General features: G+C 34.7%; 2 long non-coding RNA genes across 6 annotated transcripts; one reads left to right on the top strand and one right to left on the bottom strand.

The window, feature by feature from the left end:
* Window positions 1-30,160: 30,160 nt before the first annotated feature.
* On the bottom strand, window positions 30,161-42,512 carry LOC120082845 (uncharacterized). Of its 5 annotated transcripts, none has more exons than XR_016531169.1 (5): window positions 38,406-42,512; window positions 36,678-36,777; window positions 34,532-34,623; window positions 32,971-34,314; window positions 30,161-30,784 (listed from the first exon to the last, which is right to left on the bottom strand). It is a non-coding gene; the product is annotated as an uncharacterized LOC120082845 (long non-coding RNA). The 5 variants fall into 5 exon arrangements; XR_016531168.1 differs by having other exon boundaries at window positions 30,161-33,169; window positions 34,214-34,314; XR_005483302.2 differs by having other exon boundaries at window positions 30,161-34,314; window positions 38,406-38,576; window positions 42,037-42,512.
* Window positions 42,513-48,075: 5,563 nt separating this feature from the next.
* LOC150034466 (uncharacterized) lies at window positions 48,076-49,079 on the top strand. Its single transcript, XR_016531415.1, has 2 exons — window positions 48,076-48,372; window positions 48,487-49,079. It is a non-coding gene; the product is annotated as an uncharacterized LOC150034466 (long non-coding RNA).
* Window positions 49,080-72,089: the final 23,010 nt, after the last annotated feature.

The following is a 72,089-nucleotide window of genomic DNA, read 5'->3' as shown; positions in this document are numbered from 1 at the left end:
TAATTTAGGTTAAAAGATCAAAATATTTGGTAAATTGCTCAAATGGCTGCGACAAAATCGTACCTGAAGAGATAGCCTAGCATCACAAGTTCGGTAAAGCTATAATAAAACCTGTCAGTGCCAATAAAAGACGGGTTTAAGTGGACACGACCACGCCACGTGTTGAATATTTGTAGGACATTATTTCTCGGCCCCACCAGGCATAAGAATTTCGCAACAAACCACGTGGCCCCCTCTTGATGATGTGTACTTTTAACCTCTTCTTGGTATTACACGTGGACAGGCTTCTATTTCTCGTGGGTGAGCTGGAATAAATTTCTGGTAGTAGAACAGTCATGTATCCTAATGCATCTCCCCCTGTTTAAATTATTATTATTTTTTTCAGCAAAATGCAAAAACCATTCAATTATATTTTAAAATTTTTAATTTTTAAAATTCAACCCTCAAACTTAAATATGTTAAAATTAGATCAAGTTAGACCTTACATAATTGTATAAATTAGGATTTAATTTAATAATTGCAGGTTCAATTTCTACGATTATTATAAATTTGAGGGCCTAATTTTAACATTTGTAGAAGTTTGAGATTCAATTTTTACAACTAAAAATTTGAAGATGTAATTACAACTATCACCATATTTTAGTGGTGGTTTTTGTAATTTGTTCTTATGTTTTTAATATTTAAGATAGTATAAATATTAGTAAACTATTCAAAATCATTTAATTAGTTTTTATACTTTTAAAAATTTCTCGTCTCAGTATTTATATTTCATATACATATCTTTTATTCAATTGTCGTACACTTATACAACTCAATGATCGTCCTACTCGTCTATCACCTTTTGTGACCACTAGTTCTCTTTTCATGTTGTAGGAAATAAATTTAGAGGCATATATATTTTTGAGATAAACCACATATATTTATTAGTAATAGAATAACAACAAAAATTAGATATTAAAAAGTCTCTATTTTCTGGATTGAGACGTAGTGATAAACAGTCCATAGAAAGGATATGCTATTTGTCATTCCATCACTAGGATTGGAGGTCAAACGGAGATAAAAAACGGGCCTCTGACTCTGCCTCGAATATTTTTTTTAATAATTTTAATAATATATATAACAGTAGCAAGTTGCTCTTTCTTTTTTTTACTTTTTTTAATTTATTTTATAATATAATTATATTAAACTTTTTATTAAATCTAAAATGTCTTTAATTATTTATTTAAGTAAATAAAATAATAATAATAATACTTTGTTATATTAAATATTTAAAATTTGAATATAAGTATCAAAATTTAATTGATTTTAAATAAATAAATAATTAAAAATATAAATATAAATGAAGAATTTTTCTTCGTGGGACCCGATCTCCAAACGAAGATTCCTCAACTCCCTAAAATGGGGATGGGGCGGAGACAGGGATTATAAATCTCCACGGAGATGGAGATGAGGAGTGCATTCATGGTCCCACTCTGCCCTGCCCCATTGCCAACCTTAACCATCACGAAGGTACTATTATCTTTTACAAGAGAACTTGTCCAGTAGCTAAATTCTCTTAGAGAAAAAAATCGTAAAAGATAATGAAAAGATGTTACCTTCTATGGGATACTAGTACTGCCATTTTATATGAAAGACTTGTTTGAACAAGTTTACAACTACTCTCTTCTATATAATAGAAAAAGAATAAATAAAATAAAATCTTATAAAATATCTAATAATAATTCCAAATCACATTAAAAAATACTATAGAATTCATGTATGTGGTCACATTTCTAGGTATGGCAAGTATTTGGTGAGAGTTAAGAAAAGAGTAGATGTGAGGGGATGAATTGGATGAATGAACAAGAGAAATGATAAAGACCTATGAAAGCTCAGTACCCCAACATGTGGTCCAATCTTCTTTATGCAATTATCTTAAGGCCCCACTTAAACCAGAAGTTGATATTGCTAAACTCAATCAAAGTTAAAAAAATAATGTCAATTGGAATATAACTCAATTATATATTTAAAATTTTATAATTTTGATTATTTGAAACAAACTAAAAGATGGATTGAATAACTCTAAATTTAGCCAACAAAATCTATAAAAACATTATTAAATACTCTGTATTTTTTTTATTTTAAATTATACGAACATCTTTTTGGTATGTCAAATATGACAAAACTTGATATACTATTATTATTATTATTTAGTTTTAGTTACCTACTTAATACACAAAGTATATTTCGTATTAGTATCACTAATACTTAATACTTAATAGGTTTAAAATGGAGGAAGTTGCCCATATGATCAACGTACCTTTTTTATCACACTTAATATGTAGTATATCTGACATATTGATATTATATCTAATCATATTAAGTACATAACTAGTGTATTTAAATGAAATATATTAGTGATATAATATAACCGCCCATTTAAATGTGTAAAGACTCTTTCAGATTTTGTTTCACGTTGATTTTTTTTGTTATATCTGCAAATAAGATAAATGATTGCTATATTTACAATAAATCTTAATTATAAATGATTGTTATATTTATAATAAACCTTAATTTTAGACTTTTTTTTAAGGGAAAATAGAAAAGAAAAGAAAAAGAAAAAGAAAAAGTAGACTTTGTCCTTAATTGGTAAGAAACATCCTTTACATTCTAACCAAACACAGGCCAATTTATCACAAAAAATACTTTTAAGCTTTCACAATATATATTTTTTTTCAAGTGGAATATTATTTATTTAAATTTTATAAACAAACAACTAAATCTTTTTCCCCTAATGATATATCATTGTTGAATGAAAAAAATTAGGAATGATTGTAGGACGAGCAAGGAAAATCTATAAAATTAGGTCCATAGCTTAGATATATTAAGTTTGCAAAAATGGCAATAAAAGAAGCCCAACCCATATTTAAGCATGTAAAATACCCGTCATGTCTTCACTACTAATATATACTTGATACACTCGATACACCTGATACACTATTGATATACATTTGATATCCTTGATACACTTGATGTACTACTAATATACCCTTGATACACTACTAATACACTTTATACCCTTGATACACTTGATACATTATTGGTATACCCTTGATACACTTGACTAATATACTATATATACTTGAAAACGATGTACTTGATTGATATACACTATAGACCTTTTCACTACTAATATATACAACAGAAGTGCGTGAACAGTTGTGTCACTGAATTTCGTTTTGAAAATTCATGAAAAATAGAGAAATACAAAAACATAAGATAAACTCATACGCATAAGCATGCTATAAATTGTTGGGTTTATCTACAACACACCGAGGCCAAAAATCAGAAAAGAAATCCACACCACGAGCTGAAAACCACTGGTTTAAAAAAACTGATGGCTAAAAGTATAATTCACATGAAAAATAGATCCAACTTTACACGTTAATGGCCAAGATCTCACTAACCCACTATCCTCTATCCGATTTCTTTCAGTGTGACTAATCCTTTCATTTTGTTCATTTTTTGATTAGAGAGAGAACGAGAGAAACAATGGAAACTCTGCCAATTTGTCTGTAGAAAGTTGATGAAGAAGATGACGATCGAGCAGTGCATGAAGAGTAAAGAGATGAAGAAGAAGAAGAAGAAGAAAATACCAAGGTTTAATGTGGTTTGGAAACAGAGGCCTACATCCACAGAGGAGCTGAGTGATTTATTTCTTGTAGAGATTGGAAGCAAACTACAGATAAGTGGCTAGGATTTTTTTTTTTTTTTTTTTTTTTTTTTTGTGTGTATTGTAAATTTAAAGCTAGTATCCTTTATATATAGGATTTAGAAAATAGTTACAACTGCATGTAAAGTTAATTTCATACATTTTCTCAACAAATCTCCACCTTGAAATGAACTTTATCTAGATTCAACTTCTTTTTGCTAACCTTTCCCTTTCATCCTTTGTCTTGCAGTTCAAATCCGATGATATCCAGACATTTTTGGAGTTTGAGCTGGGTCACTGCTTTGGTCAGCATGTCAGAAGCGTTCTCTAAGATATGTATTTTCAAAACTTCAATCTTCCTTTCTTCAAACTATTCACGTATGAAGTGATATTTTACATCTATATGTTTTGTTTGATTATGATACTGAGGATGTTTAGATAGATGTATGGTGCTTTGATTATCACAATATATCTTTATTGTATTTTGTTTTATACCGAAGTCTTACAGTAAACCTTTAAGCCAAAGGCCTTCTTTCACAGCTTTTGATAGGACAATAAATTCTACCTCAGTGGTAGAAAGGGCTACCACTGATTGCAGTGAAGCCTTCCAACTTAGAACACAACTTCCATATAGGAAGATATAATTGGATAGAGACATTCTTTTGTCGAGGTCCCCTGCATAGTTTGAGTCGACATAGTCAAACAGTTCTGGTTTTGTGTCAAAAGTCTATTAGTATAGTAGTGGGGCACTCATAGTGCCCTTTAGATATCTCATAATTCACTTGGTAGCCTCCCAATGCCTTTTTCTCGGGTTGGCCATGTACCTATTGACCAAACTAGTTGCATATGCTATGTCTGGCCTTGTAGAAATCATTAGATACATAAGACTTCCCATAACTTGGGAGTAGGAAATTGTAGACATTAGCTTTAGATGCTCAACATCTGTTTCTTTAGGCGAATTTTCTGATGATAGTTTGAAATGATGTGCTAGGTGTGCTAATTGCTTTTTCTTCTATCATATGACACTTTTTGATTAATTTTTCACAATATTGGGTTTGATTTATGCATATTTTGTTTGTTGTTCTGTCTCTCTTAATATCTATGCCAAGTATTTTGTTTGTACTTCCCATATCTTTCATTTCAAACTCTAATTTCAAAAGATCTTTGACCTGTTTCAAAATTTTCATGGTAGTTCCTGATAATAACATATCATCTACATATAAAAGTAGATAGACAGGGTTTGTATAAGTTTTAGTGTTGATGTAAAAACAATTGTCATAGGAACTTTTAATAAACTCATTCTTTTGTATGAATTCATTGAATCTTCTGTTTCAACACCTAGGAGACTGCTTAAGCCCATAGATAGACCTCTTTAGTAGACAATAATGATCTTCTTTCCCACTAACTATATAGCCTTTAGGTTGACACATATAAATGGTTTCATCTAGAAAACCATGAAGGAAAGCTGTTTTAACATTAAGTTGATCAAGCTCTAGGTTATGTTGTGCCACAATAGATAGAAGTAGTCTGAATGAAGTTTGTTTAACAACAGGGAAAAATATCTCATTGTAGTCAACTATTTGTCTTTGAGTAAACCCCTTTGCAGCCAACCTAGCTTTATACCTAGGTTCTTTAACATTAGGAATACCCTCTTTGAACTTGTAGACCCATTTGGGTGCAATAGATTTGCTTCCTTTAGGTAAAGGAACTAGGTCCCATGTGTTATTTCTCATTAGGGACTCAATCTCATCATTCATTGCTTCTACCCACTTCCTTGCTTTTGCACAACTTACTACCTCTTCAAAAGTAAAGGGTTCTGAATCATTATCCTGTTTTAAGGCCTTTAGAGCTAAGTTGATATAGTCATCATATCTTGAAGGTGATACAACAATCATCCTTTGCCTATCTCTAGCTAGGGGTATAGTCCCTAAGACCTGGTCCCTCTTGCTCAATGTCAGAGGCTGCCTCTTCTTCTTCTTCTTCTTTATGATGAGGCAACTGGCCACTGGAATTATTAGAATTTAAGCTTGAGGGATCTATAGTAGGCATAAGTGAGTGCTCCACCTCAATTGTTTCTATGTACTCTTGAGGTGTTGGTTCAGGGGTATTAGATTTTTGCATAAACATTTCTGTCTCCCTGAAAATAACATCTCTTCTTGTTACACACTTCTTCTCAGTTGGATGTCATAGTCTAAAACCTTTCACTCCTTTAGTGAACCCTAAAAACATACCTTTTACTGCTCGGGCATTTAGCTTTCCCTTACTCTGATGTAAAAAACCAATACACCCAAAACCCTCAGGTTACTTAGATTAGGTGGGTGATTGGTCCATTTTTCTTTAGGGGTAAGTAGATCTAGAGAAGCATGAGGGCATCTATTTAGTATGTAAATCGTATAGAAGGATGCTTTAGCCCAAAATTTCTCTGGTAGGATAGCATCAGATAAGAGACTCTTAAACCTTCCAAGTATAGTTCTGTTTAGCCTCTCTACTACCCTATTTTCTTTAGGTGTGTATCTTACTGTTCTGTGTCTAACAATTCCTTTCTATCTACAAAAACATTGAATTCTTCTATACAAAATTCAAGTCCATTATCTGTTCTAAGACATTTAACTTGACAGGTAGTTTGTTCTTTAACCATAGTCTTCCATTCCTTGAATTTCTCAAATATCATATCTTTAGTTTTAAGAAAATATATCTAGAATTTCCTAGAGAAACCATCAACAAAAGTTAGAAAATACCTTATACCACTTAAGGATTGGAATGGTGAGGGGCCCCATAGGTCTGAATGCACATAGTTAAGGATGGCTTTAGTTGTGCGTTGAGCCTTAGCAAAGCTCTGCCTTGTTGCCTTCTCTATCACATAGTGTTCACAAAAGGATAGGTTTTGTGAACCTCTTTAGGTAGGATCTCTTATCTAGCTAGAGCTTGGAGGCTTTTAGCACTGATGTGTGAGAGTTTTTTGTGCCAAACGTCCCCTTCAATAGGTTCCTTAGATGTCACAACTAGAGTTGATTGCAACTTTTGAACTCCTTGAATTACGTAGACCCCATTTATTTTAACCCCTCTATAAATTGGCTTAGCATCCTTCAAAACTTCACAATAGCTTCATTTTCCTCTGTATTCACAGCCGATTGAGTCAAGCATGCCCAATAAGATCAGATTTCTCTTCAATTTAGGCATATGTCTGATATTTCTAAGTAGTTTAACTAACCCATCTTCTAATTTTAGTGAGACCGAGCCAATGTCAGCTACTGGACATGAGTGTTTATCACCCATGTAAACTGAGTCTCCTTCCATTTCTTTATAAGTGTTGAACCAATCCTTATTAGGGGTCATATAAAAAGAACATCCTGAATCTAGAACCCAATCAAGGTCCTTAGTTGGTTCTTCATATTCTGACCTTTGATTTGAGGTGGCTAGTGCATCTGAGTAGAAGAAAGAATTTTCCTGTACTGAGGCTCCTCTGACTGTGCAGGTTGATTTTTTTGATTTTGATTTTGATTTTTCTATTCATTCTTTCATTTTAAGGTTCTACAACCTTTGATTAGATGCCCAATCTTTTTGCAGTACTTACATTTAATCTTTTATTTCTCTTTGCTTTCTTTTATGGAGGTTTTTTTTCCCCTTTTCTTTACTGTGATGCTTAGACTTGCCTTTCACAAATAATCCTTCAGCATTAGGTTTTTCTTCTTTATTGGTTATTAATTCCATTTCTTTAATCTTGAGTGCTGAAATGATTATATCTGTGGTGACTGAATCTCTTTCATACTTTAGAGTTGTTTTCACATCTTTGTATATTTTTGGAAGTAAATTTAGGAGTACAAAAGCTTCATTGTCTGCCCCAATAGTGTCACCTTGAGTCTTGAATTCTGCAGTAATCTTTTTAAATTCATCAAGATTCTCAGTCAAGGTTTTAGATGGATTCATCTTAAATATAAAAAATCTCTCTCTCAAGAAAAGTTTATTAGGTAGATCTTTAGTTTCATAAAGTTCGTTTAACTTTGCCTACATCTTGAATGCTATATCTTGACCAATAACTTGTCTAAGTACACTGTCAGATAGATTTAGGACAAGTGTTCTATGTGCAATTAGCTCCATATTTTCCCTTTCATCTTTAGTTGTAGTAGTAGAAAGTTTAGATGGGTCTTCAAGAGCTTTATGAGCTTTCTGTTGCCCCAATACAACTATGATTTTAGCCTTCCATAAACTAAAGTCTCATTTCCCACCAAATTTCTCTATGTCATACCTTGCTATAGCCATCTTAAACCTTATTGATTGTTTCTTGGGCTTCAAGATTGGCTTTCTTGAATTCTTGTTTGATCTTTTCTCGTTCTTGTAGGTTCTGATATCACTTTGTTGGCCTGTCTACAAAGGCCCAAAATTAGAAAAGAAATCTACACCACGAGTTAAACCATTGGTTTAAAAAACTGATGGCTGAAAACACAATCCACGTGAAAAATAGATCCAACCTTACATATCGATGGCCAAGATCTCACTAACCCACTATCCTCTATCTAATTGCTTTCAGTGTGACTAACCTTTTCATTTTGTTCATTTTCAGATTATAGAGAGAACGAGAGAGAAAGAAAGGAACAAGGGAAACTCTGTCAATTTGTCTGTAGAAAGCCAATGAAGAAGATGAAGATCGAGCAGTACATGAAGAGTAAAGAGATGAGGAAGAAGAAGAAGAAAACACCAAGGTTTAACGTGGTTCAACAATAGAGGCCTACATCAACGAAGGAGCTAAGTGATTTATTTCTTGCAGAGATTAGAAACAAAGTACAAATATGTGGCTAGGACTTTTTTTTGTTTGTATTGTAAATCTAAAGCTAGTATCATTTATATATAGGATTTACAAAGTAGTTACAACTGCGTGTAAAGTTAATTTCATACATTTCCTCAACATAAATGAAAAAGAACATTACCTCTTGAAGACTTTCTTCAACATAATCCTTCTCCGTAGCACGAAGTCACAAAATTCCATGAATAGTCACGAACCCTTTTCACGATCAAGAACAGTGAGACACCACTATCAGGACTTCCTTGCTAGTCTCTAGATAGAATCAAGGTTTGTGGGAACCTTTGGAAGGGATAAATTTACAGAATAATGTTTTTGTAAAACATATTGAGTGAGAGAGACTTTTTGTGGTAGAGGGAAATTGCAAAGATCTCCAATATTCAAGTGAATGCACACTCCACCTTCTGCAAAAACTTTTTCCTTAACATAAGAGTGCGTTAATTGGTTCGAGAGAAAGTTCCAACTTCCTTCAAGTAACACGTAGAATAGCTCCCTTTTGGGAGTTTTTCTCATTTTAACTTTAACATAATTATATATTAAAATCTCATTAAATATACAATTAAATAAATAATATTAATTAACTAATAATTAAATATAATATATTTAATTTTATTTGAAACATATTCAAATAATATCCTCTCACATAACCTATAGTTTTAATATGAATCTCATTCACATTAATTATAACCTATAGTTTTATATGAATCTCAACATATAATTAATATTTGAATCTTATTTATCTTCCTCATATAATAAAGTATAATTTTGAATCTCATTCAAAAATTAACTTTATATTATTATGTATCTATATACATTATTTTAATTATATCTCATACAATTTATTCTCTTATTTAATTTGAATAATTCAAATTAATTCAAAAATAAATTTTCTTGTTTTATTCTTAGTGAGCTAGCAATGGGACCTAACGGACCTACAAATTAGAAGCTCCAATAGTAGGATATTAATTAATTAAACTCTTTAATTAAATTAACCAACATTCATTAACTGCATGTCACTTCACTAAAGACCCACAACTGTATCTTCGAACATATATTTCTGTGTCCATGAATATAAACAATCAATAGTAAGTCAACACTTCATGAATCGCTCATAATTACACCTAGATAAAATTACAATTTTATATTTGTAATTACATCTAACTCCTTAAGTACCACCGATCTCTCTAATGAACAATCACTTTATAGTTCAACTATAAACTAAATCCCTATCAGGATTGTTCAAGACTAGGAATTAGCTCTTAAAGGAGTAATTCATTTACTTACGCTAAAGATGGGAAGGGATGAATTGCATTTTGTGTAACTGTGTTCCCAGCTTCCTACTCGGACAAATTTTCAAAATGGTAGGCATATTGAGTTGGCGATATTGGCCACTATCATCCCTACAGATCAAAGGACTGCCGTCATTGATAGAAGCTCATAACTCATTCAGGATTGAGGTCGAGTTACCTATCATAATCCTATGAAATGTTAATCTCCTTAATTAATAGTGTTATAAAGAGAGATTAATCATCTTGCAGTCTGGTCTTATATAAACTCTTTATATATAATACCCCCACTCGCATGTCTTCACATGAAGGATTAAGATTACATCGTTTGCAACACTTTACAACTTTTGTAACATTTACAAAGTGAGTTGTACCCATAGTGTTACTAAGATAAGACACCCAACCTTATCTATATATTATCTATATACTACAAACCATTTAGGTTATTACTTAAAACATGATTCACTTGTATGTCTACCATATATATGCTCAAGTTATATGAAATAACCTCAGATCTTAGTTTATTGGATTGAGTTAATGCAATCTAAATGTCTAATAAAATAAGGTGTTATTATCTTAAATAAATAACACACACAGATATATATATATATATATACTGAAAGCAATTACGTGTATCTGAAAATTAAAAATAAAAATAAAAAAATCAGATACTTCAAATCACGTATAACACTATTTACCATGTATTTAGACGTATCTGATATTGATTTTCAGCACAATTAGAAGTATATGTGCTTCCTAACTCACTACAATACGATTGTCGATCACCACCGCAACATCCTTCCCCACTTTCTCTCTCTCTATCTTTCTTTCTCTCTCTCAATAGCAATGTCCTTCGTTGGCTACCGATTAAATTTCACTTTCTTTGTTGCCCATTTTTCAATTTGAATTAATCAATTTCCAGTCAAATGCATAGGTAACAATCACTAAGTCATTATAGATTTGAAGCAAAGGATCCACGGTTTTGTTTTTCTACCATGTAAGCTTGAGGAAAGTGGGTTTTGTTATCATGGTTGGAGGCCCAACTAAAGGTATGAAGAAAATTTTGCATCTCTGATTCTTTCTCTGGTGATGCAAAAAATTTCTCTGATTTTTTTATTTTTTATTTTGTTTCTTTTTGCAGATACTAGATTTTGGCCTCTTTCATACATGATAATAACGAAGAGAGAAGAAAAGATGTTCGAAGATTGAAGAACAGAAAACCCTTACAGAAAAGAAAACGATCGACAAAAAGAAGAAATGTGCAGAAATTAGTCAAGATACATAAAAGCAGTAAAATTGTAATATATATTAAAAAAAGAATTTAAATACATTGCTATATTTGCAAAACAAAAAAGCTCAGAGTCACACATGCAATTTGCCTAATTGATTTTGCCGTCCAATCAATTTCCCAAAATTTTAGGCAATCACATCATTATTTTTAATAATTAATCTAAAAATCATTTATTTAATTTGAGATCAACTACAAATTAACGCTCGTTCAAATTTAACTAAACTATATTAAATTAAAAAAGTCAAATAATCTCACATGTTTATCTTAGAACCATTTTGAGTTTAATCCAATTAGATTATGTCATCTCATAAAGTAGCCAAATCAAATTTTGTTGTCTCTATTACAACATAAATTAATCTAATCTAATTTCGTCACGTGTTTAAACAAAAATTGGTCCAATTAGATTACACCACGTTCATCTATTAAATAGGATTAATCAAATTCCACCCTGTGACAGTGGCCTAGAAATTGAATAGGCCTAATCCGTTTTGAAAAGTTCAAGGTTTGATCCAAGAAATAGACCGATCCAAGCATATCAGAGTTAGCCCAAGAATTAAAGTTTTACATACCCAGAAGAAGAAATCATTAGAAAAATACTATAGAGGGTATAACATCCCAACTTAATAAAAAGAAAAAAAAATACTTTATCTTTGAGATTTTGGGTTAATATCTAGTTAGCTTTAAAATTTCAAAACAAACCGTTTACTCTTTGAAGTTTAAAAAATAGTTTTAATTGGTTAGTAAAACTATTTTGACCATTAATTGAAGGACGAGAAATTATGACGAGAGTAATTAAAGTAAAAGTGGAATGAAAATGACGGATTGATCGATGGAGATAGATTCAAATGGATACTGTTGGAGAAAATTAGGGAGATTTTAGATCCACGAATTAAAGCACTCCAGATTGAGATGAAGCCACTCATGTTGCAAATACTCAATACATTTGGCCAATTTGCCCAACTTTCGCATGAAGATCCACATTAACACCTCAAGAATCATTGAGACTGAAATTGCTTCTTTGTTCTGTTTAGGACGATGTGGAGGCATGGTTGGACTCACCTGTTGGAAAGATCTAGTGGAATTTTGGGGAAGTATTAATCACACGTTAATCACCCAAAATAGAATCTATTATTAACTAAATCAACACCTTAACTTCTCAAAATCTCATGAGTTAACCAACATTTTCATGAAAACTTTAATCAACCAAATAATTAAGGTTCTTATTTATAAGACAATCTTCCCAGAATCATTTTTCTTCTTCAAAAATCAAATACTTTTACTCTAAAGTTTCTTCTTTTCTTCTTCCTTTCATATTAAGCATTGAGGATTTTCTATTTCCCTTTGATGAGCATACTTAAAATCATAAAATTTTTCTTGAACATTCAAGTAATCCATAAGAAATATTTAACCAAGATAGTTATAAACTTATGCAACTACCACCGACTTCCATTTTTCCAAGCTTTACTCAAAACTAAGAGCTTTCAAAGTTAAATTCTTGAGTAAGAGTTTATTTGAAGTCTTTGCATGTTATCGAGAACTTCCAATGCCTAGTTTACTTCTAAAAGCATGTTTGATCAATCCCCGACCATACACACAAAAGGGGTTCCTAAGATTAGAACTATTCTAAAACACTTTATCCAAATTTAAAAGGGTCTACACAAGCTCTACTACATAATACTTACTAAAATGTGCTAGAATCTTGGTTTGTTTGTGTTAGTAAGTGTTCGAGCTACCAATTCTGAAGCCATTAAACTGCGAATGTTTAGATTCTATGTGAATCGAAGAATGGGTCCATGGGTTATGCATTGTCAGAGACGACAGCTGTGACTACCATTGATGGTGAGTTTTCGGTCAGATAAGGACTGTGCGAAAGGGGGAGAGTGTTGGTTGAAACATACAATGAGAGAGAAGAAGAAGATGTTTCTTCTTATTATTTTTTTAAGAAAAATATTTAGGTGCATTCCAGATATCACCTATCTCTGTGCATCTTATTAAATTGTCTAATTATAACTTGTATGTGATAAATTTTTCTTTATCTTTTTTGAAATATTTTAATATTTTTTTATGTGAGTGATAAGAAGGGATGCACAAAGATGGGTGATGTCGAGATGCACCCAAGTATTTACTCTTTTTAAGGTGGGTTGTACTTCATCAATCGGTCTAAAGCCTAATGGCTAGTCCCAACTCGATCCAAGCATGACCCAAAGTCAACATTTGACTAGTGCCAGCTCAGCCCATCCCATCCAATTTATTCATTAGAATAGATACGAATCAACATTTTGACAATTAAACTACCCCATGGTTCTATCCATTTAAACTATATTGCGTTGAGTTGATCTAGTGGCCTTGTTATTAGACCAATCCAAATATGTTTGCATATTTTTAGTTTTATTCATATGTTATATATTATATATGGACAAAATTAATATCATTTTTAATAATATTTAAATATATCATAGTGTTTTTATTTAACAGAAACTTTTTTTAAGTTTTAAAAACTAACAAAACTTTTAAAGAAAATTAAATACTAAATAAAACTTTATAATATGAATAATTTTATCTAGCAAGAGTCTAAAAATTCAAATAAATTTAATAATAATGTTGTTAGGATTTTTGTCCTAAATCTCGTAATCTTGTAAACAAATTATTAATAAATAAATAAAATGTTTATTTAATCAATAAAATATTTCACATTATTTGCATAATTCAAAATCCAATAAACTAAGATCCGAGGTTATTTGATGTAACTTGAATAGTATGTAGTTGACATATAACTGGATCGCGTTCAAGGAATAACCTAAAAGGTCTTAGTATATTGATAAGGTCGAGAACCTTATCCTGATAACACTATGGATACGACCCAATTTGTAAATGTTACAATAGTTGTAAGTGTTACAAACAATTTGATCCAAATCGTTCATGTGATGACATGCAAGTTGGGATATCTTATACAGTGAGTCTATATAAGACCAGACCACGAAATATAATCTCTTATTATAACACCATTAATTGAAGAGATTTATATTTCAAACGATAATCATGTAACTCGATCTTAATCCTAAGTGAGTTATGAACTCCTACTCATAAGGGTCGTTCTTTGATTTGTATGGGTGAGAGTGACCTTAGCTGTCGACTCAATATGCTTGTCAATTTAGAAACATACCAAGGGAGGTGTTGGGAACATAGCTTCATGAGATGGAATTCATTCCTTCCTGACTTTAGGAAAGTAGAAAGATTGTTTCAAGTCTTGACTAGCCTGAGAGGGACTTTGTTTATGTTTGGACCATAAACAAGATTGTTCATTAGACGATCAGTGGTACTTAAGGTACAAGAGCTATACAGGGGTAAAACAATAATTTGACCCAGCTATAATTATGAACAATTCATGAAGAGTTGACTTACAAAATATAGTTAATTCAGTGGACACATAAATATATTGTAGTTCATAGGGGTGCAACTATGGGTCTTTCATGGAGTGTTCCATAGTTAACAAATGGTTATTAACTTAATTAAAGAGTTTAATTAATTAATCATGAATCATTGGAGCTTATAACTGTAAGTCCACCCCGTCCTTCTGCTAACTCATAAATAGATTCAACAAGGATTTAAGATTGGAAGAAATTTGAAATGTTCATATTATTTTAAAGGCGATTAATTGTATATGATACAAAATAAGATGATGTTAATTGTATATGTTCTAATTAATATACATTATAATATAAAGTTAATTTTGGATTAGATTCAGAATTAACTATAGAAAGTACTAATATTTGAATAAGATTCAAATATTGAATTAATATAAATTATATTTATATAAAACCTATAGGTTATAATTAATATGAATAAGATTCATATATGTTAATTAAAACTAAAGGTTGAGAGAAAATATGTACATTAGAATATGATTTATATGCACACATTAAAATAAATATGTGATATTTAATAATTATTAATTTAGATTTAGTTAATTAACATTTAGTTAGTAATTTAATTAATTAAATATGTTATTTTTAACTAATATTTATCTTATATACTTATTATATATTATTATTAAAAATATTTCCCCTACAATACAGGAGAGTAGGGATGGGGAGGGGAGTTACCAACTCCCTTCGCATTAAATTGAAATGAAATCTTAATGAGGAAAGTGGTTCTTTACTGAAAGAAAACACTCACCTTGAATTTTCCAGAAATTCTCTCAACTTCCAAAAGGAAAAGAAAAATCTTTCTTCCCTATTCTTTCAAGAGTTCCTACAAACACTTCCTTATCCAAGAGAATAGTAGAGAGGAATTTTGTTCATGCAGTGCTGTGAAGCTTAAATCCAACACAATTAAGGTAAACATCAATCACACACTTCCACACGACAATTTGATTTCTTCAAATGCAACTTTAATCAATTTTAATATTATTCCACTAAGAACTCTAAAATATACATATGTATTTTTTTAAGTAATTAATATTCAATAGGCTAATCCAACTGTCAACCCAAGTTCGGCCCAATAATGAGCCAATCCCAACGGTGGAATTATAGGCTTGACTATGAAAGTTTGGTTGGCTCGATCCAAGCCTAAACAATTGAATTTGGGCCTAGGATGAGCTTGAGCCTTCACTTTTTGGGTTTGTACTGGCCCAATGGTAAGGATGAGTTGTATTTGCAAAAAACTTAAAATTGCTTTTGAAGGCTTAGAATTTAATTAGTTTCTATACAATAAATGTGTTCCTTGATACGTTTATATGTTTATTTTGTAAGAATCAAACAATTGGGCAGAAATTGAAGAGTTTTGGATGAATTATAAAGAAAACAAGGCCTAAAATTAATTTTGGGTCTTATGCATGAAAAGAGAAAAAAAAAATGAAAAAAGGCATGTAGCAAGTGTTACAATGCCGTAAACTTGAAAGCATCAAAATGAACAGCATTGTGATACTATATCCTAGTGTTGCAATGCTTTGAAAACAACCAATCCATAGCGTTGCGGGGTGACGGATCGAAGGTTATCGCAACCTTCAATTGATTAGATACATTTATAATATAGATCGAGTTGGGTAGTATTGGTAAAAGGCTGGATCAATCCATAGGGAGCCTAGATAAAATCTTTCTAATCTAAATTTGTCTATGGAAACCAATAAAAGAGGGGGGTTTGGTTTGACATGAAAACTAAATGCGTAAAAGTAAAATATGAAAGTTAAATAGTTTGGTGAGAGAGATAAGATGAGATTACCTTATTCAATTAAGAGATCATTGAGCTATATATGGATTAGTTCATCGATTTATCATAGGAATTGAGCTATCTAATTAATTGTCTAATCAACTGATCAAGTAATGCAGGTTAGACTCCCTTAATAGAGAATCAACTTGTAATGTGATATCAATTTCTAAATTAACTAAATAGCGGTCATGCATTACCTACTACTAGTTAATCGCATTAAATTCTTGGATTGATTAGGATGCTAAAATAAACTGGCCAAGTCAAACCTAACATACATTTTTCTATTCCTTAGATTTTGTTATATTTAATTACTGGTGACCTTGCTAATGCCACATATCAGACCATAACTATAACAAAACCTATTTATTACTCATATTAAGTATGATTTCGTTACAATTACGAATACACCAAGCATACATAGCATACAAGTAAAACCTATGCTTTTAGACGACTAATTTGTGCATTAATAAAATATATATGTATAACATATGCTTTTAGACGGCTGATTTGTCGCCTTAATCAAATATACATTACACATGGATTCAAGCAAATAATATAAAATAAGAAAATCAGTTAAAACCCATGAATATTCCATAAAAATCTTATAAAATCAATAAACAAAGTGCCAAACATACATCTAAATCGATGTTTGAGGCCTAGTCGATCCTGACACAAAAATCTTCAAATACAAGCCAAATATAAAGAAATCATACGGATTTTGGCCAAAAGAGGTCAAAGACAAGTTTAGAGCTCTAATAATCGACCACAACTTTCCACCCTTTAACCCTAAAAGAAGGAGAAACTTATATAGAAAAAGCAATAACATTGTGACATTATGGACAGTTGATGTGAGAATTTTCATTTGCATTTAAGTATACATAGTCAAGTTCTAATATTAAAACGACTTGTAATGCCGATTATCGTGCTCTATGATCAAACTAGCAGTAATTATTTAGCTATCTTGGAATTGTCTAAATTTTATCTAAGGAATCGAAATGAGTTGAGTTTTTAATTTTATGATGCAATAAAAGAAAACAATAAAAATATCCTAAAAATCAAAGATCAGAAGGGCTCTAGGGTATTGAATCCATTATTACTTTATTATGTCTACTCTACTCAATTCATAGAATCATGTATAAACTTTAAGTCTAAGTCTAGAAACTTAATTCAAGATTACTTACTCTAAAAAATAAGCTATTCTCATTCAACTTAATTGATAACTAATTTCTTGAAATCAAATTTAAAAGCAAGACATTAAGATTTGTCATCAATAACTTTCACCATTAACCTAACTATTTGCATGAAAATTTAATAATGATTTAATGATATAGATCCAGTTAAATATTCAATCTCTCAATTAAACATTCAACCTAATAACCATTGATGGACAATCAATAAGAATGAAGCACAATATCATTAAAAAGCAATTAGTTTATCAAACATCCATGAAAAGACTAAATTTAACGTAAATTCATAACAACTTCATCAATATGCTAAAACAAGCAAGTTTAGCCACTCATAGCTTGCACAAACATACTTTCATACATGAATTCAAGCATAAAATTTATAGAAAGAAAAAGAACCGAAGAAGAATTCTATAAAAAACTTCCTTGATCTCTTGAATCCTCTAAGTTTGCCTCGATTGTCACCTCAAGAACTCAAACGGTCTTCAAAATATCTCTCAAATTCTCTATTTTTATAGTATAAACTCTCTCTTTAGGCCTCAAATTTCGTTCTGAATTTCGTGCTTTAAGTGTTGAAGAGTTTCCAAATATATAAAGGATCAAAACTTGGTCACCAAAATTTACCAAAATTAATTGGAAAAGCAAACACAGGGTTGTGCTCTAGCCTTTTATCGCAGCGCAGGGCTGCACTCTAAAAAGCACAGCGATGCTCTAAAAAAAATTACTCTCAGGTCTAGAATGCGTAGGAGAACACAACTGTACTATGCTTTATACTGTTTTGCTTTTAATGACGTACAGAAGATGAGGAACGATAGAAATCTGCATATCTTCATGTTTTCTTCCTTCTTTTCTTCCCTCATTTCAACATATAGCTAAGGTTTGACTTCTTTAAGTATATTTGGTCCTTGTTCGCTTGCTATCGTGAGATGCTTTAGGAGTGTATAAAGTAAAACATATTGGAAAAATAAAGTCTAAGTGCTGCGTTCTGCCTTGATACGTTTAGATGAATGCAACGCGTTGGGCGTTAGTATTATGCACAGAAGGCACGCAACTCCTTATAATAACGTTTAAGTTTTCCAAGATTAAATCCAAGTATAAATCTAATCTTGGTTCCTGGTAAGTCCAGGGTCGATCACAGGGATTCAGTTTCACTAACACAGATTATGCATTGTACTTGTAGTAAGAGGTTTTTCCTAAATAAATATGAAAGATGTATTATTTACAATAACATGCTATGCCTGTGCAAGACAATACACAAGAGTTGAGTGGAAAATGAAGGTCCATGTGAAAATGGAATTTAAGTAGGTGGACGCGTCGGTTAAAGATAATTGCATACAACTGATGTAGTGTGGATGAAATGGGATGGGTTGCTTATCTTTCTGTTCATGCGTTAGACATCATTCAACACTTCTCAATGTGGATAACATACAAGCCTATCTCTAGAGTGCATACGTCTAACCTAGAATGCAAGAAACACCAATAAGTCTATCTCTAGCTATACTAGGCGTTCTACTTAGTGTGGTTTAGCTATTCTTTCGAACAACTAAGTAAAGAAGCTTTTGCCAAGTTGTCAAGTTGGTTTAGGCGTAGGAACAAAATTATGCATGAAGTACTAATGCTTTCAACATAAACAGAAGATAAACAATAGCAAAAGTGATGATCAAATATATGAATTTTATAAAGGATCAATGAGTTTTTACAAAGAACTATATTCAATCAAAATGAAATGAAAATGATATTAAGAGAGAGACTGAGTCAAGCCAAAGAATACAATCTCTTGTAGTTCTTTGGTTCAATCTTGTTGTGTACAATCACTTTAAAGAGCCGAGGATAGAGTATCTTTCTCAAGAATAACTTTCTCCACTCCCTGGCCGGCGGTGGTGGTGGTTCTCAACTTCTTCGATCGTTTTACACCTCGGCAAGGCTTGTACAAACTAAAACTAAGTCTACAAATTTACAGAGAGTATGGAGCTTCTAATAGTCTAAACTCTTAACTCTGAAGGGTCTTCAAGTATTTATAGGCATTGGTCTCGTCCACTTGGAGGATGGGCTGCATTTAAGTCCATGCCCTGGTTAGCATTAAACTCCATGTCCTGGTTGGTCGCCTGACCTCTGGAAGCTTTTCAGATGCCGCCTACTGCTGGAATCTTTTTAGACACTGCCTGTTGCAGGTGCCCATGCTTGCAAGTGGTGATGTGACACAATCAGCCCGGAGCAACGAATCTTCTATTCGTTGAATTCCCTCCGATGCATGGCTCGCGTTAGCGCTTTTCTTGCGACACTTGTCTAATGCGTTATTGTCAGTTCTTGCGTTGAAATTCTGCAAAGTAGTGCGTTAGCACCGCGATTTTTAGTGATAAACTTCTTTTATATGAAATTGCTATTGTTTAAGTAAATCCATGTGTTTCTATTAAAAATGAGGTGAGTTTATCATTAAAAACCCTAATTGTTCTAACTTAAGAGCAAGGACAACTTGTATTTTTACAAGTTACCAACCACCCCCACATTTGAACAATGCTTGTCCTCAAGCATTCTAAAATAATTCTTCGCTATCTCCCCTGCCTTAGATGTGCAAATTTCACCTCTCATCATATTAGTCTCAAAGCTGAAATAAGAGTTGGGAAAATATAACTTAGATTGATGCTTTTCTTAAAAGGACTAATATTTAGTTTTCGATGCGGCAGGCTTCGCATCTCAACTCTTTTCATTTCTCAAAACATTTCAATCTTTTCTAAACCAGCAATGCATTAGATGCTATTTCTTTTGAAAAATAAATCCTGGATAAAAAGAAAACGATTGTGTACTTGTTTACCCATGCGTTGCTCCAGGTATCCCACTTTCATTTTGGCTTGCCCCCACAGGTGTCATGCGAGCATCCAACTATGGGTGAGAACCCTTTACAACTAAACTCATATATAATATTCATTCCTTTTTCAAAGTATAGTTTTTTTTTTTCTTTAGACTAGATAGAGGAGTTTTATGGGATGCGTTGGTCTAGGATACTTAACTTCATTTTGGCTTACCCCCACGGGTGTCACGTGGGCATCCAACTTCGGCTAAGTGCCTGTTCTAATTAAGTTCATGTCATTTGAAATTTCTTCTTTTGAAGTAATGACAAAGGAGTTGCGTTCAAAATTCTTCTTATTTTGTTTCCCTTTTTCTTTATGATGTATACATTGACGCGTCTACGCTCGGATTTTCTTCATCCCCAAATTTGGAGATGAGCTGTATCCTCATTGCTAAAAGAGAAACAAAGTTGTAAAAGGCTTTGAGAAATTGAAAGAAGTTTAAGACTTTAAGCTTGCATGCGTTAGAAAGTAAACTTAATCTTTTTAAGAGAAGTTCAAGCCTTGTCTATTTTCCTAATGCCTATTTTATGCTTATGAGTTCATATAGTTGATATCGTTGAGGTTAAGTTAAGCATGAGACTTAGAAAAAAATCGAAGAACAAAATAAAGTATGCTAAGGACAAACGTAAGGATCAAAGTGACAATAACTTCTCATTCATTTTTCATATTTTAACATAGATTGCATAAACACAGCAAAAAGAAGCAAAAGGACAATTAAACAAAGATTACAAAATAATTTTAACCCAACACCCTAAGGTTCTACTGTGCTGGCGCATCATCTTTGCGTTTTTCTTCGGGGTTCTCATCCATGAAGTGCAAGGGATTTCTGAGATGGGCTGGTAACAGAGGCAAGGCAAACATACTTACCAAGACCTGATTAATATACTGCGTTGTGTAGACAAATTGGTCTTACATGTGTCTCTTCTATTGCCTCAAGTAATCCCTTAATACTAGGTTTTGTTGAAGATCCCTTAATACTAGCTATTCGTGAGTCATGGAAAAATTCAAATGCAGGCTGCACTTCCTCAACCAAAGCCTCTGGCTCAGCTTCACATTCTTCATTCTCTAAAGCTTCATCACTGTGTTCAACTACCCTGACGTGTCTTTTCTTGGGGGTGTGTTTTGTTGGTCGAGGTACATGCAGTTCTTTGGCAGGTAAGGCTGGTTGATGCTGTGATCCTCGAAGGAGACACCTTACTGCCTTTATGTCTATCAGACCATCGACTTCTTCATATTCATCCCCCAGAGGGATGCCTCCGCATTCGCATAACGCGCAGATCAGCCACGGAAAATATAGTTGCCCTCGAGGCTTGTTCTTGATGGCCTTGATCTGGTTCCGTATAATCCTCCTAATATCCAACGTGATGCATTGCATTATGCAGTAAGTGGCCAGGATGCGTTCTCTGGATAACGTTTCATCGTGCGTTGTAGACATGATGTTGCATTTGATTAAATAATACCACATGTTAGCGTCTGGGTTTAGATTCCTGGAAGCAAGCATCTTTAATCCATTCCTTGATGTCTACCACTTACTTCAGGTTTGGCCACTGTCTTCAATGCATCTTCCAATTGACCAGGCGTTGGTTGCTCTAAGATGCGGTTTCCTTCTGCGTTAGGATTATTATTCAAGTTGAACACTTCATTTATCTTGTCTACCGAGAAGCACACTAACACCCCTTCCACAAAGGCAGTGTTCTTTTCCTTGTCAAATTCGTTGTTGTAGAACGTGCGAACAAGGTTGGCCAGATACGATCGTGCCCAACGCAGAATTGATTCCACCCTAGTGTGTTGATGGTTTCCATGATATAGACTGGCAATGGGTGACGTTAAGGGAAGAAGCCTTTCTCTACTAATATTTCATTAAACTGACGCTTCTTTCCCGTGGTTCTCTTAGTTAACGCCTCTGTTACCTTGCGTTTCCTTGCCACGTGTTCTCTTGCTTCTTTAGCCAACTCTCTTAACTTATTCTCCAACTCCTTTTGGAGATTGGTTTTCCTTTGCCTTTGTCTCGCGGGCGCATATTCTTCCAATTCATTTTCCAATGCGTTGTGCCCTTTTTTATGTGTTGCACCCTCAGGTTCGGGTGCAACTTCTTCTTCTTCTTCTTCCTCCAGTATCAACCTTCTCTTCCTTGATACTCTCTTTGATTTTATAGGCCCTTCATCTGCGTTAGATGGGCGTGGCTGCGACGCATCGGGGCCAACTCTCCTTTCTCTACTTTCTTCTTCTCTTTCTTCATTCTTTTCCCTTTCTTCATTTTCCATCTCTTTTTCTAGCATCGCTGCATATCTTTCTTTTTCATCCAACTCGAGTGATGCGTTTGGTGGATTTGAATGCATCACTTGAGTTGCTTCTTGCTCTTGGTTGACCAATGCTAAAATAGCTCCAAATACTTCCTCTTCATCACGTCTTGCTAACTTTGCCAAGTCTTCAAGGTTATGCTTTGACGCAGGACTATCAGAGGCTGAGATAGGTGGAGTGAATGGCAAGGTGCCATAGGGGTGTGAGGCATCCCCAGAGAGGATATTAGAATGGGTGAAGGTGATGGCTGGTTAGATGTGTCTGATTCCACCGGGTAAATTGTGGCCAAGTGTTCAATGGATAGAAGGGGAGGTAGACGCAATGTTGGAGATGGTGCGGTATGGGCATAGATAGGAAGGGGTTCATGCATTGCACCCACCAAGGTTATGTTCGGGATAAATGGTGGTGGGGCAGGCTTGGTATAAGGTTTGGACACGGCCATAGATGACGAACACGCCCTGGTCTTGGTTGGTGTCTTTACCCTTGGTTTAGAGGCATACTTGGTTTTTTGTGGGGTTTTAGCCCTAGGTAGAGAAATTTTGGCCGGAGGGTTTATAGGTTTCTTGGAGCTCTTGGCCAAAGCTTTCATGGAGGTGGAAGGAGGTGTAGGGGCAGCCAGACGCTGAGCAGAGGTAGCTCCGCCGTAAGAGGCTTTCGATTGGGTAGGGACGAAGGTCAATTTCCTAGGGCTAAGTGGTGGTGAACTCGAAAATGAAGAGAAGGAGAAGGAACTTACCAGCGAATCGTTGCCTAGGCTGTAGCTTTGGTTCTGAGAATCTGAGTCGGACGACATTGTTCACCGGAGTTGCTGAGCGAGAGAGGAAAATGGAGGTTTGGTGGATCTAAGGTTCTAGGGTTTCTGAAGAAATGGAGGTTCGTAGGTGCAGTGAAGGAGAAGAAGAAACGGTTTGGTTTAAGTGAGGTTTTTGTAGGGGGGAGAGGATGATCGTGGCTGATGTCAGGCGGCGCCTGATGTCTACAATTAATGCAAAGTCGAAGGGTCGCCTCGTTTAGACAAAACACTCGAGTGTTTTGTGTTTTCAAGATGCGTCCCTTCAACTGTTCCCTACGTTAGACTTGTGTCTAACGCATCCAATGTTTTAGTTTTAATTATACACAACTTTTCTAAACGAAAAACAATCAAATTTCCAAATTTTGTAAAGGCAAAACGATCAACTTAAAACTTTCAAATAATTAAATTAACAAATTCAAACATAACTTAAAATACAGAATGCAAAAGAATAAGGTTCAGAGAGGCGTCCCTGGAAGATGTAGCATTACAACCGCAGAGATGCCTCAACGTGGGCTTCAACTTGTCTCACGTAGCGCAAGAGACGACTTTTGGCGTTCCACTTCGTCTTCAAAGTACGACTTAACCCTTTGGCCGTTTACTTTGAACGCATAAGTGCCATCTTCTCGTTAATTCCACAGTACCGTAGGGAAAGATCGTTTTAATTATGAAGGGCCCGGACCATCTAGATTTCAATTTCCCTAGAAATAGACGCAAGCGAGAGTTGAATAATAAAACTTTTTGACCAACAACAAGTACCTTCTTGCTGATGCGTTGGTCATGCCAACGCTTTGTCTTTTCCTTGTAGATCTTGTTGTTTTCATATGTGTTCATTCGCCATTCTTTGAGCTCGTTGAGCTGAAGCTTGCGTTGAACGCCCGCCGCATCCGGATTCATTTTTAACTTCTTTACTGCCCAAAATGCCTTATGCTCCAACTCTACAGGAAGATGACATGCTTTATCAAATACAAGTGAGTAAGGAGACATACCTATAGGCGTTTTATATGCAGTTCTGTAGGCCCAGGTGCTTCATCTAGCCTCTACGCCCAATCTTTCTGCATTGTGCTGACGACTTTTTCCAGAATTGATTTGATTTCTTGATTTGAAATTTCTACCTGACCGTTTGTCTGAGGGTGGTAGGCGGTAGCAATCTTGTGCCTGACATTATATTTTGCAAGTAATTTTGAAACGATGCGATTGATAAAATGCGTACCTTCATCGCTTATCAGAGCTCTTAGCATTCCATATCATGTGAAAATATTCCTGATAAGAAATTTGGATACAATAGACGCGTCGTTTCTGGCATAGGCTACTACCTCTACCCACTTAGATACATAGTCTACAACCAACAAGATATATTGTTGACCACAAGACAAAGGGAACGGGCCCATAAAATCTATGCCCCAGACATCAAACAACTCCACTTCAAGAATATTATTCAAAGGCATTATGTCCCTTGAAGAAATATTCCCTGTGCATTGGTAGGGGTCATAATTTTGAACAAACTCTCGTGCATCCTTAAAAAGGGTGGGCCAAAAGTAACCGCATTGAAGGACTTTTGCCGTGATCCTTTGCCCACTAAAATGCCCACCATAAGGAGAATTATGACACTCAGACAGGATGCATTGTATCTCCTCCTCTGGGACGCATCGACACAGTATAGAGTCTGGGCCTTGTTTGTATAGAAACGGTTCGTCCCAGAAATAAAACTTACTGTCATGGACTAGCCGTTTCTTCTGCTGGGAATTGAAATTTTCAGGGAACTGCTTGGTGGTCAAGTAATTAACTATATTAGCATACCAAGGTTCCTTGCCTTCAATTCTAAACAGGCTCTCATCAGGGAATGCATCCTTGATGTCGTTTTCCTGGACTTGCATTTCTTGATTTTCAAGCCTGGACAGGTAGTCAGCCACCTGATTTTCTGTTCCTTTCTGTCTTGGATGTCAATGTCAAATTCCTGTAGTAATAGAACCCATCTTATTAGTCTCGGCTTTGCATCCTTCTTGCTCATCAGGAACTTGATGGCTGAGTGGTTAGTGTATATGGTGGCTGATGCACCAACTAAGTAAGAACGAAATTTTTCAATACCGAATACTACAGCCAACATCTCTTTCTCAGTAGTTGTATAGTGTTCCTGAGAGTCGTTTAATGTTTTGGACTCATAGGAAATGGGATGTATCAAGTTTCCTCTCTTCTGTCCTAACATAGTTCCCACTCCGGTGCTATTAACACTAGGGCTGATGTCAACACATACTTCAAGGTTTCGGACGCGTCAGTGCAGTCTTCGTTAAAAACATAGGGTCGATTAACCTCCAATTATGCGCTCAGAGGTCGCGCAATCAGAGAAAAGCTTCTGACGAACCGTTTATAGAAGTCGGCATGTCCTAGAAAACTTCTTAGCGTTTTGACATTCGCTGGTGGTGGAAGTTTTGCTATTACATCAATCTTGGCTCCATCCACTTCCAAGCCAGCCTTGGATACTTATGCCCCAAAACAATTCCTTCTGTCACCATGAAGTGACATTTTTCCCAATTCAGTACTAAGTTTGTTTCCTCGCACCGAGCGAGGACGGCTTCTAAGTTATCCAGGCATGACTGGAATGAGTCTCCAAAGACTAAAAAGTCGTCCATGAAGACTTCCATGGTCTTCTCCAGGAAGTTAGAGAAAATGGCTATCATACAGCGTTGAAATGTCCCTGGTGCGTTGCATAGCCCAAAGGGCATGTGTCTGAATGCGAAAGTGCCAAAGGGAAAAGTGAACGTGGTCTTCTCTTGTTCTTTCAGATCTATTAAAATATGGTTGTAACTAGAATAACCATCGAGAAAACAATAAAACTCTTTACCTACTAGTTTATCAAGCATCTGATTGATGAAAGGAAGAGGAAAGTGGTCCTTTTTAGTTGCTGCGTTGAGTTTCCGATAATCCATACAAATTCGCTAGCCTGTGACAGTTCTTAAAGGAATGAGTTCATTGTTGTTGTTTACTATCACGGTCATTCCCCTTTTCTTGGGAATGCATTGAACTGGACTAACCCAATTGCTGTCGGATATCGGATAAATAACCATCGCGTCCAGCCATTTTAGAATCTCTTTTTTGACCACTTCTTTCATAATGGGGTTAAGCCTTCTTCAAGGCTCGATTGACCCCGTCTTCCCTTCCTCCAGCCTAATTTTGTGCATACAATAGGATAGACTTATTCCATGGATATCTGCAAGCATCCACCCTATTGCGCGTTTATGTTTCTTCAACATCTGCAAGAGTGAATCTTCATTAGGCTTTGTGAGATTAGCAGAAATGATAACAGGCAATGTATTATTAGTTCCAAAAAAAGCGTATTTCAAATATTCGGGTAACTTTTTTAATTCGAGTTTAGGTGGTTGTCCGAGTGAACGACGCATTGGTTTTGTCTACCGTTCACTCAGACTTCGCAGCTCAGATTCTTTTAGGGTTCCCTACAACGCAAGAACTTCACATACTCGATTCTCTTCTTCAGTCAATTCAATATTGTTTAGCTGACAATCATCACTATCTGGGAATTTTAATGCGCTGAGCACATTAAATTTCACCTCTTCATTATCCACGCGCATGGTTAGTTCACCTTTATTCACATCAATCAAAACTTTCCCAGTAGCCAAGAAAGGACGTCCGAGGATGATTGGAACCTCTCTATCTGCTTCATAATCCAAAATAATGAAGTCTGCTGGGAATACGAGATTGTTAACCTTCACCAAAACATCTTCAATTTTCCCTTCCGGGTACTTAATTATTCTATCAGCAAGTTGAAGGGTGACAGAAGTAGGTTGTGCCTCGCCAATCCTCAATTTCTTAAAAACTGAAAAGGGCATGAGATTGATGCTCGCTTCTAGGTTGCACAACGCATGACCCACATCTAATCCTCCAATTGAACAAGGAACTGTGAAGCTCCCTTGGTCCTTCTGCTTCTGTGATAGCTTGTTGCTTACTAACGCATTGCATTCCTGCGTTAGTGCTATTACTTCTTTCTCATTGACTTTTCTCTTTTTCGTTAAAATGTCCTTAAAAAACTTCACGTACATTGGCATCTACTCCAAAGCTTCTATAAGTGGAATGTTGATGTACAGTTGCTTTAGGAGCTCGAGAAAGCACTTGAACTGATGTTCATCATCCTTCTTCATTAGACGCTAGGGGAATGGTGCGTTCAGAGGTGCCTCTTGCTTTTCCACGTTAGACATGCTGGTTTCCGAATGGCTTGTATTTTCTAGCGTTCTCTCTTCCTGATTCGTTGAACATATAATGCGTTCTTTCGAAGGACTATTGTTTCTTGGATTCATCTTTCTTTCTGCAAGGGCTCTTCCACTTCGCAACGTCACTGCGTGACATTGCTCTTTCCCGTTATTATTCCCAGGTGTCTTTGTATTGCTAGGTAGAATGCCTGGCTACCTGCTTTTCAATTCGCTTGCAATCTGCCCTACCTGGATTTCTAGGTTTCTGATTGATGACGCCTGGCTCTTCAGCATTTTGTCGTTTTGGGCTATGTATTCCTTCAATAGGTTTTCCAGCAGAGTTCCAGAACTTGATGCGTGGCCACCTCTATTGAAGGGTTATTGATGCTGTTGATGCGTTTGTTGAAAGACAGGTTGCAGTCTATTCCTTTACTGATGGCTCGTGCCTGGGTGGTGCTCTTGCTGATTTCCTCCTGTCCAAGAAAAATTCGAATGGTTTCTCCATCCAGGGTTATAAGTATTAGAAAATGGGTTATTCTTGATGAAACATACTGACTGAGGGTTTGAGGACACTCAGCATATGAGTGAAAATCTCTGCATCCCACACAGGTTACCATGGGTTACCCAAACGCCTCCACTTGATTTACCTTCTGCTGGTTTGGTGCGTTACCTAGCGTTATGTTCTGTAGAAGGCTGGTCATGGTAGCCACTTGAGCGGAGAGCGTGGCTATCGCGTTGACATCAACAGAGTTAATGTTTTGAGATCTTCTTGTCCTGTCATTTCTTCCATCATATGTGTCATCTACGCACTCCATGTTATGTTTGGCAATGCGATCTAATATTTCTTTAGCTTCAGTGTAGGATTTGTCCATCTGTCCTCCGGCTGCTGCTGCGTTTGTTGCCATCTATGACACCCTGTTTAGTCTGCCATAAAACATCTCCATCTGAATAGTCAAAGATAGTCCGTGGTTCAGACAGTTCTTGACCAAGCCCTTGAAATGCTCCCATGCAGCATTCAAAGTCTCAGTGTCTTCGTGTTCAAAGTTCATGATTTCCCGATGCCTCATCACGTTGGTGGTAGGTTGGAAGTATTTTTGCATAAACTTTTCCACCAACTTTTCCCATGTGGTGATTTCCCCAGGCTCTAATGAACTTACCCATTTCCTTGCGTCGTCTCGCAAAGAATAGGGAAACAAGGAGAGCCTGATTGCCTCTAGTGTGATTCCAGAAATCACAAAGGAATTGCACGTTTCCAGGGAAACGCTTCATATGGGCATGAGGATCTTCGCCACGACTACCCCCAAATTGCCCAGCAGTTTGGAGTATTTGGAGCATACCAGATTTCATTTCAAACCTAATTCCATCAGGCATCGGATATATGATTCCTGGAGAGAAATCATATAGCACAGGGGATGCGTATTCTCTCATAAGACACGTGCTTGTGTTTGTCATCAGGATTGGGTTCTGTGTAGCGTGAGCCAATTGCTGAGCTAGTTGTTGATTTTGTTGTTCTTCCGCCATTGCTCTTTCTCTTTCTTGCTATCTGAGTAATTGTTGCCTTAACCTTCGACGACGGTTGGATCGATTCCTACGTTGTAAGGTCCGTTCAATCTCGGGGTCGTATCTGAACTCAGGAGTGTTCTTCCTGTTCATACACGTTCACAAGCCTAGGCGTAGCTTGTAATACTTCCCTTAATTGAAGTGTTCCTATAACAAATACAAACAGAATTTCTGGTTAGTTCTTGTTGCTGAATCCCCGGCAATGGCGCCAAAAACTTGTTCGCTTGCTATTGTGAGATGCTTTAGGAGTGTATAAAGTAAAACAGATTGAAAGAATAAAGTCTAAGTGCTGCATTCTGCCTTGATGCATTTAGATGAATGCACCGCGTTGGGGCATTAGTATTATGCACAGAAGGCACACAACTCCTTATAATAACATTCAAGTTTTCCTAGATTAAACCCAAGTATAAATATAATCTAGGTTCCTGGCAAGTCCAGGGGCGATCACAGGGATTCAGTTTCACTAACACAGATTATGTGTTGTACTTGCAGTAGAAGGTTTTTCCTAAATAAATGTGAAAGATGTATCATTTACACTAACATGCTATGCCTGTGCAAGACAATACAAAAGAGTTGAGTGGAAAATGAAGGTTCATGTGAAAATGGAATTTAAGTAGGTGGACGCACCAGTTAAAGATAATTACATACACCTGACGTAGTGTGGATGAAATGGGATGGGTTGCTTATCTTTCTGTTCATGTGTTAGACATCATTCAACACTTCTCAATGCGAATAACATACAAACCTATCTCTAGGGTACATGCGTCTAACCTAGTCTACAAGAAACACTAGTAAGTCTATCTCTAGCTATACTAGGCGTTCTACTTAATGCGACTTAACTATTCTTTTGAACAACTAAGTAAAAAAGCTTTCACCAAGTTGTCAAGTTGGTTTAGGCGTTGGAACAGAATTATGCATGAAGTACTAATGCTTTCAACATAAACAGAAGATAAACAATAGTAAAAGTGATGATCAAATATATGAATTTTATAATGGATCAATGAGTCTTTACAAAGAACTATATTCAATCAAAATGAAATGAAAATGATATTAAGAGAGAGACTGAGTCAAGCCAAAGAATACAATCTCTTGTAGTTCTTTGGCTCAATCTTGTTGTGTACAATCACTTTAAAGAGCCGAGGACAGAGTATCTTTCTCAAGAATAACTTTCTCCACTCCCTGGCTGGCGGTGGTGGTGGTTCTCAGCTCCTTCGATCGTCTTACACCTCGGCACGGCTTGTACAAACTAAAACTAAGTCTACAAATTTACAGAGGGTATGAAGCTTCTAATTGTCTGAACTCTTAACTCTGGAGGGTCTTCAAGTATTTATAGGCATTGGTCTCGTCCACTTGGAGGATGGGCTGCATTTAAGTCCATGCCTTGGTCAGCATTAAACTCCATGTCCTAGTTGGTCGCCTGACCTCTGGAAGCTTTTCAGATGCCGCCTGCTGCTGGAATGCTGCCTGTTGCAGGTGCCTATGATTGAAAGTGGTGATGTGACACAATCAACCCGGAGCAACGAATCTTCTATGCGTTGAATTCCCTCCGACACATGGTTCATGCATTAACGCGTTTCCTGCGACGCTTGTCTAATGCATTATTGTCAATTCTTGCGTTGAAATCCTGCAAAGTAGTGCGTCAGCACCGCGATTTTTAGTGATAAACTTCTTTTACATGAAATTGCTATTGTTTAAGTAAATCCATGCGTTTCTATTAAAAATGAGGAGAGTTTATCATTAAAAACCCTAATTGTTCTAACTTAAGAGCAAGGATAACTTGTATTTTTACAAGTTATCAGTCCTTTTGGCTTATTTTGAATTTACTTCAATTCCCGATCATAAATTCTGAAAATCATTAGCAAACACATCAAATCTCATAAAATCACATTAAAAACCAACCTAAATCTAAGGTAAATACTACACATTTTGTGTGCATTTCACCACCCCAAGCAGAGAACTTTGCTAGTCCCAAGCAAAGATAAGACAAGATCATAGAGAAGTTCTAAACAAGTGTGCTAATTACTCATGCCTCAGAGAATAGCTAGATAGAGACCTAAATAGAAATAGTCAAGCAAGTCCATCGTTATCATCATTCATGGCCAAAACTCATCATCTCCATATGTGTGTGTGCAAGTCACATTTAATTTAAACATAGTAACTGATATTAGATTTAATTTAGCCTCTCTAGCTTTCCCTACTCTAGTTCAAGCACCAATAATCAAGCATCCAAAAAATTCATGAAGGTAATATATCAACTGGGGTGCATGAAATTCACATTCTCAAGGATGTCCTAAAATTGCATTCTTTTACCTAGGGGTACTAGCTTTCATACATTCACTATAAGGACTCGTAACTTGTCAATTCCCAGGCATCCTAACTGACCACAACAAAGGTGGCTTTTTTTACATCTATCATGTATACACATTATAAGTTTATGTATATACATACATACATACATATATGCATATATATATATATATTTATTTATTTATTTATTTCAATTTTCTTTTCAATAGGCAAATACAATCTTTTTCTCTTTCTTAGTAAAACATTACCAAGCATCATGAAAGATATTCTCGAACTGGTGGGGACTTTCGAGGTGACAACCAAATACACTCAACTCAATTCTACTTCTAGTTCAAGTTTCTAAATTAAAATGAATACGTGCTAATGATATGAGAGACTCAAAGAGGGACATAAATAGATTATATCTCAAGATATTGCTATCTTATTTCCACTATAATCCATCCAACATGCATATTCAAATTTCATCAATGACAATCAACATAAAAAACAAACAACAAAGAACTCTCATCATCTTCTCAAATCTCAATCAAAATTTTAAAAGTTTCTCTGATTTTTTTAAAAAAATGATATGCATATAATCAACTAAAACAAAATTAACATACATAACACACAAAAGTACGAATGACCTCCCACCGCAAACTTAAAAGTATGCATTGTGCCCAATGCATGAGAAAGATAGAGATACAAGCCTAGGAGCTATGGGAGTCCATCGAATAGGATAGTTGAATGAATACTTTTGTGTTAGATAATGATCCTAAAAAATATTAAAGTATGAGTGACTCCATTATTTTTAAAAAGAAAAACAAAGAACTAAACTAAACTAAAGATAGAAATATAAAGAAAGCAATTAAAAATTTGTGTTGCCTCCTAATAAGCATTTGGTTTAACGCCTTCTAGCTTGATGAGGCTCATCTATCATGTTGGATCCCAAGGTGGTTTTGTCATGTCAATCTTAGAACATCCTAGAATCAAAAGTTTTTGCCCATACTGACATTCACAAAAACAAGCATCATTTAATTTGACATTGCCAGTATACATCATGCATCAAATCAACATCTACTTTATAAACATAATCAAGAAAATTCAATGTATCATTTTTAGGAGATCTCACAGAATTAATCACATCTTCTTCAACATGCTTCTCCCTTACTTTTTCATACTCCAGCTTAGAACTAGAGTTTAAAGGCATACAATTAATAGAAGTATCGACAAAAGTAGAGACATGATCCTTAACAGGATGTTCTTCTAATTTTTCACTTTCTAATTTATCATCACATTCAATATCCACTCCATCAATTTTATCAATCACCTTAGAAGAAGAATTCACATTCAAAGAACATTTATTAAAGGAAGGGAAAATATTGACCAACTTACTTGTTTCATGAGGCTCATGACTTACCTCAATATCTGCATGCTTAAGGGTTTTGTAAAGATCAAATTTTACGTCTTCATAATTGAATCTAAATGTTAGCTTACCATCTTGTACATCAATGAGAGCCCTACCTGTAGCCAAGAATGGTCTTCCAAGGATTATTGGAATGTCGGCATCTTCTTCCATGTCAAGCACCATAAAGTCTACCGAAAATATAAACTTGTCCACTTTAACCAACACATCCTCAACAATGCCATAAGGATGTGTATAAGATCGATTGGCTAATTGCAAGGATATTGTTGTTGCTTTCACCTCTCCAGAGTTAAGCTTCTTAAAAATGCATAAAGGCATTAAATTAATTGAAGCTCTCCAAGATCACATAATTCTCCAATAATGTAATATTACCTAATTGATAAGGAATAAAAAAACTCCCTAGATCTTTCAATTTTGGAAGCAATTTCTTTTATATTACTGCACTACATTCTTCATTCAAAGCCATTGTCTCATACATACCAAACTTTTTCTTCTAAGAAAGGACATCTTCATGAATTTAACATACTTTGGCATTTTCTCTAAAGCTTCAACAAAAGGTATGTTAACTTGCAACTTCTTAAATATTCCCAAAAATCTAGAAAATTGTGCATCTTCCTTCTTTTTCTAAAATCTTTGAGGATATGGAATAGTATTAGGGACAAAAGTTAAAGAGTTGGAAGTACTCCATGTTTTTTACTCAGATTTTTCTGCAAGTTTCTCATTTGTTCGTTTATGATCAATGGTGGATTCAACCATCTCTTGTGTTGGTTCATCCTCATCCACAATAGGCTTGTTCAATTTTTTGCCACTTCAAAGAGTTATTCTATTGCATTCTTCTCTAGGATTTTTCTGAGGGCAACTAGGAAACTTACCTTTTTGCATGGTGTGCACTAGAAGCTACTTGACTCATTTTCATTCCAAGTTTTGGATGGATTTTTCATGGCTTTGTATGGTCCCCAATATGTTATGGATTGAACATTCTAATGTAGACAGTTTCTCCTTGGTTACCTTGATAACATTCATTATCAATTCCTCCAAGGATGGTTTTTCAGCTTGGGAAAACCTAGAGGGACCAAAACATTCATGTTATTTGCATAAGAATTTTTTTTCACAATTTCTCAAACTTGGGTGGTATTGTGTGGGAACTTGTTGTTGGCTTCTATATTTTCCTCTATCCACATAATTAGCTTCCTCAGTATCCTATAAACTCCAATTTTGTCGAGTTTCAGTTGCCTTAGCTACGAGAGAGGCTATGGATAGTGAATTATGTGCTTGACCAACTGTAATAAATTTATTCAAAGCATTAGTAATTGTGATCAATTGAGCTTTGATAGAACTTACCTCATCTACTTCATAAATTTCTGCTACTTTGTTGGAAGAAGCCCTTTCACTTGGCTAATTATAGCTTATAGTTGTCATGTCCTCTAGAATAGTGTACTCTTCTGTAACAGTTTTAGAGAAGTAGTTTTAGAGAAAAGAGATCCTCCAATATTAGCATCTAGAATAGATTTTTTTGTCGTTCAACCCATCAAGAAGAATTTTATTTGCAACCAACTAGGGTATCCATGTTGTGGGCACCTTTTAAGGAGATTCTTGTACCTTTCCCAACATTTAAATAATTCTTTATCTAGTTGTTGAGAAAAAGAAACAATTTCAGACCTCATCCATTTATTCAAGAATGCTTGGGCTAGCTCCTCCCAAGTGGTAATGCTTTCCGACAGTATAGTCTCTAGCCAATCCTTAGCCTTATCCTGCAAATAAAAAGGAAATAATCTTAGTCTAATTGCATCATTCATAACTCCACTATTCTTAACTGTCCCACAAATCTCAAGAAAAGATCTAAAGTGCTTATGAGGATCTTCAATGGGGTGTCCTCTAAAAGCAATCTCCCTAGCCATTTGAATCAACCCTGGTTTTAGCTCATTTGCATTGATTGGTGCCTCCGCAATTCTAGGTTGAGCAATTTGGAGAGATGTTTGGAAGTATTCTCTAATTACCTTCTTACGTTCCTCGGCCATCTCTTCTTCTACTTCTTACTTATTTCAAGATTTCTCCTCAAAGTACGTTAAATCTCAAGGTCAAGTGGCAAAAGAGAGGTATCTTTGTTATGAAGCATGCACTATAGAAAACTCTGAACAAGATTAGAACAAAAATGACCCTTAGTCTAAAATATCTCCAATTCTTAAAATATTAAACAAAAATCATTATTTTGATCCCTGGCAACAATGCCAAAAATTTGATGTGAAAACTTTTGTGTGCATGCAAGTGTACGTCGTCAAGTTATAATATTCAAACGGCTTGTAAGGCCAAGTATCATGCTCTGAGATCAAATAAACAATTATTGTTTAGTTATCTCAAAATTGTGTCAATTTTAACTAAGGAATCGAAATCGAGTTGAGTTTGTATTTTTATGAAGCAATAAAAGAAAATAATAAAAGTGTATTAAAAATCAAAGATCAAAAGTGTTCTAGGGTATTGAATCTATTATTACTTCATTGGTCTACTCTACTCAATTCATGGAATCATGTATAAATTTTAAGCCTAAGTCTAGAAACTCAATTCAAGATTACTTCCTCTAAAAAATAAGCTATTCTCATTCAACTTAATAGATAACTAATTTCTTGAAATCAAATTTAGAAGCAAGACATTAAGATATGTCATCAACAACAAGATATGTCATCAACAACTTTCACCATTAACCTAACTATTTGCATAAAAAATTAATAATGATTTAATCATATAGATCCAATTAAACATTCAATCTCTCAATTAAACATTCAACCTAATAACCATCGATGGCCAATCAATAAGAATGAAGTACAATATCATTAAAAAGCAATTAGTTTATCAAACATCCATGAAAAGACTAAATTTAATCTAAATTCATAACAACTTCATCAATACTCTACAACAAGCAAGTTTTAGCCACTCACAGCTTGTACAAACATATTTTCATACATGAATTCAAGCATAAGATTTAGAGAAAGATAAGGAACCGAAGAAGAATTCTATCAAAGACTTCCTTAATCTCTTAAATCCTCTAAGTTTGCCTCAATTGTCACCTTGGAAACTCAAACAGTTTACAAAATATCCCTCAAACTCTCTATTTTGTAGCATAAACTCTCTGTTTAAGCCTCAAATTTGTTCTAAATTTTGTGCTTGAATTGTTGAAGAGCTTCCAAATATAGAGGATAAAAACTTTTTATCGCAGTGTAGGGCTGCGATCCAAAAAAAATTGCTCTCGACTCTAGAGCGCAGTTGTGCTCTCTTTTGCTCTGTCCTAAAGCACAGAAGATGACGGATGACAAAAACCTACACATTTTCGTGTTTTCTTCCTTCTTTTCTTCTCTCCTTTCAACATAGAGCTCGGGTTTGACTTCTTTGAACATATTTTGGTCATTTTTTGCTCATTTTGAATACATTTTAATTCTCTCTCATAAATTCTAAAAATCACTAGCAAGCACACATTAAATCTCATAAAATCACATTAAAAAGCCAACCTTAATCAAAGGTAAATAATGCACATTTTGTGTACACTTCAAAATCTCAACGACACTGAGGCATAAAAGCACCGCGATGCTCGTGTCTAAAAAATGTTGTAACGTTGCAGTGTTGCGCTGCATCGTTGCCTTCTGTTTTGTGGCATTAGGTTGAAGGGATTGAATCCAATAACAGAAGTGATTTATCACTTTTTATTTTTTATTTTTAAGAAGAAAAATATAGAACAATTAAAACAAACATGCAGAACATCTAACACATTGTATAATACAGGTTAAGCATGGAATTAGATTAAGAAAAAAGTAACCTTTGAAGAACTCTTCTTCTTTCACTTCTTCTCCGAACGACCTGATTTTACAGCAATATCTTCTTCCACGTACAATAATGCCTCCGAAAGGTTTTTTCGGCTATTATCTTGCAAGAAACGTCTTGTGAGAGCTTTTTCTTTTGAAAGAGAAAGGGAATTGAGTTTTATAGAGGAAGTTTTTCTCTATAATATTGATAGTGTTTTTTTTTTAATGAGAGAGCGTAAATTTTTTCACATTAAAACTTGTAACCATTTGACAAATGTAGTACATTGAAGTAGAGAGGGGAAGTGTAGAGCAAAAATTTTCCACACTAAACCTTGTAACCATTTGGCAAATGTAGACTCTCTACATTTAAGGAGGTAGGGAAAGTGTAACTCCTTACTCTCCATTACCTCTCTACTACCCTGCAATGCATTAAAGTTTTAATTTAATTCAATTTTATTTAATTCACTTTAATTTAATTAACAAAATTAAATGGGTTTGAAATAGACAAGATTGGTTTGTGAATCCTACCTAAGGCAAATTGACCAAAAGGCCTTTTACTAAATATGGATATAGAGCCAAAGTATCCTTAATGCTTATATATTGTCAGACTTATGTGGTTCGTTGAATGTCAAAGAAAGATAAGATTATGAATATTTCATCTCATTCATAGATGATTATTTGAGATATGACCAAATGTAACATAAGCCTAAATGTCTTGAAAAGTTCAAGAAGTTCAATACTGAAGTTGAGGACTTATTAGGTAACACTATCAAGACACTTCTATCAGATCGTGGTGAAGAGTATATGAATTTAAGATTCCAAGACTATATGATAGAAAACGAAATTAAATCTCAACTCTTAGCTTCTGGTACACCTCAATAAAATAGATGTTTAAGAATGGAGAAACATAACCCGTTAAACATGGTTCAGTCTATGATGAGTTATGCTCGAATACCAGATTCTTTTTGGGGATATGCAATCGAGACTATATTTTATATTTAAACAACGTTCCATCCAAAAGTGTCTCTAAGACAACTTTTGAATATTGGAGGGGTCGTAAAGGCGATAATAAGTGCCCATAATGCTTGATTGAAGTAGCTAGAGGTCTTTACAAACTCTCACAAATAAGGCTAATTTAACAAGTGATTCCAACCAAGAGCTTAGATAGAAGGATGAATAACTCTTAGATTGAACTTAAAATCTATGATCATCACTCTTAGATCCTAAAACAACTCACTCTAGAATTAGCTTGATCAAAATTAATCCAATGAATTGATTTAACATCAAATCTGCAGTAAGATTTGAGAAAAAAAAAAAAAAAAAAGGACAACACTAAAAGGGTTGAATAAGTACAAGGTTTTTTTAATATCATCATTCTGAGTTTTGAAAAGCATTACGAGCTATTTTAAAGGGTAAATGAATGTCCAAAGGTTCAAGAACTCAAAAGTCATTCAAACAAAATTAAATACAAATTGAAGAAAATAAGATCTAGGAAGTTGAAACTTAATTGCATACTAATTTAGAAGTCAAAATGTAAAACTAAAAATGTATAAATGCTCCAAATTGTCTTAAATAACTTCTCTAGAAGACGACAAGCCTGTGATGCACGTTTGAAAAAGTTTGAAATTACAAATTCTAGATCGAAACCCGCAACAGAAACGATTGAATCGCACATTTTGATTCCCAAAATAATTCAAACATAAAATTTAAAATGTAAAAAGGTTAAGCATAAGAGAATTTACCCTTGTAGAAACCTTTTCTTGAAGGAGCTCCTTGAATCGTTGTTAATCTCCTCCACGAGGTCTTCCTCACTATAACTCTTGGCAAGGATCAGCTTGTGGGAGCTTTTAGAAAGAGTGAAGGAACGAGAGAAGTTCTCTTTGTGTTGGAAGAATCAAAGAAGAGAAGTTTAGCTGTAAAAAAAAAAGGGAGCTTATCTCTCTCTTGTCTTTAAGGTCCTATTTATATGATAAAATTAGGTTAAAATCCTATTTCAATCCAATTAATGATTTTCATATCGTATATTAAAATGATTAATTATTTGAATCATATTAAAATGCATTAATTCTTCCATAACCTATAGTTTAATATGAATTTCATTCATATTAAATGACTAAATATTTAAATCACATCTAAATACATTACTACTAATACTAATTATATCAAATACAATAAATATATTTTTCCTTAATCCAACAAATTAATTTGAACATTTTAAATTATTCTTTTAATACCATGATCCTTGTTAGTTCACTATGAGCTACTTAGGGAACCGTATGGATCTACAGATTATAAGCTTTAATGATGAGAAATTAGTTAATTAATCTCCATTCATTAACTATGGGGCAAACCACTATACACCCATAGTTGCACTCTTATGCACTATAAGACAAGTTGTGCCCATGACTATAATTATTACATATAAGTCGATCATTCACAAGTAGTTCGTTTACAATTGGGTCAAATGTACGTTTTACCAATGTAATTACCTTATCTCCTTAAGTACCACTGATTCTCTAATGAACCATTTGTGCTCCAACCATAAACTATATTTCTCTCAGGCCAGCGAGAGGATGGGCCCCATGTTCAATTTCCAATGTCAACACTTGTTACTCATCTACTTTCCCTATATGAGAAAGAGTGAATTCTATCTTGTAAAATCACGTTCCCATCTCCTTATTTGGTCAAGTCCCTAAAATAATAGGCATATTTAGTCGACAGCATTTTCCACTCTCACCCATGAAAATCAAAGGACGATCTCACACAGGCAACAGTTCATAACTCACTTAAGATTAAGATCGAGTCACATTTGATCATCCTGTGAAATATAAATCTCTTCAATCGACTTATTTACAAAGAGAGATTAAATATTTTGTGGTCCAGCCTTATACAACCTCTTTTTATAGAATATCTCCACTCACATGTCTCTATAAGAACAATTTGGACCAATAGTGTCACTAGGATAAGGCACCAAACTTTTTCCATATACTATAGATCTTTTAGGCTATTACTTGAACATGATCTACCTATTTGTCAACCAAAGGAGTTAATGGACTAAAATCATACACAACCTCAAAAAGTGAACATTGAGTGGTGCTATGTATTGCTTTATTGTAAGGAAACTCTACAAAAGATAAAGTATCCTCCCAAGACATGAGAATTTTAGAAATTAATGACCTAAGCAAAGCCCCAAATGTTCTATTAACTACTGCTGTTTGCCCATCCGTTTGTGGGTGACAAGTTGTTGAAAACAAAATCTTAGTTCCCAATTTTCTCCAAACTTTCCAAAAAATGACTTAAAAGTTTAGCATCTTCATCACTAATAATGGTTTTAGGAACTCCCTGCAATCTAACCACTTGCCTAAAGAATAAATTGGGAACTAAGATTTTGTTAATAGCATCATCCATTTTGTTACATGGAATAAAATGTGCCATCTTACTAAACCTATTCACTACCACAAAAATGCTATCATGATGTCTTCTAGTCTTGGATAATCCTATAACAAAATCCATGCTAATGCCAACCTACGATTCACTAGAATATCCTAAAATGTGCAAAGGCCATGTGGTTGTATCTTAGACTTAGCTTCATTACATTTGAAATATTTCTTGCACACTTTATTCACATCATTCCTCATTTTCAACATATAAGGTGTTCATACAACATGCTATATGTTTTAGGTTTCCCAAAATGCCCCATAAGTCCTCCCCCATGAGCCTTCTTTACAAGTAACTCTCGAATAGAACATTAGGAATACAAAGCTTACCTGCCTAAAAAATATTTCATCAAACATAATATAATCATGCACATTTTCCCTTTTAATTAAACATTGCATATAAACATCATGAAATTCAGGTATATCAACTTTGTAAAAAACAATCATGTGTTTAAAACAAAGAATTTTTTGCACTAAGGGAAAAAAAATAATGCATACCTTCTTGAGAATGCATCAACCACCACATTGTCCTACCCCTTTTTTTGGTAATGAATGGCATATTAAAATGTCTCAAGGAATTCTACCCATTTAACATGCACTCTGTTTAACTTTGTTTAATTTTTAAGTTGCTTCAAACTTTCATGATCCGTGTGGATAACAAACTCTTTTGGTCACAAGTAATGTTTCCAAAACTTGCAAACCATCACAAGTGTATGTATTTCGTTGTTAATTTTAGTTAGTTAAGTTGTGCTCCATTTAAGTTATCACTAAAAAACATGATTGGTCTCTTTTCTTGCATCAAAACAACTCCAATCCCTATTTCACTTGCACCACATTCAATCTCAAAAGATTTATCAGAGTCAAGTAAAGCAAGACAAGATGCATTGGTCAATTTATCTATCAATTCATTAAATGTTTTTTCTTGCTTTTCATTCCATTCAAATTTATCATGTTTTTTAACAAGTTTGATCAAAGGTGAGACTATGTTCCTAAAATCCTTAATAAATCTTCTATAAAAACTAGCCAAACCATGAAAATATCTTAGCCCAATTGCATTGGTGGGTGTTGACAACTCTCGAATAGTCTTTACCTTTTCTCCATCAACTTTCACCCAATCATTTCCAACAATGAACTCGAAGAAATTAGCTTGGTCTAGACAAAAACTACACTTTTTGAAGTTGGCATAAAACTTTTTTTCTCTAAGTTTAAGTAAAATTTGTTTGACATGTAAAATATGATCATTCAAGCTTTTAAAATGAACAAGAATATCATCAAAGTACATGATATGGACAAGCACACACATCAAGTAATAATATAGTTAAAACGGCCTTGGCCGAGTATTGTCCTCAGGAAATCATATTGATATTCTTTTAGCTATTCAAAGATTCTTCTAATTTTAGGGGTAGATTTGTGATGCTACTAACATAAACTAAACTAAGAAAACAATAAAAATGATCAAGTATAAAGATAATTAGCAAAGGGACGTTCTAGGGAATAGATTTCATTCATGGAATTACTAACCACATTAAATCTTTCAAAAACAATATTTTCTTTCACTTAATTTATTAAATATTAATCATTTGAAATTATATAATTAAGCAAAGTATTAAGACTTTTCATCAACAATCTCTACTATTATCCAACTACTCTAGTGTGTTCAAATGATAATCTTGCTAGCATGCATGAACTAATCTAAAGCCTATGCGTTAAAGCTAGATTTAAATCATGAAATCATTAAAATATTGATCAAACATTCAAAAGCATTAAGAACGGTCATGCTAGAAAGTATCAATGTAATTCAAATTTAAGATCCACAAAAGTATTTAGAAATACTCCATAGAATCCATCTACCTTAGAACAATGAGAATTTAGCTTAACTTGACTTCCATAAACAATACCATAATTAGAATGAAAAATAATAATAATAATAACAAACCGGAAAAATCTAAGATAGGGAAAGAAGGTGTTATCTAGCATTCTGTTCATATCTCTGTGGTGGAATTGGCCTTCTAACATTCTCCCATTAACTTTGGCATCAAAGATCTCAGTACTCTGCTCAAAACACTCTCTCCAAGCCTCTAAAACTCCAAAACTTTATGTGGAGGTGGGTAAAAAACCCTAGCTTAAATAGAGAAAAATTTTCTAAAGTATACAAGATTTTTCAAAAATAAATGTGGCAGTGCAGCGCTCTTGTCTTTCAATTGCAGTCGCGCATTGCTCTGTAGAGCAATCGCACCACCTCTCCAATGTGTGCTCTCTGTAAACAACATCGCTTGTAGCGTCGTGACGTCACTTTGTTTTTGGAAAAGGTGGCCTTTTTTTCCCTTTTTTCAATGTTTGGTACTGGCTTGTCTCACTTATACATAATTGGATCGTTTTAACTTGTTTTACTCCAAATCTTGCTATTTTGCTTAAATCCTAGAAATCACTAACAAACAACATCACATTTAATAAAATCAAGTGGAATTATTTCTAAATAAATAAAAGCACTTTTTTACGTGCTTTTCACCACTGCAAACTTAGAATTTTCCTAGTCCCAACAAAAAGTAGAACAAACTGTAGGAAAGTTCCAAATATGTATGCAAACTATTTTAGACTCAATAACAAGAATAACATGCTAGATCCAAAAGCAGAAACATTCAAGCACAACTTTTGTTAAGAAATTTGAAGGCCAAATTTCTTCATTTCCCAAGTGTGTGTGTGCAAGTCACATTCAATTTAAACCTCAAAACTAAAATTTAGATTTAACAAAGTTTCTTTAGTCTTCCCCATACTCTGGCTCATGCACCAATCATCAAGCATCCAAATGTTTACTTGTTCAATAATCCATCATATGAGTCCTCTCTGTCATATTGACATAGTTGGCCCAATAACATATCACCCACATGCATTAGTACTACATAACAAAGGACTTCAACTTTATATCTTCCCAAAGTAAAATGAACAAAATCTTGGGAGTTTATCCTAAGTTCTCCTTTGTTTGTCAACCATAGAAGTTTATATGATTTTGGATGTGGAGGAGTAGAAAATGTCTTTTTTCAAGAAAACTACTTACCAGATTTGTGCAACTTTGACTATTAATCACCAAACTGCAAGGCTTCCTTCAATTAGATATCTTGTGTGAAACACGTTCTCCCCTTGATTTTTAACTTTCTCTTCCTTGATTTACACACTAAGCATCCTTCTCATAATTAAAGGTTACCTTCTTCAATGTACTCATCATTATGTGCTTCAGATTCTTCCTTAAATTGTGCATCATGCTCATCACATACACCTTCTAAATCAAGTATCCCATTTCCCATCACCATGACTTTTTATTGACACAATCTTTGCTCATGTATCTAAACCCTTTGCACTTCCAACACTGAATAGAATTTCTCCCTTACCTCATTTGAGCTTCATTTTTTAAGTATTGGAGCTCTCGACCTCTACTCTTTTGGCCTTTTGGTTTATTCCTATTCACAAATCTACCCTTGTTCCAAGAATTAAAATTTTAAAATGTATTAACTTTAGAAGTATACCTCTTAGAATGTTTCATTTCTTCTCTCAATTTATCTTCAATTTTTTATTGCATTATGATACATATCTTTCAAGTAAGGTTATGGATTTCTATCAAACCGGATGAGCAATTTTTGGATTCAAACCTCCAAGGAATCTAGACATGGTGTCTTTTTTTTTTCTCCTCGAATTTTTGCTCTTTCCATCAAAGTCTATTCCTTGAAAATATTCAACTACATGTTTTGTTCCCTACCTCAAAGCGTGCAATTTAGTTTTCAAATTATTTTCATAATGTTTTGGAACATACCTCTTCCTCATGGATTTTTTAAGTTTATCCCAAGTTTCTACTGGATCTTCTACTTTTCTTCTTGTTCGAGGCTTGTCAGGACATCAAAACAAATAAAATTTAATTTCCCTCTCGAGCTTGTAGCAATTGTTCGGTGGGAATGTGATCAAAGTCCCACATCGGTTAAATAAGGGGATGATCATGGGTTTATAAGGGGGGATAACTATCTCCAATACGATGAGGCTTTTTAGGATGGTTCCAAAAGCAATGCCATGAGGCTTTATACTCAAAGTGGACAATATCATATCATTGTGGAGATATTTGGAGTTCTGACGTCCCCAACAAGTGGTATCAGGGCATATTGGAAGATGCAAGTTAAAGATTTAACTTATAAGAATCGAAAAGAATTTTAGATGAAGATTGAGGGAACCTTCAAAGAAGAAGAATTTGCAATCAAGTGAAGTGGATAGAGGCGCTTACAAATAGGTATGAGAAACCATCTGCCGATGCTTCTGTTAATCCCTATATCAATGATGAGGTTACCACTTTAATTAATCTGTTAATATATAACTTACTGATGAGGTGTATGCTATTCAGTTATTAATGTCTTTACATGATAGTTGGGAGATCATGAAAACTAAGAATCTACTAATATATAACTTACTGATGAGGTGTATGCTATTGAGTTATTGACTAAAGATAAGAGTGTTTTTACTATCGCAAGAAAGGTCACTTCAAAAGTCAGTGTAGAAAATTAGAAGAGGATCAGAAAAGAAAACAGGAGGTAAATCAGGTCGAAACTGAAGAAGTAACGATATATCTTGTTGAAACTGATGAAGAATTGATTAGGGATGTCTATGCCTGTGTTAAGAGTAACATACAAAATAGTAGCCACTCATCTGACTGGAAAATTGATAGTGCAACTTCTATACATATAGCTTCAGATAGAAGTCTATTCGTATCTTTCACATCAGGACATCGTGGTCTAGTGAGGATGGAGAATGATAGAGTTTTCAAAATTATTAGGATTGGGAATATAATCTAAAGATGAAGTGTGGAGAAAAGTTGATACTATGAAATGTCAGGTTTGTGCCTAGGATGAATATAAATCTTATCTCTATTAGCAAATTAGATGATGAGGGTTGCAGGTCTGAGTTTGGCAGTTGCTAGTGTAAACTCATGTTGAGATCCTAGGTAGTGGTAGTTGGCAACAAAAATTCTACATTGTACAGATGCCAATTTAGTGTTGTCAAAGGATCAGAGAGACGGTGGATGCCAGTTAAAGCAGTAGATGGCAAGCGTAAAGGTACAGTTGAGCCAGTAGTAATGATAGCCAGTGTTGATCAGTCAGATCGAGGTCCATCAATTCAGAAACAATTGGGAAGTTAGGGAGAGGAAGTTGATGGCTATCATGAATCCTGAGTTGTCAAATAGACAAATGAATTGATGAAGTCGCAGAAGCGAATAAGGGAATCAAAGTGGAAGGCAAGAGCAGCTGCTAAGGTCAGGGATAAAGTCTTGAGCTTGACAGTAAGTTTGAAGGAAGGAGTCAAACCATTTTTAGAATTTGTCTTCTTCAAGAACAAGTGTTCAAAATTGAAGAAGATGTCAATTGGTACCATTTAGCTAAAGTAGGAGTACGTGACTATCTTTTTTGTCTGGGGGATAGTTCCACGTACCTCAGGGCAATAAAAGATGAGCTACGGTTATTTTTCTGATGATTTTCTATTTTTTTTTTTTGTTGTTGATTTTACATGTTCTATGTTGAACCTTAGAGTTTTCCAAGAAGATCAGAGATAATAGTTGTAGTGGGAGTATAATCTTGGAATTTTCCAAGATTTGATGAGTTCTTTTTGTTGCAACGGTTGACAAGATCGTCGTTTTGTTTCCAAGTGGGAGAATATTGGGGTTGTGGAGATAAATCTCCATGGAAACACACATGATGAAATAGAATATATATATATATAATTAATGAGTTAACTAATTTTGGCCAAAGTCAAAATTAAAGAGAATTTTGTTTCTCTTTGTCGTGAATAGTTGCTTATTGGGTTGATTATCTTCTTTTAGAAGCTTTCAACATAATGAGTCTTTTTTTTTTTTTTTTTTTTTTTTTTGGGAATTAAAGGGGCTAAGGCCATATACAGGGTGGTGGAAACTTCGACGGCCTTGTATCAGGTGAAGATAAGGGGTGGTAGGCTTAGTAGGGCTCGAACCTACAATATAACCATTATGAGCGGTACGTTTCAACCAATTAAACTATAAGTCCCTACGGATCTCTACATGCAATTTGCTCACTTCGAGAAGAGCGGACGGAAAGATGAGGCCTTTGCTTTATTTGCTTCTAGCTCTCGCTCTCCCTGTCGGTTTACTCAATTACATCTAGGTTTACAACATAATATATACATAAATATGTTTATGTGGGAAAATGATGGAGAACGATGACAAATTGTGAGGCTGCAAATCAAAAAGGAACCGACGACCAAAAATCATAGAAAAAGGAAGTGATGGAAATTTTGGAGCGACTTGTGTTTCCTTAGTGTATGCGGCAGTGGGCGTAATAGAAAAATACACTGGGTTTTTTGCTTAGTTTTTTCATAGTTTCTCTTTTATTATTAATTCCAAGATTCCGAGGTGTGGTATAGGAAATCAAATAGTTGTGTTGGACTATTTGTGGAAAGATTTTTAATACGAGTCTTACAACTATTACAATCTTCATCATAGTAGACCTTCAGTTGCAGAAGACTGGATGTAGTCCTGAGTTTCGAGCGAACCAATAATATTGGTGTCGTTCTTTTTTTCCCTTCTCGTCATTATTTTTATTTTATGATTGTTAATCTTTTTGGCTTTAACCTGTGGAAGTGGTAATTTTAGATATAATTTAATTTTCATATTTTATTTATATTTATGTATAAATTCCCAACAAGCGGTATCAGAGTCATGCCTCTAACTTAGTCATGTTGACAGAATCCTAAAGTGCTGAACAAAAATGTATAATGGAGCCTTGGAAGTCGTCATGGTGAATTCCATGGTTGAACTCTATTGGATAGGCGGTGTGCTGGGATGAAAAGGAGTTAGCCTAGACAAGAGTTAGATTGATGGATGACTATTTGAGTGAAGGATTGTTCGGTGGGAATGCGATCAAAGTCCCACATCAGTTAAATAAGGGGATGATCATGGGTTTATAAGGGAGGACAACTATCCTCAATGAGATGAGGTTTTTTGGGGTGAAACCAACAACAAAGTCATGAGGGTTTATGTTCAAAGTGGACAATATCATACCATTATAGAGATAGTTGGAGGGTCATCGTCCCTATCAGCAAGTAGGAAAAGGTCGTCTTCATATGGAATCTAAGAACAACTTTAGCTAAGAACTTGAATTCAATGGTCACAATGTCATATGGAATCTAAGAACAACTTTAGCTAAGAACTTGAATTCAATGGTCACAATGGGAAGGACAGTTTGAGATGTTTTTATGATTTCAAGAAATTTAAAGAAAATTATATAAATTGCATAAACTTAAAGAGCAAAATTGAAACTAAAATTGATTTGATAAAGAGTTTAGCCTAGAGAATTCGGATTCTACACATGAATTTTTGTTGATCATTGAACTCTTAAGATACATTGCTTGCTCGTTTGTATCCTTAACCTGTTTGTCCAAAAGACTGAAGCAAACGTCCTAATTCATTTATTAGTTACCTAATTAATCTAAATGCTTTATGAATTAGGTTCGAAAGCATATATACATTGAATATCCACATTAAGAAAGGAAACCGAGCTAACACAATTAATGACAGCCTAAATTACTAATCAGTTTCGTTCTTGAAATTGATTTAGCATGAAAGGATCGTTCTATACAACCTAGAATTCATACTCAAGTAGGCTTTAGACCTCTTTTCTAGATTTCTCCCTAGCATAACAAAGAATAAATGAGAATTGGCCAAAAACTCACAAACTGGTATAGAAATTAAATTGTATTAAAGAACAGTAAAATTCTAGCAAAGAATCAAAGTTTAACAAATCTCACAACTAAAATTCAAGGATTTCAATCCTACCCAAAGTTAGAAGAGGAATTAATTATATTAAATATGAGATATTTAATTAAATCAATCAATTGATTGATTAATTTAATTTAATTTAATTAGTTTAAGTTCACTATGTTAATTATTTAACTCCTTTGTGGGAGTGGGAGAGAGATGAAGTGGGAAGTTACCCCACTTCATGTAATATATAGAGAAAGTAGTTCTCTGCAATCATGAGCCCTCTATCTTGTCTCTTTAATCTCATAACACAAAGAATAGAGTTTTCTGAAAAAATTTCTTCTCCTAAAAAAAAAAAAAAATCATTGATCTCTCCAAACAGGCTCCCACAAGTCGGTTTTTAGCATAGTCATAGCAAGGAAGATGCTATAGAGGCGTCTCTAATGTTGGAGGAAATCAACAAACCATGGAGGAGAAGGTTTGGAGAAGATTTGAAGATAGTATTCAAAGGTATGTTCCTTGAATCTTATTGTATGCTTAACTTGTATTATATAGCATTTATGACACTCTGTATGTTTTTGTTTCTAATTTTGTAGTTTTTTCCAATTTCCATTCTGTCTGCAGCACCATGGATCGTGTCGCACAACCCTGTAATTCGCATAACACTGCAATTCGCGTTTACACCCATTTTGTAAGTTTTTTCCATCTTTCATTATGTCTGCACACCATGGAGATTAATTCATAGCGTTGTGAGCTATGAAAGATTTTTGCGGCAGACGCTCGTTTTCTTAGATAGCGTTGCAGATGCCTTATGGCGCCATGATACTATCCTAATTTTCATAAATACATGTTTGTTTATCCATCAAAAGGGAGGTTGGTTTTAGAGTTTAGGTTACGATTAGTTTCCACCTCCACCTAGAGCCGAATTTGAGGTAGAGGCGACAACTTGAAGCTCAAGGAAATTGATGATCTAGGATAGAGGATGATCTTGAGTTTGAGAACGATAGTTAGAGTCAAATTTGTTTTTTTTCCCTCTTTAATCCTTAATTTTTTTGTATTTGGAACATTACGAATTGTGTTTGTGATGTAGCCATGAGTGACTGAGTTATGTTCTAGGATTTTTTATGTAGTTTTTGATTTGCTTCAAACTATTTTAATTGTTTCTTAGATTGTTTAATGCATAAACTATTTTGACATGCTTGTGTTCATTGCTTTTGAATAATTGGGCAATGTTTGGATGATAATTACTTAATGTCTGGCTTGAGAGAGGGCATTAGGCTAGACTTAGCATGTTAAACTATTAATCAATTATGCACAAAAGTGATAGGAGATTAATGAAGATTGACAATGAAGGAATTTAGTCTTGCATTTATTTAATTAATTTCATGAAAGTAAATTGAGAATTAGATGTTAAAAAGGATTGAGCACCAAACAGGATACTAGAAAGTCTATAGTTAGTATAAACTCAATTTAAGATTCAAACAATTAGATTACATAATCCATTAATGAAGTCTTTACCCTAGGACGTGTCTTTGTTATTTTGCCCCGATGTTGTCTTTTATTTGCTTTATAGGATTAGATTAGTTTAGGTTTTCATCACAATTTCGTCCCCTAGATAAAATTAGAAAGATCTCTAAATAGCTAAAAGTGTGTCAAACCAATTTTCTAGAAGACGATACTCAGTCTCTTGACCATTTTACTATATTATCACTTGCTGCCTTTAGTGCAAAACTGACATATGCCTCACTATAGGCAGTTTGATGTGTACTATGTTGTGTATAAGACTCGACATATGTTATGTAGTAGGATGTTAGTGAATATCAATCTAATCGAGGACATGATCGTTGGATAACAGTCAAAATGGTCCTCAAGTATCTACAACGAAAAAGGAACTATATGCTTGTGTATGAGGCAAAGAATTTGATTTTTACAGGATACATTGACAGACTGATGAGGATTCGAGGAAGTCCACATCAGGATCAATTTTCACTCTAAGTGGAGGAGCAATAATGTAGCATAGCATAAAATAGGGATGCATTGCAGACTTTATAATGGAAGTTGACTACATAGCTGAGATGTTCCTGGGGGGAGGGGAGGTTTAGGAGGGGAGCAGGTTTGATATGGTTTAAGATTTGAGTGTGCATAGAAAATAAAGTGCAAGAAAGTAAATTATAGAAATGCAATTGATAAAGATGTTCTAACTTAGATGATTGGGATGGGCCACTGTTCATTGAGTTATCAAAATGTAATCTATCTTGCCTATTCCTTGCCAATTGGTTAGAAACCTAACCAATGGTCTTAATTAACTAAACATGAATAGATGAAACCATAATAAACATATTTAGCTAACCACGTTACGCTCTAGAAATTATGCTAGGATGAACATTTAATTTACAAGCGCCTAATTAAACGTTCAATACGATTTCCACTAGGTCAATAAGACAATACTCTTCATTATCGACTACAAATTGGAAGCCTATGTAACCTATTGATTCTCAAAGATTAACCCTATAATTTCATGTCACATAATACAAGTTAACCTAGAGCATTCAACCATAAATCCTCAAGTAGTTTGTCAGACAACTAAAGGAAAATACAATTGATTAAATAATTAAATTAGAAAAGAAACCCATAGACAAGAATATGAATCATATTAAGATAAAACTCCCAAAATTACAATGTTCCAATCTCCTAAACTAAAATACTAGAAACCTTACCTTCCCATGGTGATGGAGAAGACAAGATCTGGCGTCATCTTTATATATTAAATGAGAGAAAAGGAAGAAAAATACAAGTGGAAGAGAGAAAATAGAGAGAAAATATGTTGGAGGCCAAATGGAAGATTCCCCTTGCCCTAAAAGTGAGAAATTACTTATATACAGTCGTTGTGGCGCTAGGACGCTGAGAGACAATGCCTCGACACTGGCCATGCTGTCGAAGCGCAGTGTTGTGCCCCTCAGGGCGTAGCGGCATTGTGCATGCATACGTGCACTGAAGACCTCTAGATTGTCGTGGTGTTGCACCAACCAGATCCCTTCTAGAATTTGCGCCATGCACTGCACCGACCTCTTGGGATCATTTTCGTAATTTTCATTCCCTTGAAATCCAGTTGCTCTTTTTAGCTCTTAATTGCTCCAAATTAACCTTGAATTGCCCGTAACGCTCCAGAATGCATGGATTACTCGATATCCCTCAAATATAATCATATAAACACATTTAACATCATAAACGAGCTAGATTAGAGGCACTAAGATAGCACATTTTCGTTGCTATCAGTTGGGTTGGGTTGAAAGACTTTTTAGACCTACCTCAATTGTTTGGTTTGTATATTTATTTAACCAAATAATCCTTATTAAATAATTATCCAATCCAACCCAACCATGAAACATATAGGTTGGGTTGGTTTAGGTTACTCGGGTCATCTATTTAAAATTTTATTATAAAAATAATTAAAATGTTAACATGTAAAAACTTTATTTAATTATTTTCATATATTCAATTAAGATTAAGAACTCAATATCCATTTATATTGTGAAATTTTTCTTTTCAAATTGCTAACAGTTATTTTTAGGAGTTGTTCAAGAATAAATTATCCAAAAAAATTATGAAATTAAATAAAATTAAAAGAAATCTATATATGTGATTGTATCATAAGAGACATCCTTTTTAAAATTATTAATAAGTTCGGATTGGTTTGGCTCAGGTTGGTTATTTTAGGTGAACCCATCAACCAACTCAATCTATAAAATTTTAATTTTTTTGAACCCAACTCAACCCAAATAAGTTTATAACCCAACATGGTTGGGTTGGTCGGGTTTTTTTTAACACCCCTAGCTATATGACTTAGAAAGTTCTTAAAATATTTCGAGGTAATTCCAAATATGAATAAGCCCATCACACTTTGTTGTGATAATAATGGTGTTGTGGCAAACTTCAAAGAACCCAAAAGCCATAAAAAAGGGAAGCAATAGAGAGAAGTACCACCTTATTAGAGAGATTGTACAATGCGAAGACGCGATTGTCACAAAAATAACATCTAAGGACAATTGTGTTGATCTGTTTACAAAGGCGCATGTGGGGAAGTTTCTATTTCCACCACAACCACAGTTTGGAAATTCCCTTGCAAGCCTTGGTATATAAACCTATTTCCAAATCAAAATCTTCCAATGTGGGACAAACTACTACCTTTCTCTTTTTCCATTTTGCCTTTTTCTATGGGCCTAAGGCCCAAAGTCATTTCCAATAATCTCCCACAAATGAACGTAGCAAACAAAACAAAAAGAAGATTTTAAAACTTTTTTTTTAGCAAAGATAGAAGAACAACTTAAGCATTAATATCCAACAATTTGAATTGATGCATAGTGAAGTAAAGCAACAACTTTATTAGAGAGAGTGGATTTGTCACACCCCACCCCCAGACCACCTTCTTAGCCTGGGAGAGGGATGCGACTGCAGCAGTTATCAACCCTTGAGCTGACACTTACTGCCTAATGATTCTTGTGGAATAATTTTGATACCATACTATAACTTATACACAGCGGAATGATTAAGTCAAGGAGATAAACTAGAACGGATTAAGTAGGCCCATCTTTTATTACGACAGTGATATAACGTTTATACAACTTAAGGACTTAACAACAAAGCTTATAATGACAACCGTAAAAACTCTCCGGAAGTGTAATTGGGGTACGTGGCAGACTTGACCTTAGCAGCACCCTGGAACTCCTCATCTTCCGTTACCTGGGGGGGGGGGGGGGATTAAGAAAACATTTTGAAGAGTGTGAGCTACTAAGCCCAGTGAGTGGTTCTTTTAAGACAAAAATCACTTTGAAAATCATCATTTTTGGGAATCAATAACATAATAATAATCGCAATGTACCCATGCATGATCATGGATTTATTCATGCAATGATTAACCTTTATTCCAAAATGCTACACGTGGCATGCATATCATATCATCAATCAATACAATCACCTATGAAAACCTTCCTATGACCCCAATTCCCGCCAATGTGCACATCGACCATTTTATTTATCCCACTAGTCATGCTTAGGTACTTGATCATATTTCCCATCGGTCGTCACCGACTATTATTTCCCGCCGACCGAAGTTGACCATATTTTTTCTGCCAAGCACCTTTTGTTAAGCATGCTAACTATATCCCGGGCATAATCTTAGTTTCCACAGTCACACACAAACAATATCATGGCAATCATCCTATCACCAAAAGCATGTATTTTGTATCTACATATGCATATATTCCAATATCAGAGTATAAAGCTAAGTGAATACTCATAATATGAATTTACTATCAACACTGTATAAACACACAATATTCTTTATTTATCAAAGCAAAATAACACTCATGATATATCGGAACTATAACGCTATAACACTCACACTATGTGTTAATGATCAAAGCTATAACACTCACACTATGTGTTAATTATCAAAGCTATAACACTCACAACATATGTTAATTATCAAAATTATAACACTCACACTATGTGTTTATGATCAATGCTATAACACTCACACTATGTTTTAATGATCAATGCTATAACACTCACTCTATGTGTTAATGATCAAAGCTATAACACTCACCTTAATTGCTTAGGAGTCTTTCTAATAGTTCCCTTTTCTACCTCGGGCTCCCTTTTTACCCCTAGAATATAGATCCAACTTACAGCTTAGATTACTCATAGTTCTATACGTTATTTTGAGATACTTCCTTCTACAACACTATTCTAAAATGTCTCAGAAATCTTACCCTAAGCTTTCAGCTCCGAATTCCTCGTGGTTTGGCCGGAATCTCAAAATCTTCAAGACTGGCTCAGATTGATCCGACAGTCTGACCCCTCTATCTTTTTCTCATTCTCCAGCCAAATTCCTTAGAGATTCTTCTCCTGTAGCTCACCATGAAAACTAGACTCTCTTATCTTTCATATGGATTTGGAATTACATCAAACGCTTGAGTATATTGGGAGATCTCCCCATCTCAAGTTGATGTATTCTCCTTCACCCTCACTGTCCAATGCACTCTACTCTCCCCCTCTTTTTACGAATTTTATGATTTGTGATTTGAAAATGAAATCCCAAAGGCTCTTCATAGGCGTCCAAGCCTCCTATGGTGTTGACACCACCTACTTGGCTGCATGGCCAAATTTTTAATCCTCCCTTTATCGGTAATGTCACTCTCTCCATGTTTCTCCATGTTTCTCACTATCGGTAATGTCGCTCTCTCCATGTTTCTCACTAAGGATCCCGCTCTCTCCAATCTCGCCAGCATCGCTCTTTCCAATCTCGCTAGCGTCGCTCTCTCCTTCTTTCTCTCCACCCTTTCTCTCCAACTTCGCTCTCTCCCAGTCTCTCGCTCAGCCAATCTCGCTCTCTCCCATTCTCTCATTGCCTCCACTCTCGCTGGTGTCACTCTCTCCACTCTCATTCTTTCCAATCTTGTTAGCTATTGTGAATATGATTTATCTCCGGGCAACTTCCGCACGAATTTTCCCAAATAATTTTCTATATTTTCCTCAGTTCTTCAATCATTTCTTCACTATTCAGGATTTAAGTCTTCAAGGTTTTCTCTTCTTTTTATCCTTTTAGGGTCCTCTCTATTTGTACTCCAGAATCAAATATGGTTATCGTAACTATAATACCTAACCATTATAGTTTACATTCACTCTTACTAATTGTTGATCCACAGAAGGTGACAATTATTACAGTTACTATGAAAATTGTAAAATTATTAGATTATTTACATAACATAGGATTTAACTTTCTCCTAATTAACCCTTTAATCACTTACTTATGTAGGAAAATGGAGATTCGGGTTTCATAGAATTATCTCTTGAACTTTTAATAACTGTAATTGAAACCTTCACAACATGTTTTACTTCTTTAATTTTCCTCGATTCTATGATATAAAATCGTGCTATTTAAGGCCATACGCATAGAAACATGGGTCAATGTGAAAGCTCAAGGAAAAGACCCTTAAATTTTTCCATAGAAGGTGGCCACACCTTCAAAGTCATGTCAATTGCTTCGTTGAGTCTGTCAAAGACAAACCACTTAAAACTTGACAATGAAGACTTCAACATCTTAGTCCCTACCAGGACCAAGTTCATCAAGTCTATCATATGTAAACCACTAAAAGAACTGAGTTGTGAAGATTTTATAATTATCCATCAAGTCTATACCAGGACCACCCAAAGAAAGGGTTATGTAATTTTTAAGGGTTTAATTCCATCCATCAAATTCGTACTAGGACCACCAAAGAAAAAGCTATGGAGTTTTTATGGGTTTGAGCTTATGCACACTAAGGATTCTTGAATTATTCTCCTTGTTAGGTCCTTGGTTAGAGCATCCACCAAGTTCCCCTTAGACCTCACCATACTCTAAGGAGATAATTCCTCCTTTCAACAACTATATCATAGCTCCATATCTGAGGTGTATATACATTCTTTTGCCATTATACACATTATTTTGGTAATTTCTATGGCAGCATGTGAATTGCAATGAAAATAGATTGGTACCGATGCCGTCCACAGTGGTACATCTCTTAGTAGGCTTCTAAGTCACTCAACCTCTTACCCTTCTAGTATGAGAGTTGTAAACACTGACTTCATAGTGAACCTTGCTATGTTAGTCTACTTTGCTGATTTCCATGAAATAACTCCTCTACCTAGTAAGAACACATATTCACTAGTGGAGCTTGTTCCATCATTCTATGTTATCCAGTTTGCATCACAATATCCTTCTAATTTGGCCTCTTTTAGGGTTTTACTTTGTAATTAGGTCTTTAATTCCATAAAAATTAACTCCAAATTCCAAAATTAATCTCCAATAAGAATCCACTCCAATTTTCCTTAAACCTTAGTCTTGTCCATTTTAGGGTTTTCTCTTTCAAATTTAACCTTAATCTCACTCAATTTAGGGTTTACTCACAATTAAGTCCCTATGATTACTTAAATTACCTTAATGCCCTCAAACCCTAATTCCATCAAATTTTAAGGTTTTTACTTTATAATTTAATCCTTAAATTACCTTAAAATAATTAACTCAAGTTTCCAAATTAATTCAATCCCATGGTCAAAATATCTTATTGATATCCATGAGAATCTAAATTAAGTTTAGGAAGATCTTAATTAACCTTAATTTGTTCAATTTTGCCTAATTTTTCCATTAATCCTAATTAGGGTTTACTTTACAAATTCACCCCTTAATCAACTTCAAAATTAACTTAAGATCCCAATTTCTTCTAGTTTTGAGTTTAAAGTATCATAATAATACCAATTGGACCCCTAATTATGAAGGAAATCGAATTCCCGCAGTGGAAGCAAGTGATCGTTTGTGTCAATGAATTTGTTTAGGAACTTGTTAAATTAGAGAAATACAGAGAATTATGAGGATAAAAAACATTCACCCTTAAGCATGCTTTTCTGCGTAATGCACAGAAAGGAAAGGGCAATGAGATGGACTTACCTTTGAAGAACTTTTCTTCTCGTTTTTCTCTCCAGCAAGATCATGAACAACCAATTTCCTCTTCATCACAAAAAATTCCGCATGAACCCCACAGTGCAGTACTTCTTGGACACCACCAATGAAGTCTTCCTCACTATCTTAAAGGTGAGAATCTAGGAAGAGTAGTGGGCTTGCCTTCAATTTTAATGAGGGAATTGAAGGAGTTCTTGATAGGAAATTTGACAAAGGAAGAAGATGATCCGAGATAACGTTTCTTCTTCAAAGAGTTTCATGTAAAGAACCATCATCCCACTCCTCTGTGCAAAGCCCATATATGAGAGATGAGGGACCTCTAAACAACGGAAAATAACTCCTAAGGAGTTATTTTTCAAACTTTAATTATATTATGATTAATATAATTAAAATCAACTATAATAGTATCATATATCATATATAATCTATAGTTTATATTATATCACATATAACATAGTTTATATTCTCTCACATAACCTATAGTCTTAATATGAATCATATTCATATTAATTTTAATATTTGAATCATATTCAAATAACAATTTCTCTCATCAAACTATATAGTTTTAATATGAATCATATTCATATTAATTCTAACGTATAGTTTTTATATGAATCTCATTCTTATAATAAATATTTGAATCATATTCAAATATTTATCTCCCTCATTAAACTTTATAATATGTTGTATTCACATACATTATATTAATTGTATCTCATACAATTAATTTCCTTTAATTAATTTGAACAATTATAATTAATCCAAAATTCATTGATTCTCATTAAACTCTTATTAATCTAGCAAGGACCTTATGAATCTACATATTAAAAGCTCCAATAATATGAGATTATTTAATTAAACTCTTTAATTAAATTAATAAATATTCATTAACTGTTTCACTCCATTAAAGATTGAAAGTTGCACTCTTCATACTGTAGATATATTTTCATGTCCATTGAAAATAACAATCAACGATGCGTTAACCCTTCATAAATTGCTCGTGAGTACAGCTGGATCAAAATTACTGTTTTACCCCTGTAGTTACATCTAACTTCTTAAGTACCACCAACCCCTCTAATGAATAATTATTCATATGCCCACTATAACTTGACCCCTTTCTGGCCAATTAGGGTGAGAGTCCTCATTGTTCAAGACCGGAATCAATTCTTAAAGGAGTAATTCATCTACTTACCCTAACAACGAGAAGGAGTGAATTCCATCTTATGTAGTTTAGTTCCTAGCTCCCCACTCAGACGAATTCCCAAAATGGTAGGCATATTAAGTCGACAAACTTGGCCATTTCTACCCATGAAGATTAAAGGATCACTCTCAGAGGCAGAAGTTCGCAACTCATTCAGGATTAAGGTCAAGTCACTTTTGTTCATCCTAGTGAAATGTAAGTCTCTTCAAGTAACGACATTATAAAGAGAGACTAATCATTTTGTGGTCTTTTTTTTATATAAACTCTTTATATAGGATAACCTCACTCACATGTCTCCACATAAATGATCGGGATCATATCATTTATAACACTTTATAATAATTGCAACAATTATAAAGTAGGTCGTATCTGGAGTGTCACCAGGATAAGACACCCAACCTTATCTATATACTACAGACCATTTAGGTTGTTACCTAAACATGATTTACCTGTATGTCACCACATGATGGAGTAACCATATATGCAGTAGAAGAAATCAGAATCAATAAGTACTTTAATTACACTTAATTTGAGTTTAAAAGCATCTAAGAAAATATTTTCATAGAAGAGGGTTTCAGAATGTTATGCCTTTGATGAAACTCTTCAATACCAGCGCCTCTCCATAAATTGGATCTTCAAAACACCAGTAGACCACTACAATGATCTTCTCTACTATCCTCTAACTTGAATTGAGATGTGGAATCTCAGATTGAGGAGAATTTAGTGAAGGGAGAAGAGGGTTTGAGAGAGAGTTTTGAAATTCTAAAATTTCAGTTCATCAATTGCTCAACTTCAGAAATTAAGGCTTTTTATTTAGTAATAACATACAACCACTAAGTACTTCAGCAAGATGACACTTTAAGTTGTATTACAATAGTGGGCTAGGTGTTTAATTAGGAGGAAATCAATAAAAGTCCACTAAATTAAGGCTTTTTATTTAGTAATAACATACAACCACTAAGTACTTCAGCAAGATGACACTTTAAATTGTATTACAATAGTGGGCTAGGTGTTTAATTAGGAGGAAATCAATAAAAGTCCACTAAATTAACTCAAAATTGGATTTCTCCACTAACTAATTAATTTTTATTTAATTAAATAAAACAAAAATTCTGAAAAAAAAATTGAAATTTGGAAAAATTAATTAAATTTTAAATAATTAATTAAACATATTTAGTTAATTAATTAAAACCAATTTAATATTAAATATTATATTAATAAAACACCAATTCAAATATGAATCATATTCATGTTAATCAATATTTAAATTAATATTTAAATATTTTAGTCTCTCCAATTTACGTTAAATTTCAATAAATTAAATGTTTAGTTATATCAAATATGATTAACCAAACCCTAAATTGAATTTGAACACTTCAAATTTAAAACCCTAATTTCAATTTTGAACATTTCAAAAAACACTCAACTCACTAATCCACGGATTAATTTTACAAGCTAGTAGAGGGAACTTATGGACATACAAATCATGAGCACCAATGATTTGAGATTAATTGGTTAAACTCTTTAGACCAAATTAATCAATATTCGTTAATTACCGAGACACACCACTATAGCTCGATAGTTGCACTCTCCCCACTGTAGATTTATTTCTATCTACTTTAACCATAATTAATAAGTCGATCCTTCACAGATCATTCGTATTCATAGCTAGGTCAAAATTACCGCTTTACCCCCGTAAATACATCTTGCTCCTTAAGCTCCCACTGATCCTTTATTGAACAATTGGTTTATAGTCCAACTAATAAACCATATCTCTCCTAGCAATGAGAGGGCGACCCCCTTTATTCAAAACCAGGAGTCAGTACTTAAGGGAACAACCTATCTGCTAACCCTAAGTTGGGTAGGAGTGAATTCCATCTTGCAGAAGTATGTCCCAAACTATCTATTCGGTCTTATCCCCAAAATGGGAGGCTTATTGAGTAGTGTTGTTGAATTACTCTTACCTATGCCGATCAAAGGATAATCCTGAATAAACAAGAGTCCATAGTTAGCTCAGGATTAAAATCGAGTTACCCTAGATCATCAAATTTTAAATAGTCAGTTTTAACAGTAAACGATATTTATAAAGAAAAGTGACTATTTCGCGATTTAGTCTTATGCAAACATCCTTTGCATAGTATGCTCCACTTGCATGTCTCCACATGAATGATTTTTGGTTCACATTATTTGTATCCGTATACAAAGTGAGCCGCATCCAATAGTGTCACTAGAATAAGGTACCCAATCTCATCCATATACTTATAGACCATTTTAGTTGTATACTAAAACTTGATCCACATTTATGTCTCTACATAAAGTTAAAGTATTCATACTATAGCCATGGATTCGTTTATTGGATTTTCATAATAGAATGCAATATTAATAACATTTTATTAAATGAAAAACCCAATAATACTTTTATTGATAAATAGAATATGTTTCCAATATTTTTGAACTGCGAGTTTTAGGACATCCCTAACACCATATACATGTTTAAGCTACATAAAATAACCTAGGATCATAGTTTATTGGATTGAGTTAATGCACATATAAAATAAATTTTATTTTAGTAATAACAATTTGTTTATACAAGTTTATAAACTACGAGAATATAACAGATTTATAACACCAATCCCAACAAACCATGCTTAAAAACACCTTAATTATCCTCGAGTTGATTTTTTTTTTCAGCTTCTAATGACGGATAATAGATGTTAGACAAATGTCAAACCATGAAATTCAACTCTTTCTTTTACCTTCAGCTCATAATTTCCCCAATTTCTGCCAGCTTTCCAAAGAGACTTCCGGTGACCAAATTGTCATTTCAGCCATACCCACTAGAATTAATTTATATCAACTTCTTACAATCCTTAGAATTAGCTTACCTCAACGTTTGGACGCCTGATTCGCTTTAGAACTCCCAGAATCGGCCAAAAGCTTCTTGGTACCTCTATTTTCCAACAAGATTTTCAAAAACTTAAAACATTAAATCCGGCCATAACAATCAAATTCAATCTTATAAAATGTTAGAGAGACCATAAATCTTCCTTACCTTTGAATTTGGAGCTTCAAATCAACCTATAAGTCCACAAATTTGGTTAAGATCCGCGAGCTTCCTCTGTTTTTCGTCCACTCCGGCCGCCAATATTTTCTTCTTTTTCCTTGCTTCTCCAACCCCGATACTTCAATTATAACACTCCATGGCCTTCCTTTCAACTCCCACTATAGTGTAGCTTAATTTTGCCCAGTTTTTCTTACGAAAATTCTTTAATTTTCCTCATTTCTTTCTCTTTCTCTTTTATAGACATCCCACCGACTTTTGCATATTCTAGCTCAATTCTTCGGTTGTCAGCGCCTTCTTAAGTTCTCCCCTATCCTTAGCTAACTAACATACCACTTCCAAGAAGCTCCAATGAAAGAATTTGAGATAGAGTATGTAACGGCTTGTGAAGCTACTAAGGAAGCCGTTTGGCTCAGAAAGTTCCTGACTAGTCTAGAAGTTGTTCCAGACATGTTTAGGCTCATCACCCTTTTTGTGATAATAGTGATGCTGTGACGAATTCTCGTGAGCCTCAGAGTCATAAGCGTGGCAAGCATATAGACAAAAATACCATCTCATTTGAGAGATTGTACATTGAGGGGATGTGGTTGTCATGAAGGTAGCTTCGGAGCATAACGTTGCTGATTCATTTACAAAGGCTCTCACGGCTACAATGTTTGAGGGTCACCTGTAGAGTATGGGTCTATGGGACTGACCATAGCTGGACTAAGGCAAGTGAGAGATGTTGTACTGGGCGTTTGTGCCCTAGTTTATTGTTTTGTGTACTTGTAATGTGATTATCTTGCCCCACTAGCTTTAGGACAAATGGGAGATTGTTGGGGTTGATGCCCTAAATCTCGTAGGGTCCTATAGTTTGTAGACATCTGTATGAACAAACGTTTTGTGATATATAATATGAGATATTTTATTCACTTCAGTCTATGAAATATGAGATATTTTAGTTGCATTAACCACAAACCAATAAAATAAGATCGTTGGTTATCATTGTAACTTAAGCATGTATGTGGAGACATACAAGTGAATCGTGCTTTAAGTGGTAACCTAAATGGTGGATAAAGGAAAGAAACCTTATCCTGGTGACACTATGAATGTGGCCCGTTTTGTAGGTGTTACAAATATTGTAAAGTGCTACAAATGGTCTGATCTTGATCATTCGTGTATTAGACATGCGAGCGGGGATGCTCTATACAAAGGAGTTTGTATAAGACTGGACCACAAAATGTTTAGTCTCATTATATAGCGCCATTCATGACAGAGACTTTCATTTCACTAGGATGACCATAGGTAACATGCCCTTAATCCTGAGTGAGTTGTGAACTCCTTCCTATGAGGGCAGTCATTTGATTTGCATGGATGCGAGTGGCCAGATCGCCGACTCAAACCCACTACTTTAGGGATTCGTCTGATTGGGGAGCTGAGAAGTCAGCTACACAAGATGGAATTCACTTCTTTCCCGAAGTAGAGGTAAGTAGACAAATTGGTCCCTTAAAGTCTGGTTTTGGCACTTAAACAATGTGGCACCACACATTCTCTTGGCCCAAGAAAAGTTTAATCATAGTGGGACTATGATCTATTTTTCATTGGAGGAATCAGTGATACTTAAGGAGTTAGATGTAACTACTGAGGCAAAACGACAAGTTGGCCCAACTGTACTTACGAGCGATTTGTGAAGGGTCATCGTACTGTCGATTGGTTATATCCGATGAACACAGAAATATATCTATAGTGCTAAGAGTGCAACTGTCGGTCTTTAGTGGAATGCCCGAAAGTTAATGGATGGTGGATATTGTGATTAAATAGTTTAGTCAGTTATTCACGTACCGTTGGAGCATCAAGCTACAGGTCCATAAAGTCCCCTTGCAGCTCAATGGATTCATATTGAAAATCAGTTTTTGGGTTAGTTTGAAATGTTCAAATTAACAAGAGGGAATTTGATTATATATGATATAATTAAATTACTTCAATTATATATGATATAACTGATTTGATGTATTTGATACATTATTGATCAGAGAAATTAATATAAATGTTATTTATATTAAATGCCATAAAGGAGAAAAAGAACTATGATTTACATGTTGCATATGATGTAATATTAAAACTATAGGTTTTAAATATAATATGATAAATTAGTTATTATATTTATTTATAATAAATTAATTATGATATAATTGATTTTAGTTTTTTCTCCAATAACCGACTTAGAGGTTGGTTATGCACGGTTTATGGAAACTGATGGATAAAGTTAAAAATAAATTTTTATTTTCAGAAAAACATATGCAAAAGGATGAAGTTATACGTTAACTTGTTGAGAGAGTAAACAATAGGCATCGAGTTATCCCAGTCCATCGATGGGTTTTTTGTAATAGATAGCTTTATTTTTTCTGGTTTTGAGGCTAATTATCCCAGTCCATCAATTTTTCATGAATGTACATGTGATGTATGTTTAATTATATGTCATAATGTATGTCATATAGTTTTAAACCCACCATAGTTTATGCATTTATTCATGCATCATCTTTATATTATAAGTGTTATAATATGGTAGCCTGCATGAGTAAATTACATCAAAGTATGCTCATACATCATATAATATAAGAGTTATAATATATGCATGCATTTAAAAATATTCATGCATCATCTTTATATTATAAGTGTTATAGTATAAGGGTGTATGAGAGCATGTATGCTTAGTTCATTACAAGTTATATAAAAGTTATACATAGTAATGAATGAACATTGCATAAAGCATGACACTTAATGAAATTAAAACTAAAATCAATAAGAAAGACATGCATGCAAACTTAGGTTTTGATCATGTTTTAAAAGAGTTTTCAATTTTAATTGAGATAGACCTAAGATCACGGTTCTAATGAGACTAGAAATCTAAGTTTAATCTTTTAATATGATTTAATAGGATTAAATTGACTAATAAAAGATTAAATATGTACCAAATCAACCTATAAGGGACCTTTTCTCTAAGGCAGATTCTGGCTAGGCTAGGGTATTTAAGCTGACAGAAACGGAACACCCCCAGGAACCTACCTAGAAAGGTGAATTAGATAGATTTGTTGTATGCATGCAAATTTGATGAAAGTCTTTTAAAGAGACTAATGAGACTTGAATAAAACTTATTTAATTATCAAAAGCAAATGTTGTTTTTTAGCAAATCAAACACCCACTCAGTTAAAATCCGTAGCCGGATTTACTAAGTTAAAAAACTCTAGGTAGAACATTCAGTGGGAGGTACTTGGGGTATATGATACTTCACTTAAACCTCTACACATTTCTCCCTAAAAGTTCACATCATGGGATCTATCCTCAACCTCGAGGCACCCTGGGAGTGCCTCTAAAGGATAGTGTTTGGGCAGGTCAATACCAAGGTGAATAGAGAGAATGTTCATAGTAAGTGAGAGCGGGACATGTGATAACATATCCCACGGTCTCTCTCATTAGGTTGGATAACATTTTCGTGCATTGCCTTGAGGCACCCTACGAGTGTCCCCCTAAAGGATGGTTGTATTTGCACAACTCTTTATCTGATCTCCTGAAAAAGATAGGGTTCCTTTAGACTCTTGTCCTAATATGCTTTTTTCCTACGGTGGGCACATTAGAGCGGGACTCTAGGGCCTAAAATGAGGGGTTACACTTACGCGAAATTGTTAAGGTTATTAACAAATTCTAAACCGAACAATGTTGACTGTTAGAGTCAGTTACAAGGAGTTGTTTCTGTCTAATGGTTGAGAATGTCTCATCCCAGTAAAGATGTAACATCCCGAATTTCAGGAAAATTTAAGTTGATTATCTAATTATTGAGTTTAAATTTCCCATCATTTGTAAAATTGGGGTTAAATTGAAATAATTGAAAAAATTTTATTGGTTAAATTGAATTTAATTGATTAGATATTCGAACTAATTATCTTGAAACTATTGAATTTTGCTTCCCTTTGATTTTGAATTTTTGGGCCAACTTAAAAAAAAAATAAAAGAGATAATTAATTTCATGTGGTTTTGAATTGATTTAAATACTTGGAAGGATTTAATTTGCATCAAATTGAGGGATCTTATGCCCTTTAATTTTGGTTTTTGAAGCCTAAATTAAGATAATTTGAAAAGTTAATTGATTTCTAAATTTAATAGAATCTTTGGAGATTTTGGAGATGTTGAGATAAAATATTTTATTTTTCTTTTCAAAATTTGGAAGAAAAAAAAGAATTGAGATTTTTTCAAAATTAAATGAGAGTGAAAAGAGGTCAAAAATTGTGGAGAAAGTAATTCGGTTTTTCAGCTTCCACAAAATTGTTGATTGCCAAAGTTTGAACCGTTGGATCGTGCTCAAATTTGGTCAGTATGTTCGAGACATATAGAGTTTCATTTTGAACGGTCGATCGTTGTTTTAAGCTCTGGTTTGTTCATAATCGCTGCTGAATAAAATCTGTAAACTAGAAATTCCCCTTCTCTCCCACTCTTGCAAACCCTCCTTATGCAAGACCCTCACAACCAGCTTCTAGCCTAAACAATTTATGTCGTCCGATAGCAACACACGCTGCCTATCTATGGTAGTCGGAAGTCGATGCGCCATTGACTGCCATTGCCCCAATCTTTCTCGAAATTTTGAGGAAAACCTTAGGTAAGACTTATTTTTCCTTATAATTTGGGAGGTGAAGTTCACCACTTTGATTTCGGGTTAAATTAGTAACCTCTCTTTGGTTTGAAACTTAGATTCAAGGTTTGGAAGTTTTGAGGCATTGACCATCAAGCTAGATACCATTTTGTTTTGCATAAAATTGGTGAATATCGGTAAGTTTTGTAAGTTGTTGGACGGTTATTCTTTTGGATTGAGAGTAATAGTGGGAAAATTAAGTTATTGATTTTGGATTTAATTCATGATCAGATTGGCTAATTAAATCGAGTATTGGAATTTGTCTTGGACCAAGCCACAACTTTAGGTTGATTCAAGTGTGTTAAAGAAGTTCTAAGGAGATTTTGTTTTGCGTTTTTTTACCAAGTTGAGGTAAGTAATCTTACTACTAGAACTGCCCTAGTGCACAACAATGATAATTACGATTTATTGAGGATTATTAGTTAGCATGATATATATGTCTACCTTCATTGTCTGAGTTTGAAATGACTGGAGTCAAGAATTGACAAATATGATTTACTGAGGATATATTGATAGTTTGATGTTTATGTATGCCTTGCCGATATGAGAGTTTAAAAGGCTAGTTGCGCAAGAGATGTTTGAATACTAGTATGATTTGAGTATATTATTTTTACTGCTGAATCTGAGGAGGATGAGATGCATACATATGTTGTAAAGCTATGATGACGAAATTTATATGTATATTGTAGAATAATGATGATGAGAGGTATATGTATGTTATAGAACCATGTTGAGATTGTGATGTCGAGATTGTGATAGTGATTTTACTGATTAGTTAGAATGCCTACCAGTTTGTGTTTCCTTCAGGATTCACCAATTTCTGTTTCCTTCGGGATTCACCAGATATTGTGTTTCCTTCGAGATTCACCAATTTGTGTTTCCTTCAGAATTCATCAGATATTGTGTTTCCTTCGGGATTCACTAGATATTGTGTTTCCTTCGGGATTCACTAGTTTGTGTTTCCGTCGGGTTTCACCAGTTTGTTTCCTTCGAGATTCACCAGATTGTGTTTCCTTCAGGATTCACCAGAGGTAGTGGGCATATTCAACTACAATAGGATAGAACTCAGTTTTTCATGTATGTATGTGTCCCATGAGGACTAGGACAGTTTATATGTTCCACCAGAGGTAGGCATCTAGAGGACATAGATGCCTAACCTGACCCCAGTAGTGGGGTTATTTACGGAGTATTTTATACTCATTCTTTCTTATGTTGTTGTTTTAGGTAAGGGTAGAGATGCATCGACGATGGACAAGCAGAATTCGTGATCGAGCCATTGGGACTAGTTTTATGTTTCTGTTCATGAGATTTAGATTTCTGTTCATGTTTTTCTTAACTTTTAGTTTTGATGTTTGAAACGTACTATTAAGAATTGTTTTCAGACTTATTTATTATCATTTATGATTTATGGGTACCCTATTGTTGTTTTTAATATTTGAATTTAATGAAAGCCTTTTGCACTTACCTTATTTATTTAGCATTTATTTCACCATAAAAGAGTGTCGTTTTAAGTTCCATGCATGCATGTATTTAGTAACGGCCTAACTTAAGTCCTAGGGGGTCGGGTCGTTACAGAAGAGGCATTTGATCACTCCACCGGTGACTTTTTTCCTACCTCGCTGGGGCATCATTGCAAAATAGATCTCACTTAGGGTATAATAGAACTATTTTGCTTAAACCTAATTAATGTTAAAAGTGGTAATACAAGAAGACTCATTAAGTTTCTTCTTTTTTTTAGCAATTTTTAAAAATGGCAACCACTACTTTAGCTTTATTAGTCACCGACAAATTGATTGGTGACAACTACGCTAGTTGAAAAAACACTATAAACACGATACTTATCATCGATGACCTTAGGTTCGTCCTTGTAGAGGAGTGTCCTCTTATTCCACCTCAAAATGTCACTCGAAATGTTTGAGAGGTGTATGAGAAATGGACACGACCGAATGAGAAGGCCCAAGCATACATCTTGGCCAGCCTTAACGATGTTTTGGCCAAGAACCATGAGCCCATGGTCACTGCACGCAAGATCATGGAGACCCTAAGGGGAATGTTCGGACAACCATCCGCACAACTCATGCACGACGCTCTAAAGTTCATCTTTAACTCCAAAATGAAGGAGGGAACCTCTGTTCGTGAACATGTTCTGAACATGATGGTCCACTTTAATGTGGCAGAGATGAACAGATCGAGGATTGATGAGGCCAGCTAGGTTAGCATAATTTTGGAGACATTGCCAGAAAGCTTTCTCCATTTTGTTAGCAACGCTATTCTGAAAAAGTTTGACTACACCCTTACAACTCTCCTCAACGAGTTGCATACATTCCAATCCTTACTGAAAAGCAAGGAGAAGAAGGTTGGTGAGGCTAATGTTGCTTCATCATCTAGAAATTTCCATAAAGGTTCGATCTCAGGAACTAAGTCTGCACCTTCTTCTTTCGACACCAGCAAGTGCAAGAAGAAGAAGGGTAGTAAAGGGAAGGGGAAGGCACTTGCTAACTCACAACTTGCCACTCCACAGGTAGGTGACCAACATCGGTTGACAAGGGAAAATGTTTCCACTGCAACCAGGATGGGCGCATTGGAAACGGAACTACCCACGTTATTTAAAGGAGAAGAAGAAGGCCAAACAAGGTAAATATGATTTACTTGTTTTGGAAACTTGTTTAGTGGAGAATGATGATTCTGCTTGGATTATAGACTCTGGGGCCACTAACCATATTTGTTCTTCATTTCAAGGAATTAGTTCCTAGTAGCAGCTTGAGGCTGGTGAGATGACGATGCGAGTTTGCACCGGGCACATCGTCTCAACTGTGGAAGTGGGAGGCCTCCGATTGACTTTACAGAATAGGTTTATCATTTTGAATGATGTATACGTTGTTCCCGAGTTAAAGAGGAACTTAATTTCTATTAAGTCGTTGCTTGAATGTAAATACACCATGAATTTTTAGGTTAATAAAGTGTTTATTCTGAAAGATGGTGTTGAAATATGTTCAGCTAAACTGGAAAACAATTTGTATGTGCTAATGCCGTTAGCAACAAATTCTCTCCATAACATAGAGATGTTTAAAACTATCGTAACTCAAAACAAACGATTTAAAGTTTCTCCTAAGGAAAATGCCCAACTTTGGCTCCTTCGTTTGGGGCACATTAATCTCAATAGGATTGAGAGATTGGTGAAGAATGGACTTCTAAACGAGTTAAAAGAAAATTCTTTACTTGTGTGTGAGTCATGCCTTGAAGGCAAAATGACGAAAAGACCTTTTACTAGAAAAGGTTTTAGGGCCGAAGAGCCTCTAAAGTTAATGCATTCAGACCTTTGTGGTCCGATGAATGTGCGAGTTAGGGGAGGCTACGAGTGCTTCATCACTTTTACTGATGATTATTCGAGGTATAGGTATGTTTATTTAATTCAACATAAGTCAGAATCCTTAAGTTCAAAGAGCTCAAGGCTGAAGTTGAAAACGCATTAAGTAAAAGGTTTAAAAGAGTTTTTGGATTGTGAGTTTCAGAACTATATGATAGAACATGAAATCATTTCCCAACTCTCAGCACCTGGTACACCTCAGCAGAATGGTGTATCGAAGAGGAGAAACAGAACCCTGTTGAACGTGTTTCGGTCGATGATGAGTTACGCTTCCTTACCAAACTCATTTTAGGGTTTTGCAGTGGAGACTACAACATACATCCTGAATTGCGTTCCCTCCAAGAGTGTTGCCTGAACAACTTTGGAGTTGTGGAACGAGCATAAAGCTAGTTTACGTCACTTTCACATTTGAAGTTGCCCAGCACATGTGCTTGAAGCTAATCCTAAGAAACTGGAACCACGTTTGAGGTTGTGCCTATTTGTAGGCTACCTTAAAGGGACATGAGGGGGTTACTTTTGTGATCCTAAGGTAAACAAAGTGTTTGTGTCGACAAACGCTACTTTCCTTAAAGAGGATCATATGAAGGAGCACAATCCAAGAAGAAAAATCATGTTAGTGAACTTTCTAAAGAAACAACTAAAACTTCAACAAGAGTTGTTGAAGAGCCTGGTACCTCAACAAGAGTTGTTGATGGAAGTTCATCTAGTAGGTCAAATCCACCTCAAGTGTTGAGGGAACCTCGACGCAGTGGGAGGGTTGTGAACCCACCTATTCGCTATATGTGTTTAATTGAAATCCTAGCTATGGTAGCTGATGGCGAGGTTGAGGATCCGTTATCTTACCAGAAGGAAATTGAAGATGTTGACAGAGATGAATGGGTCAAAGCCATGGATCTCGAGATGGAGTCTATGTACTTCAACTCAATTTGGGATCTTGTAGATCAACCTAATGGGGTTAAATCTATAGGTTGTAAATGGATATACAAGAGGAAAAGGGGTGCTAATGGGAAGGTGCAAACCTTCAAGGCTAGACTGGTAGCAAAAGGTTATACCCAGGTAAAGGGAGTTGACTATGAGGAGACTTTCTCGCTTGTTTTCATGCTTAAGTCTATCTACATCCTCTTATCCATTGCCTCATATTTGACATGAGATATAGCAAATGGATGTCAAGACTGCTTTTCTGAATGGCAATCTCTATGAGACCATTTATATGGTGTAACCCGAGGGATTCATAGCCCAAGGTCAAGAGTAAAAGGTTTACAAGCTGAATCGGTCCATTTATGAACTGAAACAGGCATCTCGATCTTGGAACATAAGGTTTGATACTGCAATCAAATCTTACGGTTCTGACCAAAATGTTGATGAGCATTGTGTCTATAAGAAAATCATCAACAATTCAGTAATTTTCCTAGTGTTGTATGTAGATGATATCCTACTCATTGAGAATGATGTAGGTTTACTGACCTCAGTTAAGAATTGGCTAGCAACCTAATTCCAAATGAAAGATTTGGGAGAGGCTCAATTTTTTCTTAGAATTCAGATCTTTCAGGATCGAAAGAAAAAAATGATAGCACTGTCTCAGGCATCGTACATTGACAAGATGTTGATCAAGTACTCAATGCAGAACTCCAAGAGAGGCCTATTGCCTTTTCGGCATGGAGTTACATTGTCTAAGGAACAGTGTCCTAAGACACCTCAAGAGGTTGAGAAAATGAGATAGGTCCCCTATGCATCTACTGTAGCCAGTTTGATGTACGCGATGTTATGTACTAGACCTAACATCTAATATGTTGTTGGGATAGTCAGTAGATATCAGTCTAATCTTGGATAGGGTCACTGGACAGCTGTCAAGAACATCCTTAAGTATCTTCGAAGAACGAGGGACTACATGCTTGTGTATGGTTCTAAGGATTTCATCCTTACAGGATAGAACTCTGATTTTCAGACTGATAAGGATCCTCGGAAATTCACTTTAGGATCAGTGTTCACTCTTAAGAGAGTGGCTGTAGTATGACGAAACACCAAATAAGGGTGCATCGCTGACTCCACTATGGAGGCCGAGTATGTAACGGCTTGTAAAGTTGCTAAGGAGGCCGTTTGGCTCAGAAAGTTCCTGACTGATATTGAAGTTGTTCCAGACATGTTTAGGCCCATCACCCTTTATTGTGATAATAATGGTGCTGTGGCGAATTCCCGTGAGCCTCGGAGCCATAAGCGCGACAAGCATACAGAACGAAAATACCATCTCATCTAAGAGATTGTGCATTGGGATGTGATTGTCACAAGGATAGTTTATTGTTTTGTGTACTTGTAATGTGATTATCTTGTACACCCCACTAGCTTTAGGACGAGTAGAAGATTGTTGGGGTTGATGCCCTAAATCTCGTAGGGTCCTGTATTTTGTAAACATCTGTATGAAAAACGTTTGTGATATATAATATGAGATATTTTATTCACTTCAGTCTATGAAATATGAGATATTTTAGTTTCATTAACCACAAACCAATAAACTAAGATCCTTGGTTATCGTTGTAACTTAAGCATATATGTGAAGACATACAAGTAGATCGTGCTTTAAGTGATAACCTAAATGGTCTGTAGTATATGGAAAATGAGGGAAACCTTATCTCGGTGACACTATGAGTGTGGCCCGCTTTATAGTTGTTACAAATGTTATAAATGTTGGGATTGGTGTCCTAATTCTCCCGTAATCTCGTAGTTCATAAACTTTGTACACATTGTTATGAATAAAATAAGGGTTATTTTATTTTGCATTTATTCATATCCAATAAATAGAGATTCGTGGTTATTATATGTAAACTTAAGCATGTATATGAGATATACAAGTGGATCAATCCTTAAGTGATAACCTAAAAAGGTATGTAATATAAGGATAAAGGAGGGATACCTTATCCTGGTGACACTACGGATACAGCCCACTTTGTAGAGGTTTGCAAGTGTTGTGAACTACTAGAGATGATCTGATACTAGCCATCCATGTGGAGACATGCGAGCGGGGTGTCATATACAAAGTTTGTATAAGACCAGACCCGAGATGATTCATCTCTTTATATAATGTCGTTGATACTCGAGACTTACATCTCACTTTAATGACCATAGGTGACATGACCTTAATCCTCAGTGTTTTGTGAACTTCTGCCTTTGAGGGTGGTCCTTTGATTAGTATGGGTGAGAGTCGCCAGATTTCCAACTCAATAAGCCCACATTTTTGGTGATTTGTCTAATTTGGGAGCAGGGAACTCAATTACACAAGGTGGAATTCACGCCTTCTCTGAAGTAGGGGTAAGTAGATAGATTGCTTCATTAAGGGCTGATTCTGGGTCTTGAACATAGTGGCCACATCTCTTTTTGGAAGAGAGGACCCAGTCATAGTAGGAATATGACTTATTGTTCATTAGAGAAATCAGTGGTACTTAA

Source organism: Benincasa hispida, chromosome 8, assembly GCF_027475165.1.
Source record: "Benincasa hispida cultivar pf3 chromosome 8, pf3_genome.v1.1, whole genome shotgun sequence".
NCBI lineage: Eukaryota > Viridiplantae > Streptophyta > Magnoliopsida > Cucurbitales > Cucurbitaceae > Benincasa > Benincasa hispida.
This window is presented reverse-complemented; position numbering and strand designations above follow the sequence as displayed.